Here is a 72,089-nt window from a genome sequence, read left to right as displayed (position 1 = left end):
CAGCTCGGATGTGGTGAACTTTGATGGTTGCCGATTTCTCCTCAAAGGCCTTCACCCTGGACTCCTCCGCTAGACGATGCAGGACAACCAAGATGTTGAGCTGGGCCTGTGGACACAAGAGAAAAACCAATTAGTTATTTAGCTGACAGAGACCATACCCTTGGAGCAATCTAGAGCATGTGAATGGAATACACTGCTAACAACTATTAAGTGCTAATTAATTGTAAATCAGAAATGTATTAAATAATGTTTGCAGAATTTCCAGACTGCAAATTATTGCACAAATTACTTGGGTTTATTACTCAAGATAAACACGCAAAGGCAGAAAACATATCAGTTTCCTTTAACCAAAAACCCTACAAAACTAAGCCAGAGCTAAAAAGAACCACAATGCTTAAGTGATGGACAACCATGTAATTATTTCAAGAGGCTCTTAGTAACTTGGTGCACAAAAGGACAAACGCTTGGAGTCAAGAGGACTACCAGTTTTGAGCGACTCAAGTGAACATCATACTCCGTTGTTCCACTAGGTGTAGCATGCAGAGTTATAACCCTATACCTGTGCATGGATCAACAGATAAGTGCTGCCGTAAAGGAGGATTATGTTACAGGAACTGCTAGGCAGATCCAGGAGGGGGGGCAAAGAAAGACAAATCTTCCAGCCCTCCCCAAAGACATGGATCCTTGTGCAACCTTGTCGGATTAGACCAGGAAATAGTTTCATTTTCAGCACTTCATCTGTCTTTGCCCATTTTGTCACGAGATACTGAACGGAGCTCTGCACTTGTGGATGGATTTCAGACCAGCCTTGAGCTCAAATTAAGTTTACATATTTAAAATCACCACCACTTGTGCTGGAACATGTGCTAACATGACAACATTGTATAAAACATACTCAATATGAACAATATGAATCAATGAAATAAAAACACAGAGAAAGCTAGTTCAATGTACAGATGTGTCTGGTGTAATGCAGATATGAAGTCATTCTCTTGTCTGAGGATATTTCCATCATCATTTAAACCGTTTAGGTGGTTCTGAATCAAATAGCCATAACCATGTGTATGAATATTCATTATTCATGCATAATGAGATGCTTTTGAGGGTGCATCACAATCTGCCATTACTTTCTCCCAAGTCTATATATCATTCAGTACATTTCACTATCTCAACTTCAAGGGCATATTCACATTGTTCTAATCTAAACTGTAGCATTTTTTTTTTCATGACAACATCTCTTCTGATAAACCAATAACTAGATTAATTTTACGACTACTAACTGATAAATGGCTGATATTATAAATCTTTACTACTTACTAAAAAAAGAAGAAAACAAAAACCTAAAATAGTTTCTATATTAATATGAATTTAGATACCAACTTGTTACGTGTCCTATTTACAAATCTATTATCTATTGCCATCTATTCAAAGGGATATAAATAGCTAAATATTAAAACAGGCAATTAAACATTCACTGTCAACAATAAACAGCCAGTATCTGCCAATATATATTACAAACGTTTTTGATTCTCTAACTGGCAGTCTGACAACAAACTATTTTTGATGCTGTACCTTTAAGACTCCTAACGTAAAAAATTTATAACCGCATATTGATGTTTGCTGGCCTGTTTTTACAGCTTAGTTTTTATAAATTGAATAAGTGGACTGGGGAAGGAGCTTTGTGTTGTGAACGTTCTTAAAATGCCCCTATTATGTAATTTTTACGGTTTCTAATATTGTTTTGGAAGTCTCCTACAGGATTACATGAATGCAAGGTCAAAAACGCTTTCGTTTTCTCAGAATATGCATTTAATATTAACTCATTTTCTGCTCTGTTCTGATTGGTCAGATGGCCTAGTCTGTTGTGATTGGTCTACGGCGTACAGCGTGTGCCGGAAACGATACGCCTATTTCAATAGTTCTGTATTTTGAACTATCTATAGAAACATTTATTATTTATAGGGTTGGGTATCATTTGAATTTTATCGATTCCGATTCCAATAAGATAAAAAAAATCCATTAAACAAATTTTAAGTCAAACATTTAGATGTCAAACATATTTATTCGGTTTTATGTCTATGGTTTTATCAAAAAAATACCACAGAAAAAAACAACTAGACTAATATAAATTTCAAACATTAAATTGTTAAAGACAAGTAAACAAATTAATTAGCAATAGCATAAATACATAAAACTGAACAAATGTCAGGTACAGACAAAACACTGTAGTTTTCTTTTCATAAATAAAATATTGATTAATCCTCATTAAATTTACGGTCAGTTAATGATTTTCTTTTGTTCTTTGAATGATAGGCAGCACGTTTATTAGACGGCTGTCTCTTTAACACCGAACACACACAGATCTAAAAATACTGTTAGACATGAAAGGACAAACGCTTGGAGTCAAGAGGACTACCAGTTTTGAGCGACTCAAGTGAACATCATACTCCGTTGTTCCACTAGGTGTAGCATGCAGAGTTATAACCCTATACCTGTGCATGGATCAACAGATAAGTGCTGCCGTAAAGGAGGATTATGTTACAGGAACTGCTAGGCAGATCCAGGAGGGGGGGCAAAGAAAGACAAATCTTCCAGCCCTCCCCAAAGACATGGATCCTTGTGCAACCTTGTCGGATTAGACCAGGAAATAGTTTCATTTTCAGCACTTCATCTGTCTTTGCCCATTTTGTCACGAGATACTGAACGGAGCTCTGCACTTGTGGATGGATTTCAGACCAGCCTTGAGCTCAAATTAAGTTTACATATTTAAAATCACCACCACTTGTGCTGGAACATGTGCTAACATGACAACATTGTATAAAACATACTCAATATGAACAATATGAATCAATGAAATAAAAACACAGAGAAAGCTAGTTCAATGTACAGATGTGTCTGGTGTAATGCAGATATGAAGTCATTCTCTTGTCTGAGGATATTTCCATCATCATTTAAACCGTTTAGGTGGTTCTGAATCAAATAGCCATAACCATGTGTATGAATATTCATTATTCATGCATAATGAGATGCTTTTGAGGGTGCATCACAATCTGCCATTACTTTCTCCCAAGTCTATATATCATTCAGTACATTTCACTATCTCAACTTCAAGGGCATATTCACATTGTTCTAATCTAAACTGTAGCATTTTTTTTTTCATGACAACATCTCTTCTGATAAACCAATAACTAGATTAATTTTACGACTACTAACTGATAAATGGCTGATATTATAAATCTTTACTACTTACTAAAAAAAGAAGAAAACAAAAACCTAAAATAGTTTCTATATTAATATGAATTTAGATACCAACTTGTTACGTGTCCTATTTACAAATCTATTATCTATTGCCATCTATTCATAAATAGCTAAATAGCTAAATATTAAAACAGGCAATTAAACATTCACTGTCAACAATAAACAGCCAGTATCTGCCAATAAAACATTTTTACATTTTTGATTCTCTAACTGGCAGTCTGACAACAAACTATTTTTGATGCTGTACCTTTAAGACTCCTAACGTAAAAAATTTATAACCGCATATTGATGTTTGCTGGCCTGTTTTTACAGCTTAGTTTTTATAAATTGAATAAGTGGACTGGGGAAGGAGCTTTGTGTTGTGAACGTTCTTAAAATGCCCCTATTATGTCATTTTTACGGTTTCTAATATTGTTTTGGAAGTCTCCTACAGGATTACATGAATGCAAGGTCAAAAACGCTTTCGTTTTCTCAGAATATGCATTTAATATTAACTCATTTTCTGCTCTGTTCTGATTGGTCAGATGGCCTAGTCTGTTGTGATTGGTCTACGGCGTACAGCGTGTGCCGGAAACGATACGCCTATTTCAATAGTTCTGTATTTTGAACTATCTATAGAAACATTTATTATTTATAGGGTTGGGTATCATTTGAATTTTATCGATTCCGATTCCAATAAGATAAAAAAAAATCCATTAAACAAATTAAGTCAAACATTTAGATGTCAAACATATTTATTCGGTTTTATGTCTATGGTTTTATCAAAAAAATACCACAGAAAAAAACAACTAGACTAATATAAATTTCAAACATTAAATTGTTAAAGACAAGTAAACAAATTAATTAGCAATAGCATAAATACATAAAACTGAACAAATGTCAGGTACAGACAAAACACTGTAGTTTTCTTTTCATAAATAAAATATTGATTAATCCTCATTAAATTTACGGTCAGTTAATGATTTTCTTTTGTTCTTTGAATGATAGGCAGCACGTTTATTAGACGGCTGTCTCTTTAACACCGAACACACACAGATCTAAAAATACTGTTAGACATGCGTTTTCTTTCTCATCCGTTTACGTTCACTAAAGACAAAAAAAAATGGCTGTGTTTATGATGATATACTGACGTATTTCGTGCATACTGGTCGATAAATGTAAAAGAGAAGTCAGTTCTGGCCCGGAACAACCTTTGTGGAAATGCACGGAACAATTCGAGAACAGACACAGGTCGGGAACCTGCATCGGGACCACTGTTCTCTGTGCTCGCGCTTCAGATGTGTGCGCTGCATGCAAACAGTGTGCAAGTCCTTTCCCTTCCTGCACTTAAATAGTTTAAAAATCACATTAAAATGCGAACGCGGGAATCGTTAAGCAGAATCGAAATGCACATGTCTTATCGAATACCCGATTATTGGAAATTTGGAACCGGTTCTCGATACCCAACCCTAATTATTTATCATATTTACAGGTTGTGATTCAGTGGAGCAGCTGGTCCAAATAAACAGGATACTGATCCATCTTTCTTTTTTGTGAATCCCACATTGAACTCCCTGAGATTAGAGAAGCAGTGGTCAGTAGAATGGCGTGTTTGTGGGCAGGGTCAAGTTGTTCACAGCCAGCCAATGTAGAACATAGGCGCGCATTATGCAAATGTGTTACCCCGTGACGTGTAGCCATCACGGAAGTGGGATTCTAATTACTAACGACTCGTTTCAACTGTTCAGAGTTGATTCTTTATTTTGGGAGAAAAACTTTATTTATCGTGCACTTTCAGCTTTACAACTTTGCCAATCGTTTACATTCACATACAGCTACATTACACACTGCATGAAAGGCAATATTTGAAATTGGCATAACAACAGGGGCACTTTAATATTCCTAATAACAAACTTTCTTGCACATTCACCTCCACTGTGGTCTGCACGGTGTACCGCTACAAGCTGCTATATGAAGAAAGTTCTGTATATTAAAGTTCTGCACTTTTTCTCTGTCTAAACACACATACACAACTGAAACAAGTGACCACATCCGCTGAACCATATCCAGCTAGTTTTCCTAAATATTTCAGCTGAAAAAAAGGCAGTGCTCCTTGTGCATCAACACAACGCCATTTGGATGTAATTTAAATCTATTAATACCTCATTTTCATAATTGTGGGTCATCTCTGGGGCGTCTGAATACTTCTCCAACAGCTGGTCTTGAGAGTGTTTTTCGAAAAGGAAACTGAGAATCCCATGTAGGCTTCCCCTGTGCCAGAGGCTTTGCCAAAACATAACAACCGGGCTGAACTGATTACAGCAGAGGTCGTCTCTGCTGCCTTGCTCAGACACGGAACGCACATGATGGAATCCTCACCAAGGGCAGAGGAGTGCAGAGAAAACCGGTCTGCTTCAGGATCATTAAAGAGAGTCTGCACCTTCTGCTTCAGAGTGTGCAGTGCAGACTTAGACTGTCCTGTGATCTGTCCAAATGTCACCATGGCCTTGTATCAGAAAGTGTAACTAGAGTAACTAGAACTGGATTAACATTTCCTGAAGGAAATCCCTTTGCTTAGACTGTAGAAAAAGAAAATTGTTACAGCTTCAAGAAAGTGTAAGTTTCAAGGCTAGTTCACACTGCACCATTAAACACCAGAAAAGTTAACAACACTCTTGATACAACAAAACCAACAGCCACTGATGTTTATTGGCCTTTAGGCCTTCCTGGAGCTCAAACAGAAGAGCATGGCACTAGTATGCAGGTTCAATTGCTAGGGAATCGAACCAACCAACTAAATTGTGCCAACTAAACTAATACATTTTGTCTACATAATATCTCAAATCAATCACCAAATCAATTTTGGCCATCACAGCATTAGAATTTACTGGACAAAAAAAATTGATCTTCATTTTGAGATTTGCTGAAAATTAAAGCGATCATTAGATGCCAATGTATGTAATATAGGATAAATGTAAAAAATATAAAGACTGAGCATGCACAATTTAATCCACAATTTAGTATACAAATGAATGCAAGAAAGACCAGCAACATTAATAAATTCTAACAACGCAAGATTTTCACATTTCTGAAAAGGTACAAATTCAAAACATTCACCTCACCAGACTCAGACCAGGATTTGCAATTATCATTTCTTAAATAAACACTTCTGAACAGCCTGCAACCACCAATTTCAACTCAGGAACCCATCATCCAATTAAAGTATACAAGCCAGGCACAACTTCTAATGACCTGGTGTGAAAATGCCAGGAGCTCTTGGCCTGGGCCGCCAAAACAGCCCCTTGATTTTCTATACTTTCCCAGGGATTCTTAACACCAAGGAGGAAACGTTGCTGTCGGGGGTCAAGAGTGGGTCTATGATTTGGGGGGAGATCTAGAAAAAGAAAACAGACACTTTTTCACAGCTTCCTTGCAGGATGCAGCTGATTATTTTCGTGTTCAATCAACCATCAAATGCAACGAAAAATCCCAGTTCGGCAGAGGGAACAAAGCGCTGTCTTAAGCCACTGCTCCACCCGGCAGGACGCACTTATAAAGCAGGAGAGATGAAATAGTATGACTGGGATAATCTCACAAACTGTTTCTGAGCTTACAGAGTAAGATCTGACGCAGGAGACAGGAAACATGAGTCTCAGCACTTTTGATATAGCGCAGAATAGTTAAGGAAAAAGCCGTCAAGGAGATTGTCATGCTATACTGGAAATCTGGATCAAACGTTTCTGAGGAAATTGAACATGTACTATTCCTGTTATTGTTTTACAGTTCAAAATCAGTGTTCTGGGTGTAAACACCTCTGTTTCTCATTTGATATTTTGACATCTACTTTACCAGTCTATTTAAGTTACCTAAGGCTTAAAATTACCTCTGAAAATGAAATATTTGCCGTACAAATAATTTTCTTTCTGAACTGTTTTTGCATATGACTTAAATTTCAGTCTGTTTCTCATGAAAACACAAGGCTATCAAATGGCTTCAGAAGACTTGTAATATAGACTCAGATTTGAAGTGTCTAAAGATTTAGAAGGATTCATAGTCCATACATTGAATGACTCGTAGTCATTGAAGTCTTTGGTGCGATTCATTAAAAGAACAGTTTTGTAAGAGTCATTTGTTTGTGAATCAGACTACACTGGTCAGGCTGTGTGCTTGCTTTTGAGTAAAGCAAAGAAATAATAATTGGAATTATTGTGCGTGTTTATCTTATCACATCCAGTTCAGAATGTAATCACATTGTTTTTCTCTGAAGCTATAGATTCAGTGTTGGAAATACTTGTAACTGTCAGTCTACAACCAGAGAACTAAGATTAATGGTTCCATCTGAAAGCCAAAACACAATCATAGCTTGCACAATTACAAGCAGACTCATTCATGATGTGATGCATAAGGCAAAGTGTGAAGGGCCTTATTAGGATTTTTGTTATTAAAAGCACAGGAAACCAGATGAAACTGGTACATATTCATAGGAAGGTGAATTATTTTAAAAAAAATTTTTAAAAAGCCTCTCTTTCATTTTTTTCCCCCCTGTATTTTCCTTTTAATTTAATGGCTGGATTAGACCCCTGTAAAGCAGAGCACCTTTTAGGCGGCTTTTACATCCCCACCTCCAGTCTCCATAAAGAAAGACCAGCTGCAATGGACCATTAATTAGGACCCTGTTGCACAGACATCCTACACACACACACACATATACACACACACAGCATAACCAACTATGTACAGCGCCCCTCAACTTAAAACAACGGATAATTCCCCAATTCCCATGGAAAACTCTAGGCAAACTTGCCGAAAGGCAAACCTCAATCAACCTAAACCACTGGAGTCCACCTTTGAAAACTGAAGTTCCTTTTAATCATCTTAAGCTATGAAGTGGTCAGTATCAAGCAATCAAAGAGGCAGCATGCGACACTGCCATACATCTAATGCATGTAACAACATTTACAGTGGCCAGTCTGGCCACTTCATGTGATGATGCATAAAACAAATTGGTTTAATCAGTGCAGCTTGGATATAAAACATTAAACAAATGTAAACACATCTGCTAAGTTAAAAGGAACACTCCACTATTTTTGAAAATAGGCTCATTTTCCAACTCCCCTAGAGTTAAACAGTTGAGTTTTACCGTTTTCGAATACATTCAGCCAATCTCTGGGTCTGGCGCTAGCACTTTTACCTGCAGCTTAGCATAAATCATTGAATCTGATCAGACCGTTAGCATCTCGCTCAAAAATGAATGACCAAAGAGTTTTTATATTTTTCTCTATTTAAAACTCTTCTGTAGTTACATCGTGTACTAAGACCGACGGAAAATGAAAAGTTGCGATTTTCTAGGCCGATATGGCTAGAGAATAGTTCCGAGCCATATCGGCCTAGAAAATCGCAACTTTTCATTTTCCGTCGGTCTTAGTACACAATGTAACTACAGAAGAGTCAAGTTTTAAATAGGAAAAATATAGAAACTATTTTTATTTAAGGAACTTCAGTTTTCAAAAGGGGACTCCAGTGGTTTAGGTTGATTGAGGTTTGCCTTTCGGCAAGTTTGCCTAGCATTTTCCATGGGACTCTCTCTTTTGAGAGACAACATCTTTATTTATCATGCACTTTTTTGATTAACAACTTTGCAGAATGTTTTCATTTAAGGATAGCTAGGTTATAAACGGCAAATGATCTGCTCTTTAAAATAAAACCGACTTCAAAAAAGTCACAACATGGTGGTTTTTATTGGTTTTATTGGCTTGTCCGCCCATTTGTGGTTTCCTGATCCTAGAATTAGGTATTTTCCTAAGTGACAAGAATTTACACTGGTAGCAAACAAATCATTACCGTCTGAGCCATAGTCTCAGTTATTGAAAATGCACTGACATATGGTTCCAATGGAGACAATGTGCATTTGAATATAGATGCAGCCTGCAATCATGTTACAGCTCAGTTCCACATAATAATAATAATAATAATAATTATTATAATGAAAAAACCCAGACAAAAAGCTTTAGAAACAAGTTATAAATAGCTTATGTAGAGTGGCTGGTGAGAGACAGGCAGTGCTTCTTGATTTTTGTATAATAATGCAAATAAGCAGTAAAATGTATCAGACAAAGTTACATTAAACATTTCAATTCACCTCGATATGAAAAGCCTACTACTAAGCCTACTATTAAAGCCTACTACTGGCACTAAATCTTTTCATCAATAATTGTAACCAAAGTTAAAATGCATTATAATATTTGCAGACTCCTGGTTACATGTGAAATTGGTTGTTTGTCATATGGTTTAATGTTTTGTACCTTCTAAAGGTGTAACAAGGAATAGATAGAATTATTATAACTGTGGTTAAAATTATCCATGAGGTCCAACAATGCAATATAAAGTGCATCACAAGGCATACTTATAATGCACCACATATTATAGGCTTCAAGTACTGAGGGGAGCTCTAAAAATATGCAACCTGGCCATATTGCATTATAATGTTCATATAGGGTCTTATTAATCGCATATAATTTAAAAAAGAAAAAAGTTGTGTATCTACATTGTGCTACAAAAATAAATAAAGTAAAATTAAGATCTTGCTCCGTCAAAATAACAGAACATTCAAAGAAAAAATATTTTCTTAAAAAAAAAAAAAAACTTTTTTAAGTGTATGAAATAACACGTTCTTGCATTTTTCTTCCAATTCTAAGCTTTCACATCGGTTGAGATGTGTTCATTGTAATATGTAATGTTAGAAGCATGTTTTTAATCTTTTAAAGTTCACAAGCCAACAAAAAACTATTCCCTGCCTGAGCCTGATGAAAACCTATGGATGTGTCTTAAAACCTACTGATCTCCCTGCCTAGACAGCATTTCTGTGCTTCATATGGGCGTTTAAAACGTTCAAAATGCTGTCTATGTAGGCTGCTTATTAGGTTTTGAGACACAAACCAAACATCAAACATCCATCTCCGTAAATCTGACGTAGCTTAACTCACATAAGAAACCGGCAATATTCTGACTAACGTTACACAACAACTGAATAACAGTACACATATCATTTGACAGCTAAACTGTTATCTGATTAATCTGAAAGCATAATTTCATGTAAATATGACGCGCGTTTGTGGAAAACCGTTGTGGTTCATTTTCATTAACTCACCATCAACTCTGCGTTTTTTCCTATCCGTATATTAGTGTTCTTCTTCATATGGAGCTTCAGGGCTGCTCTCGGTGCTTTCTTTGACATGTTTTGGTTGCTTGAACGCGTTAGTTTATGGTTTTGAAGATTGAAAATAAAACTCTCGATTTTCTTTGTATTCAAAATCCCGCGCGTTCCACTACCGGCTCCTAATGATGACGTATAAAGCGCTCATTGGTTCCTCTCGCCAGCACGTGGTTTGTGCGTATCGCTTTGTGGGTGAGATTGTGTGGATCACTTGAAAGTTATGAATCTTTATAGTTCTTTGAAAGTTTAGAATGCAATTCAGGGTTTTATATTAGAAATAATAGCAAAATACTTTTTATTTTATTAATCTGGTCCTGTTTTGGTTTAATGATGTTACACAAGTGTAAACAAGCAAGTCTTGTTTTAACTTTTTTGTTAAAGATAGGCTATAAAACGTTTAATTTCTTCCATAGGTATTATGAATATTTAATTTGTCAACTTTGAGAATGCTTTTTACTCAAATAATTGCAAATCATATATATATATGTGTGTATTGTTTGATAGACAATATTGCTGTAGCTTGAAAAAATTGCTAGTAATGCTACTAAAAATAATACCAACAATGCATACCAAGAAATGAACGATATAAAGCACAATACAATAAAATAGTATAAAATAAACATTCAACAAGATATACAAATGCATTTGTAGACCAGACTTTCCTTCTTTTTCAGGTGTAGGTTACTTTCTGTGAGTTTGTGTGTGTGTCCCCAGAGCTTACAAAATGTAAAACAGCTGCAAAGCATTTGTTGAATTAAAAATAAATTAATATACAAGATGGAGCTGAACCATTGCCAGAACTTTGAGTCCACTTTAATGGCATATGTTTTATGGTTTCTATTAATTGCTCTGGGCTTTGGTATTTGGCTGAGTTTAAAATGAAACAGAGTAGCTCCCAGCTTTATTCATCTTATTCACTATAAAACGTATAAACTCGACCCACTCATTTTACTCCATCCTCACTACAGTTTTTTAATACACATATGAAAGCATGGTCATGACATTACTCACCTTTAACTGATGGGTTTCATTTACAGATTGCAGGAATCTTTTGGATCAAGACATTTTAAGAATCAAATACACAATGGGACATTTTTAGCTGCAGGGATCTTGTTATTACATGGATAAGTAAGTGCATAAGTAATTTCACACAGAACAAGATCCAAAATCACAAATATCTAACTGAATATGTGCCATATTTAATATGAGAGTTTAAAAAAAAGTATATTGTTCCCAAGTGCTTGAAACATTATCAGTATGTACATTTGAATATTGCCATTGGTTCACACTGGCTATAGTCACACATCAACCTCAAAACTATTGTGGAATATTTGTTGAAAAGAAAGCTTTATCACATTCCTCTTCACACACAGCTACTAACACCACCATTTCCATATCTTATTGTAGCAGGTCCAACCATTCCATTTCCTACATTCATCTTGTGAAGTAGAGTCTCATTCACAGAAAGCTGTGCAGTTATGGTGATGAGTTCTCATTCAGTTTACTCCTCCACACTGCAGCCTTTGTAAGGTAAGAGTATGAACCAGACACATGTTTCAATGGCTGACAGACATAATGCTACACAAATACAGACTGTCACCGGTGAAATACTTCAGTTTTAGATGTGTTCTGCATTCAGTCCAAACCACTTAAGAAGCCACAGATTTATAATATTAGGTGGATATCACTGTTTTGGTAAATCAAGCAATGAGGACAGATGGATCAAGAGGTCTTAGAAGGGGTCGTATATTAGGACGAGTGAACTTAACTTGTCCAAACATTGTCCCAATGTGCATCCAATTCATCAGCTCCTCAGTCAGTGATAGGAACTCGCTGACAATGAATGCTACCTAAGAAGGTGCATCTGTGTTGCGCTGTTCAGTATATATGTAAAGCAAACACAGAGGGTCAACAGAACAAGTAATGGAGGTCATGAAATTGTTTTATCATAGCTGAGTCCTACTGAAAGTCCTACTGAATCCAGTGTTTGAAGTTTTGCCACAATGGCTACAGAAGTAGCCTAGTAATTTAAACCAGAGCAAATTGATTATAAATCTTCAGAGAGCCTTTAAGTGCTTTGTTGCAAGACTTTGATAAAGAACAAGCTTTTTGAAACAGGTGGTCAACAGATATTACCTTAAGATAAATTACAATTCTGTACAGATATGACTAAATGTGCATATAAACACCCAAATGTCTACCATTCAAAGCTTTTCCATTCAAATTGATGTTAGTGCACAGAACCAGACAATTTTCAATTTTTAAAGATCAATGCATCAAATTGTAGGCAACCTGGGAGGTATTTGAGTTTATTAATAAAAAATAAAAAAAAAATCAAAGAAAGGTGTTTCATCATATCTGATTTGGCTGAAATAACTAATAATCCAGATTGCAACCAACTATCTCAAAGGCTCCAAAAATACATTTTCCTGGAAAAACTGAAGAAAACGGAGTTGGGACCTCCAGCATTGATTTTCAACTTAAAACAGGTGCATAAATGCTGCAGTACGTCACACACATTTGCAGGCGAAACGTGTGTGACGAGTGGGGGTGGGGGCAGGGCCGAGAGCCGTGGGAACGGAGCGAGGCCAGTGGAGTAAGTGATAATACATGACACCTGCGCCACTCACCGGTCTCGAGTCCCACGGAGGAGCTCCGGAAGGATAAAAGGAGGAGTGACGACAGTGTTGGATTCCCACGGCTCTCGGCCCCGCCCCCACTGGTCACAACGTGTTAAGGGTTTTCTCAGCTCCTGCTGAATGTCATAACACCTTGGTAAATATGCTTCACATATGGATTTGTGAACAGATGCAAAGTAAGCACTGCAATATGTCCTCACTATGCACAATACGTATTTAATATTTGAATAGGAATTTCAATAAATATTTAATTGTAAATATTTAATATTTTTTCATTTGGTATACACTTTTATCCAAATCTGTTACATTTCATCAGTATACTATGGAAGTCTTGTTCTAAAAGAAAAAAAAAAAAACGAAAAAGGTAATTGTGACTTTTTATCATACAATGTGGACTTTCTTAATTCTGAGATATAAAATCTACTTACATTTTAAATGAGTTTTAAATATAGAAATAACTTATGTGTCTGCTTGTCCTGTAAGATGAAAAGAACATCATCCAGCTTCTTCATGGAAGATGATGAGATTAATAACCTTGACCACATTGTAGGCAACTGAAACTCATTCTATATGATTAAAGAAAATCACATGTTGGCACATGTAGCTCCGGTGAAGATAACGTAGAAAGTCATGTTCCATGGGGGGAAGGAGCTGGGCAGAAGTCCATTTCATCAGAATCATAATTTGCTTAGAAAATATCACGTGTTCTGCAACACACATGATGTTAAATAATATATACTGTTCAAAAGTTTGGGGTCAGGAAGATTTAAGGAAAAACTGGAGTAATGGCTGCTGAAAATTTAGCTTTGAGTAATGTATTCACAGTAATGAATTACATTTTAAAATACATTAAAAAAGCATTTATTTTAAATTTTAATAATATTTCACAGAATGACATAAAAGAGCAAATAAAAATAAATAAGCTTTCAGGGATATTTAGTTCTGATTGGTCAGTTTCTGCATTCAAGCATGGTAAGGGACTCACATGTTACTGTGCTCTCCATGTGGAAATTTTTTCTTCTCTTTTCAGACCATCGTGCTCATTCAGCATGAGTCTCATCCCTGCAGAAGAAAAACATAACACTTCATAACACTGACAGAAACATATTTTTCGCCCTGGCTTCTTGTCTCAGTTTAAATTATGAACCTGTCGGCGAGTATTTCCACACATCAGCATTATACCTCTGATTATACTGTTATGCTTTAACACATATATGGAACCGCAGGACAATGTCATGACAATACTGATGAGCTGCTTTGATTGCTTTGTCAATGTCTGTCTCCTACATCTCTGTGCTTATTTAACCAGCATTGTCATGCCTCTGATCCAAGGAGTTCACAAGAGCAATCACTTGTGAAAGTGAGAATTTGAGAGTGAGTGTACGCAAAAGCGGAAATAGTAAAGAGAGAGAGGGGGAGTTTGTTTGCATTCCCACTTTATGTTTATGTCCACTGCGGTACGTTGCATGACGGCAGGACTGACTGAAGCCGTGTGAACGGGGGACACTGGAATGCCCTGCATTTACCGTGACAAATATCAACAAGATTATGGATTAAACAGGGCAGCAAACTGACTCTAACTGAAGAAAAACAAAGAGACTACTGGAAAATGTACCATTTGTTATGGGAATGAAGCAGCAGTTATGTTAAAAGATGCAGGCAACCATGCACGGGGTTAATGTATTTGGTGTAATTGGTGATTCTTCATTAAGGGCTCTTTTGCCTATTTAAAATCTTGGAAAATGTAATATTTTTTAAACTAATCATACATGTTAAAACATTAATTTCATGTCCTGGAATAAAGATCTGATTGTTGAATACATTCAAATGGATTTTGGTATCAAATGCAGAAATTTCCTGCAACACAAAAAATCCTGCAAAAAAAAAATTCTAAAATATTCATAATTAATTATAACTAGTTATGATTAATTATTCATATTTCCCATGAGCTGATTCGTTACAATATTATACATTTTAAATATAATATTATATTATAATTGTAAACACCAATTGTTAAATAATTTAAATTCTAAATAATAAAAAGTGTAAAGCTTAAAAAAAATTATTTATTTATTTTCCTTTAAAATCATCTTCAAGGAGAAAACATTCTCCTAATTGTTGAATCACTCATATAAAGATCAATATTACTACTCTGAATATGCATATAAACACCCCAATATCTAACATCCAAAGCTTTTTCACTGAAATTGATACTACTGCATATAACCAGACATTTCCCATTTTTAAAGCTTGTGCATCAAAGTTTCCAAATTTTTTAGGCATTTTCTCTTTAAGTCACCATACTTGGCCACACACCCTTCCCTTCCCTTCCCTTCCACCTCCCACCTCCCAATCATCTTCAGGGACAAAAAAATTCCCCTAATTGTAAAATTACCCATAAACATTAATATTGTGCTTTCTGGAAATTCAAGCCAGACATGCTACAGAAAAAAGAATGTTTTTTCCCTCCAAATGTCCACATCTATGCTTCTACTGACCATTAATCCATCCTCTCTCACTCATTCGTTTTCTCTCCCTCCTGGGTGTGGATCTTTGGAGTGACTTACACTCCTTTCTCACTTCATATGGTTTGTTATCTGATGACATTCCTGGGTGTCAGCGATACAGTGTATATTCCAACTAGCTTACTGTCTTATCAGAACATCACAAGCTCCCACTACTGTCTTCCAGCACTGCATGACTGCAGCGTTTCATCATATGGTGCTAGGCCTCAACCACTTTAGAAACATTAAAATACAGGCTATTTCTTGTGCATAGTCTGTCCTCATTCACTCACCCTCATGTCATTACAATCCTGTATTATTTTCTCTATTCCTGGAAGCACAGAATAAGTGCATTGTTGGGTGAAATACTCATTTAATTCTGACTAAGGAAATGCATTTACCACCCTAAAATCTTTTGCACAGAGAAAGTATATGCATTAAAAAAGGAAAACATGAACAGGCCTAACTGCTCAAGCAAACCCAAAGCAGCACAATATCTGTCAAGCCAAGAAGGTCAAAGGTCAAGAGAGGTGTGATCAGAGCAAACAGCAAATAAAATTGATTTACGCCACCTTTTCAGAGTGGACTCAACTATATAAAACTGTCCAAACTTGAGTTACCACCCCTGTGCAATGAACACCCACAAACATCCACAAATACACATTTTCTCACTGTTCTCCCTTCTATGGTCCTCCCTGAACTCAGGAGACAAGGGAAAGTTCATGCTAATTTTTATGAGCAGCAAGCTAGAAAACTGAGTTTCCATTTTTTAAATGGAATATATATATATTTACTTTTTTTGGTATATTCACTGAATCAATTATAATGGTTTCTGGATTAACTAATTAAAGATAAGCATTAGGTGTTTTTGTTATAATAAATGGTTTATTTTTATTCATTCAACTGGTGTTTCATTCTAAACTCGAATGACTTTCATTGATGTAATTAAAATAATTGAATGAGTGAAGAAACGTTTTTGAGTTCTCTATTCATCATCACCAAGAATCCTAAAATAAAAAGTTTCACGGTTCTCATAAAAATATTAATTCACACAACTGTTTTCAACATTGATAATAATAATAATAATAATAATAATAATACATTTTTACTTGTACAGCAAATCAGCATATAATAATGATTTCTGAAGAATTTTGTAATACTGAAGACTGGAGTAATGATGCTGAAAATTCACAGAAATAAAACATTTTGAAATATACTAAAATAGAAAACAGTTATTGTAATATTATTTAACAATAATATTAGAGCTTTGGTCAGCATAAGACACTAATTGGCATATCGTTTTTTTTTTCAATTATATGAATTAACAGTATCAAAAGGTATCAGAATTGTTAAATTACCATGCCTAACAAGCCAAGCAAGAATGTTTGTGTGGTGTGTGTGTGAAACCGGTCGGCTGTGCCATTCTCCGGAGTCTTGTGTAAGAACGCATCTCGCTGTGCTGAGGGGGCAGTGCTCAGGGAGTGCAGCGCTTATGTTATCAGGCTGATGCTGCGCCGAGACCCTCAGATAACAATACAGCCACACTCTTCCCTCCCATCAACAAGCCCTGTCTGAATCCAATGAACCCCAGGGCACCAGGGTGACGGGGCATGGAGGGTGCACGCACACAAGCTGACACACACAAACGCATATAGAAAAGCATTCAAACTAGGGTTAGCCATTTTAGTTATTTTGCCTAGGTATTACTCACCAGATAAATCATTTGAGTACTCTTTGTGAGTAATTGCATCTTGAGGTTTTTTTAAATATTGTTGTGAGACTGTTGACAAACACACATACTGTCTAACCAGGCTAATGTATAAATATTTGCATTTTGTTTGACTTTGGTAAAACCACGCTGTAATAAATAAATAAAATAATTGTCTTACCTATTCAAGTACTCTTTGCGAGTAATCGCATCTCACTATTTTTTTACATTTTGTTGTGAGACTACGTTTGTTAACACAAATCATACTTTCTAACCAGGCTAATGTGCAAATCTTTGCACTATGCTTGACCTTAACCATGCTGTAAATAATAAATAAATGTCTTACCTATACAAGTACTCTTTTGTGAGTAATCACATCTCGACATTTTTAATATATTGTTGTGAGAATCTGTTTGCAAACACAGGCTAATGTACAAATCTTTGCACTCTTGATTTTGGTAAACCATGCTGTAAAAAAGGATAAATAAATAATAATGGAGGCCTACAGCAACTCTGAAGCAGTTGCAGGAATTTATGACAAAGAGTGGTCATGGTGTGCATGTGACAACAATATCACAAATTCTCCAGAAATGTGGTTTGTATGGGAGGGTTGCAAGAAAAAAGCCACTCCTCAAGAAAGGTCACAGGCAGTCACAACTGAGCTTTGCCAAAACGGACCTTTAAGATTCTGAGGCAGATGAAAATAAAATTGAATTATTTGGCCTCAACACCAAACTATATGTCTGGCGGAAATCCAATACAGCTCACCATGCAAATAACAGCATTCCTACAGTAAAGCATGGAGGTGGTGATATCCTGTTCTGGGGGTGTTTCTCTGCATCAGCGACTGGAGCAATCGTCAGGATAGAAGGAAAAATGGATGGAGCAAAATACTGTCAAATTCTTGAGGAAAATCTGCGTCTCTCTGCCAGAAAGTTGTCAATGGGAAGAAGGTTTACCTTCCAACATGACAATGACCCAAAGCACACAGCAGAACTGAGCACACAGTGGTTGAAGGAGAAAAAGGTGAATGTCCTTGCATGGCCTAGTCAGAGCCCAGTCTTAAACCCCACTGAATATCTGTGGAATGACTTGAAGACTGCACTCCACAAATGGTCACCATCAAATTTAACTGAATTTGAGCAGTTCTGCAAAGAAGAGTTGGCAAATATTGCAAAGTCTAATGTGCAAAGTTAAGTAGAAACATATCCCAACAGACTAAAGCTGTAATTAAAGCAAAAGGTGGTTGAAAAATAAAAACACTGACACAAGGGGATGATCCTTTTTCCAACTCAGTGATTATGTTTTTTCATTTATTTTTTTTCCTGACATGTTGGTGTTATATCTTTCATTTGAATGTTAAAAAGTAAAAACAGCTGGATAAAACAAAAAATGTCCGTCTTCATTTCAGGCTGCAAAGCAACAAAATGTGATTATTTTAAAGGGGGTGATTCTTTTCTATACCCATTGTATCTAATCAGGCTAATGTGACTTTGGTAAAACCATGCTGTAAATAAATAAATAAATAATAGTCTTACCTATTCAAATACTCTTTACGAGTAATCACAGCTCGTTGTTTTTAAAATATTGTTGAGACTTTGTTGGCAAACACACTTCACAAATCACACTTTCGAACCAGGCAAATACGCAAATCCGTGCACTCTTCTCAACTAAAAATTAAGAAATAAAAAATGCATCCACCAGTCTGGCTCTATAAGCCATGAGATCTCCCACTGACAAGAATGCATGTGCAGTGATGCATGGCGCCTTCTGTTAGCTTAACAGTTTGTTTTACTCTCAGGTTCACTGACCTCAGCCTGTGAACATATGAGTGTACAGAGCTAAGATGCCTCTCATGCCTGGAGTCCCCCCACTCTCTCTCTTTTACTGGTGTCTTAGGGTATTTCCTCATCTGACATGTTTCCATTGTGCTAGATCTTATCTTTACTGACCATCGGACACCAGATATTGCGGCGTCCGGACGCCTTGCATGTTCTTCTTACGCATGCTTCTCACAACCCAGTGGATGTAAAACAGAGCGATCACCCATGGGTTTAAATCTGCATGGTTAATAAATCCTCCCTCTCGGTAATTCATTCTCTGACTTGCCACAGGGGAAGTGAAATTAAGCAGATGCAAGTAGTTTTTCATGGTTAGAGAGCTACTGATTCTGACACCACTCTGCTCTGGTGTGAGTGCTACATCTGGATGAGCCCTTGTCAGCTATGGAGGACAAAATTCTTTCAAATACCAAGGAAGGAAACACAATTGGAGTAGATTTTGTTAAACTCAAAGGCAAAAAATCCAGACTTTCCTATAGTAAAAGGTAATACAAATGCTTGTGACTTCTGTACTAATGTTTCATGTATGGTGCGGTGTGGTTCCGTACCCAAATGAAAAGAGGAGATACCTGGAGCTCTGTCCCACTGATCCACACTTGTGTCCCCATGGGGGAAAGGTGATCCCGGAGATTAGGCTGGTGTTGGTTCAAGCTGGTTCTGGAGACACAGACAGGGTCTGTCACCCTGCCAGAGCCTCGAGTCATTCAGAGGTGAATGCTGCTGGAAAAGAGGATGAGGAGGAGAAGAGGACAGACACAAGAGGAGGTGAGGGTTGTAGAGGTCACAGCAGGGAATTATGGGTGATGAGTAACAGAGAGACCCGATTAAGTTGGTCATTAATTTCAGATAGAAATAGGATAGGACTCTGAGAATGACTGCGAATAGAAAGAATAAAATGTTATGTTGGCATACACACTACCAGACATGCACATACCCATTTTTTTTCTCTCCACATTTTATAAAAATAGCTAAGTCATTAAAACTAATAAATAAAAACTGGAAGTTTAAAGGGACTCATAAAATTTAAATTAAGTTAAAGATTAAATAAAAAAATTAATAAAATAGACCTAAATTATACTTAAATTAAAATAAAAAAAACATCTTTATTGTTCATTAAAGCAAATGTCACATACCCATTGCCGTTTGCTTTATATTCACCTTGATTATAATGAAAAACTTTTTTGGACTTGTATTGGGCAGAATGTATCGATTTGGTAGACTTGTGAATCACTGTTCTTGGTTGTTGTTGTTGTATAATGGTGTCTTGCCTTAGACCACTGTCAAATATTGGTGTCAAAATGAAAATAAATCCTTTTGAAAGTGGAATATTTTTATTACTGTTTCATGAAGAAAATGTATAATCTACACTACAGCTCAAAAGTTTAGGGTCAACTGACTTTTTTTTTTTTTTAAGAAATACTTTTACATTGAAGTAACAGTAAAGTAATTTATAATGTTACTAAAGATTTCTGTTTCAAATAAATGTTGTTCTTTTGAATCTTCTGTTCATCAAAGAATCCTTTAAAAGGTTTCCGCAAAAATAGCCTATTAAAATGTTCTCAACATGATGATGATAATAATAAACATTTTTCCTGAGCAGCAAATCAACATATTACAGGATCATGTGACACTGAAGACTGGACTAATGATGCTAAAAATTCAGCTTTGCATCACAGAAATAAATTACATTTTAAAATATATTCAAATAGTAAACAGCTATATTTAATTTTAATAATATTTCACAACATTTACCAAAATACATGTACTGTAATTTTGATCAAATAAATGTAGCTTTGGTGAGCAGGAGACTTCTTTTAAAAGCCTTAATAAAAATCGACCAATTCTAAATTTTTAAATGGTTGGGTAAACGACATATTTTGAAGAATCTTTATGCAGATCTTTTTCTTGTTTCCTGTACACTGAAAAAAAAAATGATACTACATTTTTTTAAGGCAAGTGGTTGCAAACAATTTATTTTAGCTACATTTAATAAAAAATATTTGAAAGTTAGTCAACTAAATTTGTTTATTTAAATATAGCTAAAATAAATTGATTGCAACCACTTACCTTAAACATTTTGTAAATTCAATTAATCATTTTTTTCAGTGTAAACAGACAGACGCAGCATCAAGATTCCTGTGAAGCATGTTTCTGTTGTGTCTGTCTAACTTCATTTCTGCAGAAACTAAATCTTAATGAAAACACAGTGAAACCCAAAGTCGTTTTCATATTGTACAGACAATGTCGTTAAAAATGTCAGATTTCAAACTTTTGACTTTTTATGGATTATAATATAATGTCTAAAAGAATAATTGCCCCTTTTCTTTATACTCTGGCCAGCAATCCAAAGCCTGTCCAGCACTCTGAAGTTCAGACCAGAGCTCAGAGATCTCAGCTAACAAACAGAACGTCTGTTAGTGCACATTTGGAGCTGGAAAAAAAGGACAAGAAGTGAAAGGTGAAATAATGCTTGGAGATGAGTTTCAGTTTAGTGCAGGTGATTAAAGTTTTCAATTATGACTCACTGACATTGATAAATAATCATATTTTTGCTAGCTTTAAGGGTCTCATGCTTACACGTCATCTGGTGTTGAAAATGATGCAGAGTTTCTGCAATGTTTTCAAGATCCTGACATCATTCAGCATTCAACACCCTGTGTTTGATCCTTAGATGGTGTGTGACCGCATTCTTGACCTATTCAGTATAATGCATGATGTACAGCATGATTTCGACATCCCCTATCATACTGTACAGTGCATTGCTTGCAGATTCAGTCATGTGTTCCAGTATTACGTAGTTCTGGGTATTTGCAATTTGGCTGCATTCAAAGTTAATTAATATGTTCATATTTCAGTCTTGTTAACATCATCAAGAGAAGGGTATCTTAATAACCAGACACAGCACGTTCTTCTTATTTCAGGGTAATCATATTTTCCTGTCCATATCAGCCACACTGTTGTTCTTTGGACATTAAATATTGTTGATAACTTTTGGAAACACCAACTTTGTTAAAACATTTGTTTATTTATTTTTAAAGAGCAAACTTACTAGGACTGGGAAAGTTCAGTTCTGTTAATGGTTCTTGTATGTGCATTCTTCTGTGAGAATACCAAATTAAAACACTCTCACTGAATTTCTGGACAAAATTTGGACAAAATCCAAAATCTGGATAAAATTTAATCTACACACGACCAGTGTACTCTGATTTCAGAAGAAATGACTCATTTGAACCGATTCCTTTACGTGAATCAATAGCATGCTGCATAACCAGTGTAGTCAGATTCCTGAGCAAGTGACTCTTACTTCACATATTTTTTATTTATTTATTTAAAATAATTTCTCACAACAGCAAAGGGGTGGGAACAAATTCCAGAACCTGTTAAGGGTTCTTGTACACTCTTCAGTGAGATTAAATTAAAAAACACTCGGTCTGAATATGAACTGATTCTTTTAAGTGAATCAAAAGCTGTTGAAAAAAACAGCATATGCTGGTTAGGTATGTTTTGACGCTGGGATGCTGGTTTAAGCTGGTCCTTTGCTGGTTTAAGCTGGTCCTTTGCTGGTTTATGCTGGTCCTTTTGCTGGTTTATGCTGGTCCTTTGCCAGCACATGACCAGCATAAACCAGCAAAAGGACCAGCATAAACCAGCATCCCAGCATCAAAACATACCTAACCAGCATATGCTGTTTTTTTCAACAGGGTACTGCGCAACCAATGTAGTCAGATTCCCAAATGAATGACTCTAATAAATCAGTTAATTTTAGAGAATAGAACACATACAGAGAGTAAAATATTACTGATAAATCCTTAGGCTACACTTTTAAAAATAAAGGTGCTTCAAAAGGTCCTTCAAGCGATGCCATAGAAGAACCATTTTTGGTTCCACAAAGAACCATTCAGTCAAAGGTTCTTTAAAGAACCATCTCTTTCTTACCTTTTTATAATCTGAAGAACCTTATTTCTCCACAAAGAACCTTTTGTGAAACAGAAAGGTTCTTCAGATGTTAAAGGTTCTTTATGGAACCATTTAGACAAAAAGGTTCTTCTATGGCAACGTGAAGCACCTTTATTTTTAAGAGTGTATGTGTCAGTGAGATTGATGTATACTGACCCGAGAATCATTTTCTCTGAAAATATTTCAGCAATCAAGTCATGTGTTTTATCAATTGTTTAGAATCAGAACTTGCGATGTCAGATCGGCGAATTAATCACTTTTTTGATCTAATCGGTCAAGTGGGTTTGCAAAAAGGTCTGATGTCCCAAGTGCTGATGAAGGGCTAGAAATGCCTTTGCACTTTAATGAAAAAAGTAACATATTACTGTACATACAAATGAACAATGTAATGTTATTAGTTACTTTAATTAGAAGTAATGAAATAATATAACACGTTAACTTTAAAAGTGGAACTCCTACCACTGCAGTATAGTCTGAAGTGAGGAACAGCAGGCTGTAACCTGTTGTGTAAATATCAGCACTGTTCCAAGTGTGGCGGGCAAAGCTCTAGATCTTTACAGCTGCATCTGGGGAAGTATGATGAGGTGCTAAGTGTGTCATAAAGGCAGATCAACACTCTCTAAATCAGGTGAGGGCTCTTTCATTCTTTAGCTTTCAAAAACCTTGAGCTAACTGCGGCTTAAATAATTATATTGTGCACTGATGTTTAACTGCATAGTCAGAGGTGCTGATAAAAATAATTTGCCATTATTCGCTTGGTGAATTTCTTCTTTCTTCATAAGCCAAGGAAACTGTTGAAAGAGCGAGCTACTACAATTTACGGGTACAGCTAAAGGTTTTACTGCTCCAAGAAATGCTGTCACAACTACTGATTATTTCTCACCCTTGATTGGTAATTTTTTTTTCTCGGGGGTCTGTCTCATTTAAAAATATTTGAAGAAAATTAAAACCAAAGTATAAAATGTAAAAATCATTATTTTATGAAGTTGTGAACAAAGATTATTGGAGTACGCTTCACAAGAAAATGCTTTTTCAGTAGGCCTATTTCTACGTTAAAATGGCACATTTAATATAATGTTTTACTTGCTGATTCTTAGTAATTATTTGTGAAATTTACTAGCAATATGAGTGAAAATTGTTTCTACACAAAATTGTTACAGTGTATTCTCTTTGTTTACCCAAATGGCAAAAAAAATAAAACACTCAAAATGCTGTATTGTATTGTATTGTATTGTATTATATTTCATATCTGAAGGTTGTATGAAGAAGAGGGATCAACTAATACTCAGGCCTTCTCTTTAAATTCTTCTACAAAAATTCTGTAAAAAGGACAATTTAAAAACCTTTACAAATAATCAAATAATAGTTCAAATAATATAAATTTTGACAAAACAAAAGGTTTTTATAAAATGAGAGACCTCACATTTCAGCCTTTAAACCATTTTTTAAGAAAAGGGATTAGTCAAAGTCATAAATTATTATAGATGTTATATATAATGGTCTGAATACAGCAGATGGACTGGATGAAAATGCAAATTCATGTATGAATTGCCATATAGCAAAAGCTGCATAACAGTTCTTTACAAATGTGTTTTGGGTGAACAGTTCCTTTAAACTTATTCACCAAACCTGTAATAATCCGCCTTTTCTTCATCTTAATCCTTCAAGGTGGAACTTTGAAAGCATTTAAGACCTGAGGATTTAATACTAAGGGCGTACAAATCCCTATAAAATAATTGTTTAGAAAATGGAAAATTGGACATGTTGAACCTTTCTCCACAGATGAGGAAAGAAAGTGCATTACAGGAAGCCAAATTCAATAAAGCAAAGGTTCAATAACTTTCAAAAGGAAACAGAATGGAAAAGCCTATGATGTTGTCCCCTGATGGCATAACTCTGCATGTGTGCGAACAGCACACCTAGAGAAATTAGGTTTGTCTTTCCATCACTATGGTGCTAGCAACCAAGAAACATACACCTTGCCAATTAGGCCACATGCTATACTTTATTGCATTTTTATTTCATTTCATTAAATGTTCCTGTTTCTTTTATTTTCCTCCTGATTTCCTAGAGACAATAAAAATATGACTTCCGACATGTTTTTGCCTACCTTTGAAATTTTTAACTTTAACCGTTGCAGTCTATCAGTCGTATAATGCATGGCAATGGTAACAAAATCTATGAGAGTAAAAAAAACATGCACAGACAAATCCAAATTAAACCCTGCGGCTCGTGACGACACATTGATGTCCTAAGACAGGAAACGATTGGTTTGTGCCAGAAACCGAACAGTATTTATATCATTTTTTACCTCTAATACACCACTATGTCCGACTGTCTTTGGGCGCACGCATGGTATCCGGTGCGTGAGGTGTGTACGCGCTCTGGTGTAGTTTACGTTAATGGGTGTGTTGATATCCAGCCGAAGAGCAATCAACCATAACTTCAGGCGAGCAGGCTCAGAAGTTGGGAATACGTGGAAAGTCACCATTCCCTAATGAGTTCGCGCGAGAGACTGTAATCTTTTAGTTTTAAGTCGGTTTGAACAATCCGGATGAGCGCAAGTAAGTACCATTTTGATTAGCCGTCGTACCAACAATGTTTGTGCACTGTGTAAACAATGACCTCAGCCAAGGTTAGCCTCCAGGGGTCATGTTTACCTGCACAGATTTGTCTGACTCAATAGGGGCGATGGTCTTTGAGGAATCATGGGGGAGAAATCAAGAATTCAGACTCTTGCGTATTTCCTGGCCACGGTTAACGTAGACCCTCATGTACAGTACATTCCATGGTGCAAGTCAGGCATGAGAACCTGGTGTTGGTGGCTCGACACCTCCAATTACACACCCTCACGCTGCAATCACATCCTCCCTGTGTGCACTTAAGCACATCATGGAAATTCAAACCCAATGACCCAGAAAGGAAAAACATTTAAAAATCTTAAAATATATTATTATCGACTGTACACATTTTTCAGAAAATAATCATATATGTGGTGATTATTTAATCAATTACTTACTTATATTTTACTATAAATTAAACATTTGGGGTCAGAAAGATTTTTTTATGTTTTTGAAAGAAGTCTCACCAAGGCTGCATTTATTATCAAAAATACAGTAAAAACAGTAATATTATGAAATATGATTACAAATTAAAATAGCTGCTTTTCATTTTAATACAAGATTCTCTGATCACAAATGCAGACATGGTTTTATGTTTACACGGCGCGATGCAACGCAAGGCATAAAAAGACAGTATAAGTCATTATAATCAGTAATTATGTCCCCACTGGATGCTACAAATGCCTTGTTTATAATGGGTTTTCTTTACCTTAAACCGCATAAACACATTTCATTACACCAAATACACAAAATAATGTTCTTTTTAGCAACATCGTATGACCCCTTTAAATCAGAGGCTTTTAAGTTAGAATCCACTCACCGCTGAAACCACGTTTTTTTGTTGAGCACAGATTTACTCAGTCTTTTCACTGCATCACCCTTTTACTGATGTTCTTCAAGATCTAAAACACATCTGGTCTTGTGTGCCCAGCACACCGCATCTATAATACAGGGTTTACAGAGGACAGGATCTTTCCTGACCGGGGTTTTCAGAAGCCTGGGTGCTCTGGGCTAAGGCCTGTTTAGCTTCTTCACCTGTGGGCCAAAGACAAGTGCGACACCTCCTCAGCCAAGGTTAGCCTCCAGGGGTCATGTTTACCTGCACAGATTTTTCTGACTCAATAGGGGTGAGGGTCTTTGAGGAATCATGGGGGAGAAATCAAGAATTCAGACTCTTGCGTATTTCCTGGCCACGGTTAACGTAGACCCTCATGTACAGTACATTCCATGGTGCAAGTCAGGCATGAGAACCTGGTGTTGGTGGCTCGACACCTCCAATTACACACCCTCACACTGCAATCACATCCTCCCTGTGTGCACTTAAGCACATCACGGAAATTCAAACCCAATGACCCAGAAAGGAAAAACATTTAAAAATCTTAAAATATATTATTATCGACTGTACACATTTTTCAGAAAATAATCATATATGTGGTGATTATTTAATCAATTACTTACTTATATTTTACTATAAATGAAACATTTGGGGTCAGAAAGATTTTTTTACGTTTTTGAAAGAAGTCTCACCAAGGCTGCATTTATTATCAAAAATACAGTAAAAACAGTAATATTATGAAATATGATTTCAAATTAAAATAGCTGCTTCTCATTTTAATACAAGATTCTCTGATCACAAATGCAGACATGGTTTTATGTTTACGATGCAACGCAAGGCGTAAAAAGACAGTATAAGTCATTATAATCCGTAATTATGTCCCCACTGGATGCTACAAATGCCTCATTTATAATGGGTTTTAATGTTTTTGTCTCGTCGCTCTGGCCGGACAGGGCATCATCACAGTATGGTAAGGGGCGTAACATTTCCATCACACGCTTGAGGTATTCGGCCAATCACAACGCACTGGATAGCTGGCCAATCACAGCACACCTCGCTTTTCAGACCAATGAGCTTTGTAAAAATCGATGCGTTTCAGAAAGGCGGGGCATAGAGGAGAAACAATAATGTACAGTATGTGGAAAATACTGTTTTTTTTTTTACCTTAAACCGCATAAACACATTTCATTACACCAAATACACAAAATAATGTTCTTTTTAGCAACATCGTATGACCCCTTTAAATCAGAGGCTTTTGAGTTAGAATCCACTCACCGCTGAAATTGCATTTTTTTTGTTGAGTTTTTGTTCTGGTACTGTGTTCAGCATGAATCATCTCATTATAACAAAGTGTTGACGTGTTGTGCAGGGTAGATAACTTTATTGGTAATAATGTATCTTTGTGAGATCGCGATGAACTGAGATGAATGATAGCTTTTTAGTGATTATGAACGGAGCGCTCTTTATATATATATATATATACAACAATCATCTTACGTGGACTTACTTTTCAAAATTATTTTTTAAAACAAATGCTCCTGGCAACAGGGATAGCTAGTATGTTTGCTTAGCATAGCGTCAAACGTGACAATTTATGAGACTAATATCATGTTTTGCTCCAAAATCATTATATAACATCAGTCGAGTTTGAAATAACTTGCTTCAGTGGTTCCAAGTTGATTCTTATCACAGAATGACACAGAAAATAAATTTTTTTTTTATTCTATACTGTGATACAGGCTTTACTTTTCAAAATTATTTTTTAAAACAAATGCTCCTGGCAACAGGGATAGCTAGTATGTTTGCTTAGCATAGCGTCAAACATGACAATTTATGAGACTAACATCATGTTTTGCTCCAAAATCATTATATAACATCAGTCGTGTTTGAAATAACTTGCTTCAGTGGTTCCAAGTTGATTCTTATCACAGAATGACACAGAAAATACATAATTTTTTTAAAAATTCTATACTGTGATACAGGCTATGTTGAAGAACAACAGATATATCTTCACAATAGTGTATTTACTGTCTTCATGTTTCAAATCAAAACGGCTCTACCTGCATGTTATTCAGCTGTAGCGATATCTGACACATTTGTCCATATAAGGGATTTCCTGGAATGTGTTAAGTTCAATACTTCCATGAGTCTCACTTATGAAACAGACATTACATGAGAGTGTTTAATTATCCATAATGCTCACATTGCCTCATTTTGGGTAAAAATAGAAAAATAATACTAAAGTACTTCGTAACAGTTATTATGTAGGTTGATTCAGATACCACACAAAACCAAAAAAAAGAGTTGATAATAAATGATGCACATGTCTGAACACACAAAAGCTAAAAGCTAACTATGAAGAATTGTTGATTGTTATTTGGTCTTTGTTCCTCTTTTTCCTATACATTTTTTTGGTGTGTGTGGGTGTGAAAGAGCAGCATATTTGTTTTGCTGCCATATGAACCTAATAAAACTGTCTCAAAGCTTCTCTTAAGACTCTGCGCTGGTGAGAGCGTGTGTGGTTATTGTTTTTGCTGGTTATTAGATTTATTGGCTGTTCGTGAGCACCCCATTTAAACTGCACAGCTCAGTTGAAAACAAAAGAGGAATGTTGGGTATCAAGAGTCAATTTAGATATGTTTAAGCACTTGTAACTGAAAACATCTAGCCCTGGCAGAACAATCACACCAGGATAAATAACATTAAAGCACTCATTGCACTCACTATTTAAGACAGAAACATGCCCCATGTGTACTTTTTGTGTTTCAATCATTTAACTAGGAAATAGTGACATCTATATAAAAATGATATACAATCTGAATACTCACATTTGTGATGTTCCCCAAATTGTATCCAAAAATAACAATGTCATGTTTTCAGAAATTCTTCTTTTAACACTGATAGTATATATATCCATCTTTATCTTTAAAACAAACAAAATTATAAATATCCACGCCATTCAAAAGTTTGGGGTCATATATATAAATATCAAAAGTGACAGTAAAGACTTTTATACATCTTTAAAAAATGTATCACAGTTTCTACAAAAATATCTATTAGCAAAACTCTTTTCAACATTGATAATAATAAGAAGTCATGTGACAATGTAAACTGGAGTAATGGCTGCTGAAAATTTAGCGTTTGCCATCACAGGAATAAATTACATTTTCAAATATATTAACATTTATTTAAACTGCAACATTATTTCACAGTATTGCTGTTTTACTATATTTTTTGATCAAATAAATGCTGTCTTGCTGAGCATAAGATACTTTTTTCAAAAACATTTAAAGATTTTACAGGCCCCAAACTCTTGAACAGTAGTTTATACAAACTTTTAGAGACATTTCCATACTTTGGAAGGAAAAAAAAGTTTATATAAACATTTTATAAAGAGTGCTCTACTTATTTTGCAAAGAGCTGCTTACTAAACAAGAAGAAACCATCTATCTGACTGACTGATTGTCTGAATGGAAATTTTGTTTCATGAAACAAAGAATCCAAGAGAAAAAATGCTTACAATAAAGGTATAAGATTACAAAACACAACCAAACAAACAAGATTATTTTTGTATTATACCCCATGTGAGTGCCTTGGATTTCTTGTATCATAGGCTGTTTTCCCTTCTACTAAAAGCACCAGTGGAGGTAATGCCCAACATCCTGGAAGCAACTTTCTGCTGCCAATTTTTTTCTAGCTTGGAATAGAGAGGAAAGGACTGTCCTTTCAAATTGAATGGTCTATTTACTTCTTTAACATAAATAAATGGAATTCCAATATCATTCAACTACGAACGCTGGGGCATATTATAGAATCTCATCTGACATTGAAGGGAAGTTCACAAAAAAAATGTTTTATTAAAGATATGTTGAGAAGATATGTTAAGAATGTTGGTAACCAAACAGTTTTCGTTAACCCATGGTATGGAAAAAAATACTATGGAAGTCAATGGCTACCGTCAAATGGTTGGTTACCAACATTCTTCAAAATATCTTCTTTTGGGTTTAAAAGAAGATAGAAATTCATACAGGTTTTGATCACCTTGCGGGTGAGTAAATGACGGCAGAATGCTCATTTATAGGTGAATTATCCCTTTAACACAACTTATCCACTAATTGATTTGCTAGCTCGTTCACAACATTTTGCAGTCTATTTTTCATTAATTTCCCTTTCATGTAAAAACAAAAAAATTTGAGCTCATCTTGTAATGAGAAGTGGGTTTCGGCCTGGAACAGTTGAAGGCTGCACGGACAGTTCTGTGGCTTTTCACTTCATCAATCCTCTACAGGGGTGAGTTGAGGAATGGAAGGATCTGCTTGCGGAAGATGAACAATGATCCATTTCATTTCTGCTTACTCTAAACTTTGCCTGAATGGGAAAAGAGACAGAAAAACCAGAAATAGGAATTGTGCAAGAAAACAAAAACACTGTTTTATAATGTTTGGGATTCGCCTCAGGATTTAATAATGCAAAAATTTGGTCTATCCTGCTAGAAATGCATGCATCTACCAATTTATGACATCACATGCTAAATCTCTGTCCAAATCCCTCGAAGATCTCTCCTTATTTTCATAGCTGATCTTATTTATGTTGAACCAGACGGCTCTCTTTGAGGTGAGTTTAAGTCTAAGACAGATTCATTAGTCAGATGTCTACCTGACCTGGTATAAACTCTTAAGGGAGTTTAGATAGCAGGCCCAGCGCTCCATCTTCCACTGCAAATGTCCAGTAGGCACATTACATTACATCTTTCTACTTTGCAAGCACTCAGAGAAACAAATATTATGCTAATCCTGGTCACCAATTTATCTTGAACCCATATTGCTAATGCTGCAATAAATTTAATCGTGTCTGTAGGGCTTGCTTTAGAGAGGAGAAAGATAAAAAGAAGTGGAGACGACTGATAAAACAAGGGTTTTTATTGAAAAAAAAAACATTTAAAATACAATGATGCTATAAAAATTATTAAAAAAAAAATTAATATCTAAAAAATATAACTTAAACCATTCTTTTCATGTTTTAATCTTTATTTTTCGGGGTGGCTTTGCTGTCCTTTCCATTCTTCTTGGTGAGACCACAGAAGTACTTCTCTCTGAAAGAGTTGTGACCCTGGTACGGGGTGAAGCGAGGGTCAGCAAGGTGAGCTAGTCTGTCCGAATCCTGCAAGAAAGCATATCAAACAGCTTAAATAAATAAAGAGCATCAGAGCAAGATTTAAGCAATTCTTCAATAATGGGGAGTTAGATTTTTTCAGCATTTTTCTGTTTAGAAGTTATGAACAACAGAATAACAAGCTATGAAGTTATGAACAACAGTCAGTATCAAAATGCAAATTGGTTCTAGACTGAATTGTTTTTTACTAGCAGTAGCCTACTATATATTCAAGTGGAGCTGGTTATTTTCTTACTGTCTATTTTCTGGAAGAAAGTCATATGCATTACCGGTTTGGAATAATTGAGATTTATAAAAAATGTAAAAAAAAAAAAACCACCAAAGCTGCATTTATTTAACCGCAATACAGTAAAAACAGTAGTATTTTATTATAATTTTAAATTTACTTTATTCCTGTGATGGCAAAGCTGAATTTTCAGTAGACATTACTCCAGTCTTCTTTCAAATGATCCTTCAGAAATCATTTTAACCCTTAAATGCACACCTCGGGTCTTTAGCGACCTGGGACATCATTCACTACCCTCTCCTTCCTTAATTTTTTGAAGTTATACATCAACTGTCTTAGTATTCCTCAAGTTATTTTAAACAATATAACAACATTATAAACAATATAACAAAAAAAAAAAAACATATATATATATATATATATAAAAGAATGTCTGTTTTCTGTTGAATATTTTGTAAAAAGTGTATAGGGTCGCTAGCGACCTGAGGTATGTACTAGTGTAAGTATATTTTTCCTGCGCAACAATAATTAAATATCTGATGATGCAATAAATGCAATTCCTTTTATACCTCAAGATGGCGCTGTTTGATAGACAACGATGATGTGATGTTACACTCATAATTACCACAGGCATAAAACAAAAGAAAATCATCAGCAAAAACTCAACTAGCTTGAATGGATTTACTGCAGAGCAATTACTGTACGCAATTAAATATGCGTCACTGTCATTTGATGGTGGATGTGGTGAATAAGCTGCCAGCGATCAAAATATTGATTTTGAAGTCCCTGAAAATGATCATTTTGAGAATATGGTTGAGATCGCGAATATGAACCAGATGCTGAATGTACTGGGAAGTGCGCTCTGACGACGACAGTCAGGGACAGTGATGGTAAAATCATCTGCTCAAATCGAACCCTTCTAAGCTTCAAAAGGTAACCAAATATGCTTTATTTTATTATTTTTGTTATTGTAAATGAACAATCAATCTCCACACACATGACAGCAATTGATAGGTATAGGAGACAAAGACCAAAAAGATAAAAATTAAGGGATAAAGAAAACAAATCCCACACACTGATACTTTTTGCACTAATTGACAGTGTGCAGGATTTGTTTTCTTTATTCGTTTTGTTATTAAAATATTAGGAGAAATAAAATGCAAAAAAATGCATCACCGATTCCACAAAAAAATGAGGCAGAAAAATAGCAGAAACTGTAAATAACAGATAATAACTGAGCATCAAATCAGCATTTTAGAATTATTTCTGAAGGATCATGTGGCACTGAAGACTGGAGTAATGGCTACTGAACATTCAGCTTTGCCATCAAAGGAATAATTTAGATTGTAAAATATATTAAAATAGAAAATGGTTATTCTAAATTGTAATCACAATAATAAATTCAATAAATGCAGCCTTGGTGAGCATAACAGATTTCTTTCACAAACATGAACAAATCTTAATTATTCCAAACCTTTGACAGGTAGTGTTTCGAAATGACAAGTAATTTAAAACAAGTAGTGGGCAGTGTACTTTTACACTTTTATCAGTTTAAATGTACTTATTCGAATATTTCAACAAAACAAAAACAAAGGCACAATAAAGCAAAATGGCAGAAACAGGTTTAAACGTTTGGCTGAGTCCAGCAAACTTTTATGTCTTCCCTTCACAAGCTCACAGTCAAGTGCCTAATGACAGACAACAGAGTGTTAAGTTCCTCAGATTTTCCTGCTCAGGGTGGAGGCCAGGATCTTAAGCAGGACCTGCTGGAGGAGGGCAGGAGGGAAGCGCACTGCACCACAGGCTAACGAGGTGGCAGAAAGACTGTGAGCTGAAAGTGATGACTCCAGCTCTGGGCCTGCAAACACTCAACGACACCTTCTACAACACACTCCCTTCTGCCAGTCTGCAAGGGTTCAGCTCAGGTCACACGCGCCGGGCCCTTAGTTTACAACGCAACTTACGCAACACAGACCACACAAGCCTCAGGAACAGACCCCTAGTGTCTGTGGCGGCTTAAGTGGGCTGTAATGTCAATTAGAATTACAGGATGAACAAATGAAGATGGAAAGCACAGTGAATCTCATCAAAAGTGCCATGAAAAGTCCAAGTCTTTTTTCACTCCAAAATCAAATGAACAACAACAAAAAAATAAACTATATTTGTGCATGAAGAGAAAATTACAGCTATTTTGAAACTATAAAAAGGTTTTTCTTTTGCATTATTTTCATGACAATTATACACATTTATCCTCAACCCTCTCAATTCTCAGTAGACCACTGTATAATGTATGAAAAAACTAATCTCATGACAAATGCAAATATATATACTACCAAAAGTCTGTGGTCAGTAGGATTTTAAAGAAATTAATCCTTAATTTATTCAGCAAGGATGCATTATATTGATTAAATGTCAGTAAGGACTTTTATATTTTCTTCTTTTGAACTCCAGTCATCAAATAATCCAAAAAAATGTAAAAAAAAGAAGAAAAAAAAGAGAAATATATTAAAATAGGAAACAGATAAATGCAACCTACACAGTATAATATATATATATATATATATACAGTGGGGAAAATGGAAATTAATTATTTAAAAATCATACAATGTTATTTTCTGGATTTTTTTTTTGATTCGGTCTCTCACAGTTGAGGTGTACCTACGATGAAAATTACAGATCTCTCCATTCTTTGTAAGTGGGAAAACTTGAAAAATCAGCAGTGTATTTTTTGTCTTTTTGTCCCACTGTATATATATATATATATATATATATAGATATATATATATATATATATATATATATATATATATATACACACACACACACACACACACACACAAAGGACAATTTATACATCACTTCAATATGTAATTATTTTAAGTTAGATTTTAAATATTAATCCAGTAAATTAATTAAATAAATAAAAAAAAGATTGTGTCCAGACAGCATTAACTTCAGCGCATTACAATAATGTAAATAACTGTCAGAAAAATAAAGTTACATTGCAAAAGTTTTTTTTTTATGCTAAATATAAATTTAGTAATTTTGGTTTGTGACCCAGACATTTCTTTGTAAGATTTACCCAATGAAGAAAACCAGATCTTTGGTGTAGGCACTTCAGCAGGGGACATGAGGACACACAGATTCTATGTGCCAAAATGCGAAATGTAAGGAGAAACAACAGAGCAAGAGAGAGAGAGATGGAAACAGAGAGAAAGAGAACGAGACAAGGCAGAAACAGGGCCTCATCTTGACTCTGAGTTGTTTGACAGCTCTGGACTAATGCTAGATCTGCTAAACTCCTAAAAGTCCTGCTTTCTGTTCTAAAAATAAGCTACATTGGGTAATATTTATCCCATAATGCAACAAGACATGTTCCTTCTGTTCTCAAACAAAAGCAACAGAACTCTAAACCTAATATTATAATTCATGTGAAGAGTATTGTAGAACAGTCTAACAGAGCCGATCAAGGACATTAGGATAAACATCCATAAACAACGAGCGGCGGACACTATTCAGATGCTTTTTTCAGCTACTGCTGGACACGAGGAGAAGTTTTGCAGAGATTTCCATAATCTTATTGACAGATCTGATGCCAAGATCACATGAGAGATACTTGAGCTTTGGGAAATGAGCCAGTTTTCACAGAAGAGACTGATTTGATAGTCATTTGTCATCTTTGGGGTTTGAAGCAAGGACATGACATCTGTAGGTAACATACAGTATATGTTCCAGGTTTGGAACATAAGTCAGAGGAAACGCATGCCAGTCTGGATAAATATTTGTGAGCGTGTTTCAGGAAAGCTTTTATGGGAACAATTTGGGGTTTTAAAGTGAAGTGGTTGTCAAATCCAAAGATGGATTGTTTTCCATACAATGTGTGATTAAGTCATTAAAGCTGCGAAAAACAGAGAGTCAATCACAGCCAGATTATTTTCAGATTGGTGCAATAAAAGACTTAACCGTATGAAACATATTCAGGACAGTTTGCATTTATCAATCTCATCTTTAGACCAAGGGGTCTCACTCTCCACACAAAAAACCCTCACATAGCCTACCTCAGGCTCCTTGATCTTCTCCATGGTGATGAGTCTTCGTGACGTGTGGCTGGACAGAGTTTGTTCGCAGTTGTTGGTGAGAGTCAAACAAGGGTGAAGAGGAACCATCTCCTCACAGTACCTGCAGACCACAGTACAGTTTTAGATCAGCCAGCTGCACGCTCACCAAACGAAACACCTTGATAGTGGTAGGGGATGTCACAACTATCAGCTGTTGCTGCTGAAATTGTGCCACTGCTCACTTGTGTGTCTGTCACATGCACTGCATAGCAATGGAAAAAAGGTGATAGATTAAACTGACTTTTTTTGTAGATTGCCTGCCAATTATTCCCCAGGCAACAAGAGGGTCACCAAAATAACAACAGAAGCGATGCATGAATGTAGTCGATAGAGATGTAACGATTCGCTCAACTCACGATTTGGTTCGATTCACAATTTTGATTTCACGATTCGATTCACAATTTTTTTTTTTTAACAAAATGAGATTTAAGACAAATTCTAAAATGAAATGTGTCCTTTTATTATTGCTTGGACAAAATGCTGCACGTTTCTTTGTGAAATTGAAATATAACACTATAATAATATACTAATATAGCACTTGCATATTATTGCCCTTTTGTTGGTTTTGATTGCTTCTATTGTCCTCATTTGTAAGTCGCTTTGGATAAAATAACAAAATGTAAATATAATGTAAATGTAAATAACAAAACTAAATTGAAATTTTAAAACAAGGCCCAAATCAAATAAATAACACAAATAAAATAAATCCCTTCATATAAACAAAATAGGGCTTTTTCCATTTAAAATTAGAGGCAGGCAGCCACTGCATTTTAATCATTATCCAAACAAAGATGCTGCATACTTGCAATATGAGCAGTTTTTAATCTAAATTAGATTGTATAATTTCCAAATTTGAAGCAAAAACAGAATGATTTGACTTCAGTTTTGTGAAACTATACATAAAAAATATCTGCATGAAAAACAGCAGACGAGCTGAATGAGACACAGATTCACTCTCTGCCAGCAGGTGGCGCTTAAAGCGTTTCCGCTGTAAACAAAGCAGCGCAGCACTTATGAACTTTTAATATGCTTTATACAGAGGCAAGATGAAAAGTTGTAAGTTCCCCTCAGACATGGATTTAAATAAACTCCGACCCCTAATTGAATCGCGATTTGTTTAGCATCTCAACCGATTTGAATCGTCACATATTTTAATCGATTTTCAACCGGTTCGCAGTTAATCGTTACATCCCTAGTAGTCGATCATTAAGGAAACCATTTGACCTCTTGCTGTAGCAATTACTATATCTTTGTGTCCACTTTGGAAAAGATGACAATGAAAATATAGCAGGAAATGTGTGACTACATTTGTTGGGTTACAGACAAAACCTCTCACTAAATGTTACTTTTAACACTTGAACAAGATAATAAAATCAACGAAGCTAGCTAAAAATACATCATTCTTAAAATGGAATATTAAGAACATCTAAATGATTTTTAATCGACAAATAATGGATTTTTGTTCTATTTCTGAAATAAGTTTTTTACAAATTAGTGAATCCTACAATTAGACCTCATATGCTAAACAACAACAATACATTTGTTTTTCTTATTTAAAATAGTTGATGTAAGTGATCTAAGTGTCTCAAAAATAAAGTATGCATCACAATAATTCCTGGTTCATTTCAAAGACAATAAAAAGAAAAAGAAAAAGACTCAGTTCAGCAAAGGAGTTATAAACTCTAAATGGTTCACTGACTAAAAGCCCTAATGTACTTCAAGCAAAAACTAAGAACAAACTACTTTTGATGTAGAACAAAATCAGGCCAAAAGTTATTATTATTATTATTTTTTTCCCTTCAAGAGTTCGAAAAAGTTTGCTTCGTCTGGTAAACACCTTTGAGTCACCATTGATCTGTGGTGATTACATAATCAGTATGTGCGATTCAATAATAATAAGAGAGTCTGATTCAAACTGCTAACTCACAAGCACATTCAAAGCATTCGCTGCATCCCGATTTTTGCCTACTCTTTTTATGTGTCTATAGTTCTGAACCAACCCCTCCTTAAAACCGCAATGATTTGTGGGCAATATTAGCCACTCTTAAAAATAAAGGTGCTTCACGATGCCATAGAAGAACCTTTTTGTCTAAAAGGTTCCATAAAGAACCTTTAACATCTGAAGAACCTTTCTGTTTCACAAAAGGTTCTTTGTGGCGAAAGAAGGTTCTTCAGATTATAAAAAGGTAAGAAAGAGATGGTTCTTTAAAGAACCTTTGACTGAATGGTTCTTTGTGGAACCAAAAATGGTTCTTCTATGGCATCGCTTGAAGAACCGTTTGAAGCACCTTTATTTTTAAGAGTGTAGAGTGTACATAGATCTGCACTTTCAATTACCACCTAGAAATAGTAGACCATTCGGATACCTTTAGGATACTAATTTTAACATACTAAGATTTAGGTATACAAGCTAATTCTAATTTCAAATACACTATTTAGAATGGATTTTATGCGGATTGGGACATAGCAAGTGTCCTGAATTCTTCTGGCTGGCTCATTAAAAATAATCGGATCATAAAATTCCTTTCTCTTCGAATTGGACTACACAGCTACTTTCACTGTTTGTTGTTGCACTGATTTGTTGATACATCATGCTCTAAAGCCCGATTTAACAAAATAACTTCTGAAAACACATATTTCACCGACAGTAACTATTGTTGTCGCAGTTTTATTTTTTGTTTTTCGCATTTTAAAATCGCAATCTGAAGCCCTGCCACAACCATAAGAGCCCATCTAACTAGAACCACCGAGAACATCCAAACTACTCGTTGTTCCCAGAGGCTGTGAAGACATTAAGTAAGGACATTAACTCAGCAGGGAGTTGAGCTGGTGGGCTGTTAACATTCACGTGCTGACAGACGCTTTCGCACGCTTCATTTTTCAGACGATTACGTAAATAAGGCTAGCACCTGAAATCAATGAAAAAATTGGTTCGAGGGCTGCTAGCTCTAGCTGAACCGCATCCACACAAAGCCACTGATCCAAAAACCATTGCGCACACGCAGTTAGCTGCGTTTCAAACAAATCATAAACTATGTGCCTTCTTTTCAACGGACCTGACAAAGCAAAACAAGAAGGCATACGAACCATACATATTCTCCATCACACTGTTTACACGGAGCTACTCCTGTCACCTTGGAGAAATGTCTAACAAATGGCAGCTTTCCAGGAAAGGGGCCTCTGAAGAACCCCATCCACAGAAATCACATGACAGAATCACATTTCTGAATATAGGGCAATGAGTCAGAACAGACCAGTAAATTATGGGGTACTAATGACTGACCCATGTGGCTTACACTCATCTCTGCCTTCACTTCATAATCTCCATGTCCCATAAGAGAGATTATTCTTCTATTTGCAACAATACGCAGTGGTAACAAAATAATTAACATAAAGGTCAAATATGTGTCCACTTATAGATTAGGTGGATATCACTTACAAAGATGTGTCTACTAATCATAAGACTTACTTTTCACCGTCATGTTGACGTCTAGATCACCGTGGATGTTATGTAAGGATATGTTTCTCTGTCATACCTCATTTAGTTTGGCTTGTAACAAGAAATCAGGAAATCTTGCTGTTTACTATGGAGGAAGTGTTTTAATTTGGTCTAGGGGCATGATTATGAACTTTCTCCTCAAGATGAAGTGGATGAATTGGACACTGAGGGCTGTTTCCACTTCTAACTGTTACAAGGGTAATCAGCGTCGAAGCCCCAGATTCCAGCAGCAGTCATCTGCTCCTTTGACACCAAAGTTTATAAACACAAGTGTTGCTATACTAACGCCGGCTCTGAAGATGTGGTCATAAAGCTCCTGACGCCAGCGCCTCCTTGTGGTGATGTCACTGATAGCTTTAATGGTTTCTTAGTTAAATCCTTCCTGTCTGCAGACCCCAACACATTCACCAGATACACTTCTGACCCGTCGGCCGGATATACTGGAGTTCAGTTCTGTGTAGTTTGGTTCTGACTCTCTGCTGCACGTAGTGATAAAGATATACAGTACCGTTCAAAGTTTGGGGTCATAAAGATTTTATATTTTAATGTTTTTGCAAGAAGGCTCTTCTGCTCACCAAGGCTGCATTTACTGGATCAAAAATACAGTAAAAACCGTACTATTGTGAAATAATATTACAAATTTAAAACAAGTGTTTGCCATTTTAATATATTTTCAAATGTAATTTATTCATGTGATGGCAAAAGTGAATTTTCAGTTCTATGGCATCGCTCTTCAGTGTCACATGATCCTTTAGAAATCATTCTAATATGCTGATTTGCTGCTCAAGAAACATTTCTTATTATTATCATGTTGAAAACAGTTGTGCTGCATAATATTTTTGTGGAAACCATGATACATTTTTAATTCAGAATTCTTGATGAATAGAACATTCACCATAAGCATTTATTTGAAATAGAAATCTTTTGTAAAATTATAAATGTCTTCACTGTCACTTTTGATAAATTAATTTAATGTGTACTTGCTGAATAAAAGTTGAAAGTAGTGTACAATACAGATCAAGCGCTTTCACTTCACTATCGCACAATTTATTATGTTAATATTGTGAAATAAAGCTGGATATTGATTGCATTAATTAATCTGTAGGATACTATATGAATGAACACAAAAATAGAACATAATGAGAAAAATAACTGTGATATGTGACTGCATCTGCACAGCCCTACTTAGAAAGCACTTCATTGTATTAAATAGACAACGCAAGCTAAATTCATTATTGTTGGCAGAAATCTTGAGGGAGTGAATCTTGTAACTACATGATGGAAAATCTGTCTATAAGCGAGACGAAGGTGAGGTAAAGGTGTAGATCAAGCGGCGGGCCCCTCCTTTGAGTCACAGCTCTTCCCCGGCCCTATAATCAGAGGGTAGCATGATCTGTGGACACTGCTGTTTGTGGTCAGTGGGAAATACCCCATGGCTTCACACATGCTCCTCTGCTGGGCTGACCGCAGGTCAACAAGCCTGAGCTGGTTTATCATCTACCACCTCAACAGGGGGCTTGAGCTACTGATATGCTTTGAGCTCCTATCTACAGACATAGGAAGGTACAAGATAGCCCCCTAGTGACTGATTCAGTACACATGTGCTAAAGCAGTGTTTCCCAACCACTGCGCCATGGCACACTAATGACCGGTTGTCAGGTGTGCTGTGGAAAATGATCATAACTTCCTATCTCTATTATATTTAGTTATTGTTGTTTTAAAACAGTGCTATTGGTCATCCTTATGTCTGTTTGTGGGTTTTTACAAATATTTAACCAATGAAAAGCATTCAAAAGAGCTTGTGACTAAACCTCATAACTCCATTGGATCCTCAAATTGTCAGCGAAACCTCGTAACTACTCCACCCCACCTCCATTTAAATTGATGCGCCGCGTCTGGATATGGATCACTGCTTGTTTGCAATGCAAGGGTAAATAAATAACTGATGTTTGAATAAGTACAGCATTTTCTTTACTAAAGAAACACTATTTCTATAAAGGCTAATGTTTTTATTATGTGTCTGGAGAGCGGAGAAGACTTAGCATTTGCCATCTAGTAGTAGCCGATATACTTTTGTACATTTTAAATATCCTGTGCATAGCAGTTCATCTCTTATATCATGAGATTTTGGTCAAATCTATTAAACAACAAGAAAATCTGAGCTAGGGCTGTGCAATTAATCGCATCATAATGCAATCATCTCGTCAGTAAAGCCGGTTCCGTGATTAGTAGTAAATCTCCATCACCTGCTTTTAGATGGAGCGGCATTTACTACACAGAGCCGTAGTTAATTGACAATTAGGCAATATCACGTTCATAATCGCAGATGAATCGCATTAGATTATGAACGCGATATCGCCTAGCTTGTCAGTGAACTACGGCTCTGTGTATTAAATGCCGCTCCATCTGAAAGCAGGTGATGGCGATTTACTACCAATCACGGAACCGGCTTTACTAATGAGATGCGCTTGACAATCGCATGCGATTAATTGCTCAGCACTAATCTGAGCTCCCATATAAATACAATAAACTGTATAACCTGTAAGTTAATGAAAACGTAATGCGAATCACATACTGCCTCAGGTGCGGCCGTTGTAATGACAGACACAAACATATCTCCGCCATTCGATGGTAAAAAACCTTGTTAACTCCATTTGAGCATGATTTTCATAAAATGTTAAGTGTAAGTGTCTGATCATATATAAAGCCACAATACCAAACTCTGACGACGCAGTGTAATTATAAAAAAAAAAGGGGGGGGGGGGTCTGCTATATTTCAGTTTACTTATCAAAACTGCGGCAGTCTGTTTAGATGTACTTACTCTGGTCTGTAGATTGGAAGCCAATAGACGAGACGTCCACCTAAAACCAAGTGGTGAGCAGCAAAATTCAGGAGGTCTGCAAAGATATCACTCAGGTGGTAAGCCATTGAAACAGGGACGTGACTCTCTCCAGAGCTGCAATGGGATATGAAACATATAATCAACTCAGAAACTCAAAATGAATAGTCTGTCATCATTTACTTGCCCTCAAAATTTGTTCCAGTGGAGAAGAAATGAAGAAATCAAGTGAAATTTTAGAATGTGCAAAAGAATTCACCTATCACACATTAATAAAAATCTTATAAACATGTCGATTTAAAATTTGGTATTTTGCTCCCTTTGTCCAATTACATGGAAAAGAGCGACTAATACATTATACAAAACATTACCTTTTATGTTCCATGGGAAAAAGAAAGCCATAAGTGTTTTGAAACAACATGAGTGCATGTAAATTATGACAATTTTCATTTTTTGGTAAACCGTTTCATTAAGCACAAGAACCGGTTTCCTATACATGGATCAAGTCAACATCATAATCTGATACAGGGAATCCAGTCTTCAAGACATTATTTCTCAGGCCTGAATTAACATAAGTAACTAGTATATAAATATATAAAGGTTTGTTGTTTTTTTTATTATGAATATGTTTGTATTCAGCAAGGACACATTAAATTGACATATCAAAAGTGACAGTAAATACATTTATAATGTAACATAAGATTTATATTTCAAATAAATGCTTGTTCTATTCATAAAGGAAACATGGGGGGAGATTGTATCACAGTTTACAAAAAACATTGAACAGCACAAATGTTTTCAGCATCGATAATAAAAATGACATTTGTTTCTTGAGCACCAAATCAGCAAATCAGAATGATTTCTGAAGGATCATGTGACACTGAAGACTGAAGTAATAATACTGAAGAAATTCAGCTTTACCATCACAGGAATAAAAAAAATTAAAAACAGGTATTTTAAATTTTAATATTATTTCGCAATACTACTCTTTTTACTGTACTATTGATAAAAAAATGCAGGCTCGGTGAGCATGAGATACTTCATTTTAAAAAGCTTTTAAATGCTAGTGTAACTGTATAGTCTTGTACCATTTGTTGTGTTAGAGGTGAGGCAAAGGATGACTGGCTCATATCTATCCATTAAAAATGCAGGTGGATAAAAGTGATAGGCTTACAAGTCCTCAGGAGGTTTGATGATATCTTTATGAGATCCCGTTCTCCTTGTGGATAGTAGTAGCCGATATACTTTTGTACATTTTAAATATCCTGTGCATAGCAGTTCATCTCTTATATCATGAGATTTTGGTCAAATCTATTAAACAACAAGAAAATCTGAGCTAGGGCTGTGCAATTAATCGCATCATAATGCAATCATCTCGTCAGTAAAGCCGGTTCCGTGATTAGTAGTAAATCTCCATCACCTGCTTTTAGATGGAGCGGCATTTACTACACAGAGCCGTAGTTAATTGACAATTAGGCAATATCACGTTCATAATCGCAGATGAATCGCATTAGATTATGAACGCGATATCGCCTAGCTTGTCAGTGAACTACGGCTCTGTGTATTAAATGCCGCTCCATCTGAAAGCAGGTGATGGCGATTTACTACCAATCACGGAACCGGCTTTACTAATGAGATGCGCTTGACAATCGCATGCGATTAATTGCTCAGCACTAATCTGAGCTCCCATATAAATACAATAAACTGTATAACCTGTAAGTTAATGAAAACGTAATGCGAATCACATACTGCCTCAGGTGCGGCCGTTGTAATGACAGACACAAACATATCTCCGCCATTCGATGGTAAAAAACCTTGTTAACTCCATTTGAGCATGATTTTCATAAAATGTTAAGTGTAAGTGTCTGATCATATATAAAGCCACAATACCAAACTCTGACGACGCAGTGTAATTATAAAAAAAAAAGGGGGGGGGGGGTCTGCTATATTTCAGTTTACTTATCAAAACTGCGGCAGTCTGTTTAGATGTACTTACTCTGGTCTGTAGATTGGAAGCCAATAGACGAGACGTCCACCTAAAACCAAGTGGTGAGCAGCAAAATTCAGGAGGTCTGCAAAGATATCACTCAGGTGGTAAGCCATTGAAACAGGGACGTGACTCTCTCCAGAGCTGCAATGGGATATGAAACATATAATCAACTCAGAAACTCAAAATGAATAGTCTGTCATCATTTACTTGCCCTCAAAATTTGTTCCAGTGGAGAAGAAATGAAGAAATCAAGTGAAATTTTAGAATGTGCAAAAGAATTCACCTATCACACATTAATAAAAATCTTATAAACATGTCGATTTAAAATTTGGTATTTTGCTCCCTTTGTCCAATTACATGGAAAAGAGCGACTAATACATTATACAAAACATTACCTTTTATGTTCCATGGGAAAAAGAAAGCCATAAGTGTTTTGAAACAACATGAGTGCATGTAAATTATGACAATTTTCATTTTTTGGTAAACCGTTTCATTAAGCACAAGAACCGGTTTCCTATACATGGATCAAGTCAACATCATAATCTGATACAGGGAATCCAGTCTTCAAGACATTATTTCTCAGGCCTGAATTAACATAAGTAACTAGTATATAAATATATAAAGGTTTGTTGTTTTTTTTATTATGAATATGTTTGTATTCAGCAAGGACACATTAAATTGACATATCAAAAGTGACAGTAAAGACATTTATAATGTAACATAAGATTTATATTTCAAATAAATGCTTGTTCTATTCATAAAGGAAACATGGGGGGAGATTGTATCACAGTTTACAAAAAACATTGAACAGCACAAATGTTTTCAGCATCGATAATGAAAATGACATTTGTTTCTTGAGCACCAAATCAGCAAATCAGAATGATTTCTGAAGGATCATGTGACACTGAAGACTGAAGTAATAATACTGAAGAAATTCAGCTTTACCATCACAGGAATAAAAAAAATTAAAAACAGGTATTTTAAATTTTAATATTATTTCGCAATACTACTCTTTTTACTGTACTATTGATAAAAAAATGCAGGCTCGGTGAGCATGAGATACTTCATTTTAAAAAGCTTTTAAATGCTAGTGTAACTGTATAGTCTTGTACCATTTGTTGTGTTAGAGGTGAGGCAAAGGATGACTGGCTCATATCTATCCATTAAAAATGCAGGTGGATAAAAGTGATAGGCTTACAAGTCCTCAGGAGGTTTGATGATATCTTTATGAGATCCCGTTCTCCTTGTGGATTCACGAATACCATATGGAGCTGCACAAGGGAAAAGAAAAACACTTGAAGCTACAAAACATCAGTTAATACTGACAAACAAAAAAATAATGCGGCTTTAAAGGTGAAGTGTGTAATTTATGCACCACTAAATGTAATTGAACAATTCCCATGCAACTAAAAATCCAGCTAGTTTTTTGGAACATGGTAGCTGGTTTTTAGCTGGTCCAATCAGGTATACTATAGAATTTTAACATAAAAATAAATTATACACCCTTCACCTTCGAAGACCTTAAGTTTCTAGGAACATACGGTCTGTAACAATGGCATCAAACTGTGCATTTTTTCTCCAAACAGTTTTGGAAGCATCAGACACCATGACGTCCACATATAGACTCTCAGTCCCATACTGCCGCAGGTTTGCTCGGATGTTCTCATCCGGTCCTCTCCATTTCTGATTCTTCCTGCTGGCTTTTCCTGCAACAGTTTTAAATGCTCACAGGTGGGCACTCACAACAAAAGTATGACTCAACCTTCATTGTGTGAAAAACGGAAGGAGTGAAAGAGAAAATTCCTTAAATGCTTTAAAAAACATACCTATTCCATGGATAGTGTTATAATCAATGTCTGTTCCACATACATAAGCCCCAAAGCGCGAACATGCAACCAGAAGACTACCTGAAAAACAAAACGGAGTAAGAAAATTATCATCACAGAATTTAAGAAAATAATACAAGTGATCTCTGGAATATATCTGACTGTAGATCTTTATATCTGCTTGACACTTTAAAAGTATGGCCTATAAGGATTTGCTGGCAACCAAAGAGCGTTCAACTAAATAAGCACATCTGGCCTGCAGATCTCCGTGCATGTGGTGACAACAGACTTATGATAAAGCCCTGGCAACATCATGGCACGCTACAAACTGACAATAAGCCTCGCTTTGGGAAAGACACTGAGTCAGAAATGCAGCCCCATGCTGTTTAGAAAGCCAGCAATCCTTCATTTGACTGATGACACTCAAAAGTGGTACTTTTCAAAGTCAAAAGAAAGAGGAAAAGTGGGCCAACTGAGATTGAAAATTTCTGTGAGCCATCACCAAAAAAAAGATAGAGATCTGCTCCTGGTTTGTGTTAGAAACAAATAAGAAACAGAAGATAATGGCACATATCTTCAATCACCCAGACAAGCTGTCAGATGTGATTTCACTCAGAACGAGAAAGAAACACAAACACCTGCTTCAGTTTGGCCCAAAACGAAGCATCTAAACTGTTCTGATTAACAACATGCCAAACGAACACATTTTCCAAGACTAAATGAATTAATTTGCAGAATAAATTTATCTGACATCATAGTCGTGATGGATGAGAAACTTATACACTGACTTTGCTGAATGCCTTTTTATATTAAAATTTACTTTTTAATACTAGTTGTCGAAGAACCACCAATATAATGTTCAAATAATTAAGAAATTAACAAATAAAATATAAGTAAATTGATAAAATGTAATACTATTAAAAATGACTTTCAAATAAATACTGTTCTTTTAAAACTGTCTATTCATCAAAAAAATCTGAAAATGCACTAAATATTAAGCAGCACAACTGTTTTCAGAATAGAAAATAATAAGAAATGTTTCTTGAGCACCAAATCATCATATTAGAATGAATTCTGAAGAATTATGTGACAATGAAGACACAGCCTTGCATCACAGGAATAAATTATATTTAAAAAAATATAAAAAAAGAAAAAATATTTAATAATATTCACAATATTACTGTATTTTCGATCAAATAAATGCAGCCTTGGTGAGCAGAAGAGACTTCTTTTAAAAACATTTAAATATATTATCGACTCCAAACTTTGTAACAGTAGTGTATATGACGGCTATTTTATAACAGCCTCAAATGTGGCTCATCCAATCATATTCATATTCATGTCTGAATTTATGTCAAGAGACATAAATGGCTGTATTTCAAAGACTTCTATGCACACAGACATTTCCTCACCTGTTCCAACAAAAGGATCATAAACCAAATCATCAGCCTTTACTTTGGCATGATTGGCCATGATGAAGGAGAGGCCAGCGTCCATACTAGTGTTCCCAATGAAATGTCTCTTCTTCACACTGTAAGAGCGAATTAATTCTCTCTGTCCATCTGCAATCTGAAGAGAAAACCAACTGTTTTAAATTTAATAGTTGATACAGTATGTTACCTTATATTTCAAGGACATCTTACAGCTTTACTTTCTAAGGTACAAATCAAAAATATTACAAATCCATACAATAGTCATATGTGAAGCCTTGTAAAGACTATGGAAGAAATGTTCTGAACCGTTATAAGCAGCTCACCCATCTGCCAAAATACATATGGAAAGGCTCCTCTGGGATGTCATTAGGATCAGAGCCATAATCCTCCAGCAAACAGAAAATATGTTCCGGATCCTTTAGATTGACTGTCCCTTTAAACGGCAAGAAGTCTAGAGCCTGTGGCAAAAATGCACTTTACATATACACACATGATTTTCACAGTCCATAACAGAAGACATTCAAAATTGCAATTAAAGCTGTTGCCAAATTAACGCCAATTATGGACTGTATGCCACAGAATCAGGTATTCAAAATGCACACATATGTAAAATACAGCAACATACTTACATCAATCTTTTCGATTCTGTCCTTAAACACTAAAGTTTTGTTGAAAGTGTAGACATTGATCTTATAAGTAGAATTTTGTTGTAGATATGGAGCCTGTGAAGAATTAATACAAGATACAGTTTATTCTCTAGATATAGATACTCTCTATAAATCATATTGTACTTTATTAGGAGGGGGAACATAAACAAACCATGTTTTCTGCTGGATACTCCAACAACGACGTCCTAAGCTCATCTATTGTTGTTCCATGACCCCAAAGTTCAAAAGCAGACCTTGAAGTCAATATTAAACTTTATATAAATACAACAATTCAATAGTTATTACATTTTTTTTAGTTTAATAAAAGACTTTACAATAAGATCTTTCATTTGTTAATGTCAATTAACAACCTAACCCAATGAGCAATATATATTTTAATATTCATTAATATTTGTTAAAAATACAATTGTTTGCTGTATGTTGATGTCAATTCACAGTGTGTTATCTAATGTTAACTACTTTTGGTATTAAAGGGGTCATATGATGCGATTTCAAGTTTTCCTTTCTCTTTGGAGTGTTACAAGCTGATTGTGCATAGATAAGATCCCTGAAGTTGCAAAGACTAAAGTCTCAAAACCAAAGAGATATTCTTTATAAAAGTTAAGACTCTGCCATGCCCCCCTAAAACGGCTCGTTCTAACACGCCCCCACATATCTACCTCACTATGTGGAAATATTAGCATAATGCCGCCCAAATGTTCACGCAAAGAAAGAAGGCGTGGTTTCAGTAACCGCAGTTAGTGTTGAAGCAGCATGTCAGGGAGACGCTGTGTGTTTCAGTGCGAAAGCAAAAGCACTTTATTTGGCCTTCCGAAAGTAGATGCATTTAGGAATCTTTAAGATTACTTACAACAGAACAGCAATGCATTTTATAGACAACCGTTTCGTGAACCTAGGAGAGGAGGTAATTCTGACTTTGCTATGACAATCTGGCGCTTCTGAATCAGCTACTGTTTTGTTATTAGTTTAAGTATTTGCTATTGACTGTTCAAATGTGGAGTTTTGCGCATCGTGTGTGCGCGAGCGCGTGAGAGAGAGAAAGAGAGAGAGACAGGGTCACAGCTGTCTTAACCGTGGCTTGTGTACTGCAAACACATACCAGCTTCATCACTGTGTCTGTCACGCGATTCTGTTCCACCTTTCGGGCTCTGTCTTTACATTTATTTTGAAAGATGAATCTCGCGATTATGGTAAGGGGCGTTACATTTCCGACGCGTGCTTGTGGTGTTCGGCCAATCACAATGCACAGGGTCAGCTGGCCAATCAGAGCAGACTGCGCTTGTCGGAAGGAGGGACTTTGTAGAAAACGAAGTGGTTGAGAGAGGCGGGGCATAGAGGAACTACAATAATGTACAGTATTTGAAAAATAATGTGTTTTTTGAACATTAAAGCATGTCAACATATTCTGTTACACCAAATACACAAAATAATGATCTTTAAAATAGCATCATATGACCCCTTTAACAATGTTTAAGTAAACACTGAAATTAACATCAAGATAAAAAAAAATGATAAAGGCATATTGATCATTGTTAGTTCATGTTAATGTAGTTAATTAATGTGATTAAAAACCTTGTAAACTGTTAGTTATTAAGTCATAATGAAGACACCCATGTTTTCACCCATGCAATATTCACACATTGGTCTTACGCCATCATGAGTCTTAATTGGTCAAAGGGTCACAGAATCATATAATATGCAAAGTAATTCATGATTTCGGTTACTAAATGTCGCCCTGTAAATGCAATTAGATTAGTATTTATAAAAGTTTGTCATCCTTAGCATTATACATGTAATGTAAGTGTAAAAAAATACCACAACCTACTTTCCACAAACCGTTCTGGACATGACACTCCGTATATCATCTTCCGATAAGCCATTTAGTTGCCAAAAGGGAGACTTATGAGGAAAGAGTAAGAGTTGTTAGACAATAAATAACATAGCAATTAACTTATGTCATGTGAAAAACAATTTGGGATCACCTTTTCGTTGAATGTTTCTGATGTATCAAATGGACGCTTCCTTAGAGACAGCAATGCTTTTATTTCCTGTAAACAGTAATTCAAATTGTGATATATGAATATCTACCCAATACAGTTCGAGCTTAGATTTCAATTAAAATATTTAAACTCTACAATACTGAATTCAACTGCGAGTAATGAGCTCTCTAATACAAAATACACTCTGACAGTTTAATTCTAGCATTTTGACACAAAGGTCTGAGTGAACTGAAGGTTTACAGTTCGTACCGGTAATCTAAAATCGACATTATCATGTGCAAGATGAAGTAAATATTGTCTGCACGCCCGACCACAGTGGAGAGCCATGTTTGTGTGCTACATTCAACATCATCCGATGAGTAAATTGTGCTCGTAACAACAGTTCCTATTTGGCATCCCCGGACGTAAATCGCCTAAGCGAAAGTCTTGTAAAAGGATTAGACGTTTGTACTTTTCAACGCCTGTTTTAACTACTGTAACTCATACCCATGAGTAAAATTAAGTAAATTGCCTTTGTGGTCGAAACAATTGTCTGTTCGTGAAAGCCGAGAGATTTTTATGTATTTAGTTCTTTTTGAAAATGGAAAAGATTTAGTGTCACCTGATGATATCTTTTAATCTTATCTAAACGCTCATTAAATTCTTAAGAGGATACAATCTTCCCTATCATTGGTTCATCATCTCGCACAGTGACATGTTTCTCGTGTTCTCATTGGTTGGTTTACACGTCAATCACTCTCACCAGAGGTCAGAAAAGTATCTGCTGCTCAACTTGTAACGTATCCACTTCCACAGCATGACAACCATCCTCAAGAAGCCAAACAAGGGCGGTAAGGTTTTATTACAATACACCTAACGTGTGATGCATACATTTCGATGTCAAATAAATCTTTGTAAAGTTGATTACATTGTTAAACTAAGCTGTCACAGATTGTCTCTACTCTAATAATCTTAATAGTTTCATATATGGTATTGTTGTATATTTGCTTCAACTTAAACTTATTTCAGTTAGCAAAATTCGTTTAGCTTTTCATCTAACATTTATATTTTATTTTATTTCAGTTAACACAAATGTTTTGAATAGTTTTAGATTTAGTTAACAATATTTACTCTGTCCTGGAATATTTTACCTAGAATTGAAAATGAATTAGTAACTTGTGTGGTTCTTTCTAAAAAAAAAAAAATATCAGCGTGTGATATCAGCATTTAATTTGTATACATTAATATATCTATATGACATAGTTCAGCTTAAGTGCCCAGATTAGTATTGATTACATCGGGTCAGTCTTACTTGTAGACTTCATGAAGCTTTAAGTTATTTAAAGGCTGTACGACATGCAATCTTCCCACTCACAGCCTGTGTTGTGCCAACAGTGAAGCCTGCTGAAAACTAGAGGCGTCCTGTGAGCCAAAGGTCACCATGGAGACAGACCATGCACCTACGCAGCCCAATGACGACTGCGTGGAGACCTGCACTGTATCCGTCAAAGGCCTGACAGAGAACTGGCAGAAATGGTCCAACGACCACTGCGAGAATCAGAAACACAATCCTTTCAGCAACAGCAAGGTGATTCCCCCACAGATCCAACGAGGACAGGAGGGCTACGGCAGGCCTTTAGAGGGCTCCAAAACAGAGCAGAGAGGAAAAGACGCCCACTCTCACATCAGCAGAGAGGTCACAGAGCTCTGCCAGGTCATTATGGAGAGCGGAGAGAGTGGAGACGATGGCAGGCCGGCTGTGCGGTTCGGGACACTGTTTGAAAGATACGTCACCATCTCTAATAAACTAGTGGGAGTTCTGCTGCGAGCACGCAAGCAAGGGCTGGTACACTTTGAAGGAGAGATGCTGTGGCAGGGGAGAGATGATGGAGTGCTCATCACCTTGTTAGAGTGATTTACAGCAGTGATGAACACCATGTGCCTGCCTGTTCAACATTGCTTTAGTTTATAGACATCCATTTTACTTGCACATGGGTTAGAAGTCAGTTTCTCGGCCAAATAAACTGTTTCTATTGAGATTTAAACTGATTGTATTAAATTCAAATGTAGCAAACTGGTATATTCTGTATATATCTATCTATATACTTTCCATTTTTGGTGAACTATTACTTTAAGCAGGTTTTTTTTTCAGCAGGGCAACCTACAAATGACTTTCTGGATAACACTGCACAATGATCTGTGATAGGATAACAAATGATCAAGCATTCACCTTTAAGTGAACGCTTACAATAACATTATAGTGTTGACACACAATGTCTTACTATTGAAACCTTTCAAAAAGGTTATATATATATATATATATATATATATATACACACACACACACTCACTACCGGTCAAAAGTTTGGGATCAGTAAGATTTTTAATATTTTTTTAAGAAGTTTCTTATGCTCATCAAGGCTGTGTTTATTTGATCAAAAATACAGAAAAAAAAATAATATTGTGAAATATCATTACGATGTAAAATAACGATTTTCTATTTTAATATACTTTCAAATCTAATTTATTCCTGTCATGCAAAGCTGAATTGTAAGCATCATTACTCCAGTCTTCAGTGTCACATGATCCTTCAGAAATCATTCTAATATGCTGATTTATTATCAGTGCTGGAAACTGTTGTGCTGCTTAATAATTTTTTTGGGGAACCTGTGATACTTTTTTCAGGATTCTTTGATGAATAAAAAGTTAAAAAAGAAGAGCATTTATTTAAAATAAAAATATTTTTTTAACAAAATATACTACCGTTCAAAAGTTTGGGGTCAGCACATTTTTATTCTTTATTTTTTTGAAAGAAATTAAAACTTTAATTCAGCAAGGATGTCTTAAATTGATAAGAAGTGATAGCAAAGATTTATATTGTTAGAATTTATATATATATATATATATATATATTTAGAATAAATGCTGTTCTTTTTAACTTTTTATTCATCAAAAAATCCTGAAAAAAGTACAGAGGTTTCCAAAAAATTTTTTGGCAGCACAGCTGTTGCAACATAGATAATTCAAATAATAAATCAGCATATTAGAATGATTTCTGAAGGATAATATGACACTTTAGACTGGAGTAATGATGCTGAAAATTCAGCTTTGCATCAAAGGAATAAATTATGTTTTAAAGTATATTAAAATAGAAACTATATTATAATAACATTTTGCAATATTACAATTTTTTCTGTATTTTTGTTCAAATAAATGCAGCCTTGATGAGCACAAGAAATTTCTTTTAAAAATATTACAGATCCCAAACTTTTGACCGGTAGTGTGTGTGTGTGTGTGTGTATATATATATATATATATATATATATATATTATATATATTACAACTATACAATTATATTATAGTCGGTTTCTCACATAATGAAAGTACATGTAAACTTTTCTGTATGGAGTTGCTTTGAATTTATTATAAATATAATTAATATAAAATATATTTATATTTTGATGATCATGTGATTTGTTTTTGAAGCACAAAAACGATTAAAAAGCAGACAAAACATATGCAGGTTATTATTTATTTTGTTTACATGCTTATGCATATACAGTGCAATTACGAGCTTACATCATTTAATAATTCAATACATCTGACACAATATAGTAAAATCTATGTCATGGCATAAACAGAGTTAAAACTTGTCACTTAGTGTCATATGAAGGAAGAAAAACAGAACTGTTCTTGCATCATCGATTGTACAGAATTACAAAAACACTGCCATATTCTGATGCCAAAATCATTTATATATATTATATATATTACAACTATACAATTATATTATAGTCGGTTTCTCACATAATGAAAGTACATGTAAACTTTTCTGTATGGAGTTGCTTTGAATTTATTATATATATAATTAATATAAAATATATTTATATTTTGATGATCATGTGATTTGTTTTTGAAGCACAAAAACGATTAAAAAGCAGACAAAACATATGCAGGTTATTATTTATTTTGTTTACATGCTTATGCATATACAGTGCAATTACGAGCTTACATCATTTAATAATTCAATACATCTGACACAATATAGTAAAATCTATGTCATGGCATAAACAGAGTTAAAACTTGTCACTTAAGTGTCATATGAAGGAAGAAAAACAGAACTGTTCTGGCATCATCATTGATTGTACAGAATTACAAAAACACTGCCATATTCTGATGCCAAAATCATTTAGCTATAGATATGACCCATTCGTGTGAGGTTAAAGGCCAAAGCTAATTATTGAGATTAATTACCATTTTTAGCTCATTCATATTTAAAAAGTCTTTGTCACAGCTCTGTATCCTTAAAATCATATTACTTCAGTAAAACTGGAAGAATACCAACTGTTCTCTGTAAAAGTTTAATGATTCTGTCAAATGTATCAATATTTTGCATTACCATTTTGCGTGCTTTTTCCCCTAAAGCAATTGAAAAGCAGCTGCAGTTTTTCGTAGCTTCAAATTTGATTAGCCCGTCTGGCTGACAATATAACTAACAGAAAACATAGCATTATGAGTATTATATCCCTGAGGCACATATCTGTGACCTTTTGTCAGATTGACTAGGACTGCTAAACAGATTGATTAGGACTGCTATTATGAGTAACGTTGCTCTGGGCATCTCAAACACTAACGTATTTTGAGTTCCTCTAACTTCCTGTACATTTAGCTCATAGAGTTCAGCTTTTGAAGTAACTGGTCCGCCAGCAAAATGAAGACGTACAAGGGTTAGCAATGCATTTGCACACTCCAAAGCAAGGGTAAGTCAAAAATCCTATGATTTAAAATGTAAAGAAAACATTTTATAGTAGTAGAATTGGTTAGACTGCGACATTTCTCCATCTGAGAGATCCATTGGAGCTGTCAAAAACAAAAAGGTTTTCATTCTCCTGCCACTGTGGCTTGTTTCAATTTAATACAATTTGCTTGCTCCAATTACATGACAAAAGGCCTCATTCAACAGACATAAGAAACAGCAACGTCTTGCTACGCTCAGAAAACATCTTGTTTGTTAATGCATCAATAACCTGCTCCAAGGGAATGTGATTATTCGTTTTAGTGGATGTAATTTAGTTGTGAACTAAATTATAGTGAATAGTGGATTGTATTGTTGGTCGGTTCTTTTGATTGCTTACAGTAATGAACCAATACAAGTTTAACCTGTAGACCACGCGGGACATGAAGCCCATCTGACTGACGGGTGCGAGAACATGGAGATGCGGATGTGTGACAGAACAGAACGGAGGCCAGTGGAACCCAAACCTAGGTAAGACAATAGATATGCGACACGTCAAACCATAATTCGTGTTGTTTTATATGCTCAATAAATAAGGACTTGATTTTTGTATTAATGGCAGATGTTTTCCATTACCTAACGCCATTTAAATCAGTCACATTGTTTTTCTGAAGTATCTCTTTCCCGGTTTCCACCAACTTCTCCACTAAAAACCCCAAAAACTGAATTTGCACAAATGACTGCTTAATAAAGCATGCTATGTGTAACTACACTCTTAAAAATAAAGGTGCTTCAAAAGGTTCTTCAAGCGATGCCATAGAAGAACCATTTTTGGTTCCACAAAGAACCATTCAGTCAAAGGTTCTTTAAAGAACCATCTCTTTCTTACCTTTTTATAATCTGAAGAACCTTCTTTTGCCACAAAGAACCTTTTGTGAAACAGAAAGGTTCTTCAGATGTTAAAGGTTCTTTATGGAACCATTTAGACAAAAAGGTTCTTCTATGGCATCGTGAAGCACCTTTATTTTTAAGAGTGTAGGCTGGGAAGTCCGACTTGTACACGTTAAATCTGACTCATTATTTCAGATTGATACTGTAGAAAGGCTCCAGAGTAGCTACTGTCAGAAATAACATTAACACCAGTCTCGAATAACTCACAGCGTGTTTACCTAATGGTACATGCTCTTTGCCGAGAGATTTACAATTGCCCACATATTTTCTTGGTACATCCAGATAGTGATGAGGAGCTCCAGGGTGTATATCTCTGAAACAGGACACAGTTTCATCCTGAAAAACAGGCTTTTAATTCATATAAAATATAATAATAAAAGTAACCATTACAATACATTTATTTGAATTAATTTGTGCTTTTACACTGTGCTTCATTTAGTCTTTTTCTTTTACTCTTTCGTAATTTGACAGCACTTTTTTTACTACTTCTGATGTATTAAAATGTGATTAAATACATTGCAAAATGTGCAATAATTAATGTGACTTAATCAACACGAAGAGTTATTATTCCTATTGTAAAACATAATAAATTCTAATTAATTTACAAAATAAAAATTATGTTAAAATACATAGCCTATAACTCTTTATTTCTTAGGCTACTTTCTTCATGCCGAACAAATATCACATTACCTTTTTTTAAATGACATTTCATGACGGATTGATGACATTTTGCAAAGGAAAAAAAAAATGCAAGGAAGTATTTTATGACACGTCAGTCTATTACTGATACGCTTCTATCCCATTTCATGGATCGTGTATTGTATTGTGATATTTAGCCTCATCATCATTAGCGCATCTGCATGAGTTTATGATATCTTAAATAAAACACTGTCAGCAAACTCCCGTCATGCAGGAGCTCAGTTCCCATTTCTCCCTTCACGATTTTACAGAAAATGCATTTTTTGTCATGTTCATCATCGGTCTGATCCGTTGTCCCGATCTCAGGTGTCGGTGTGTTTATGGCGGCTGCCATCTTCAAAACGTGAAGTCGGCGCTAATTACATCATCACGAACACGAGCGTCACATCATTTCAACATAAAAGTCCTCTCAGTCAGGGGTTTTTTAAGTCAAGAAATCCCAAGTATGATGATCCCTATGTTAGACAAACCTTGTTAAAATAGCAGCTGTTACATATTTTAATGTATAAAGCTCCAAAAATATTAAGCACGCTATTAAGACAAGTTGTTGTTCTCGAAAATAAATGATTGGATAGGCTACGACCTAAATTCCAATCAAATTATAATTTTTTTTTTTTTTTACTTTTCACCTCTGATCATCTCTGTTGATATTTAAAGTCAATGTGGATTGATGTTCGCAACCGTTTTACTTCCGTAATGTGACATTGCAAACAGGAGTGAAATAAGATGTTCAACAAGATATAAAGCAAATGTGAGTTTGTTAAAACAATGCCTAGCTATTTGGCTAACATTATCTGTTTATTATATTATACGTGTCTGCATGGTTTAAAAGTTTGGGGTCAGTAAGATTATTTTTTAAAGAAATTAATACTTTTATTCCACAAGGATGGATTAAATTGATTAAAAAAAATAAAGACTTTTATAATGTTACAAAATGTTACTAAAGGCTGCTGAAAATTCAGCTCTGCCATCATAGGAATAAAGTTCATTTTAAAATAGAAAATTGCAATTTTAATAAGTAATATAAGAAATAATAATATTTCATGATATTAATGTTATTACTTATTAAATTAATGCAGCCTTGGTGAGCATATTATATTCTCAATTCCACTACAAGTAAACGGGGTCATATTTTATTTCAAGCTGACTTTCAGCTCTAATTAGTTCTGTAATTCCAAAACCTAAAAATCAGCTCAAAATATTTGTCATACTTTTCTTTCTTGTTTTTTTTTCTTTCTCTCTTTTATTCTTGTGGTGCAATTAGTCAATAAGTGTCATCAGGGTGTAATTTTCCTGTGGCTCTAGAGTGAGTCACTTGGCATTTACAGCTAAAGTGATTGACACAAAACATTTTTTATGCAAAACTGAAAGCCCAAGAACAAAGATTGGAGAATTTAAATATATCCAGGTGATCATGCACCCACCGAATAGACTGCTAACATAATTCTAACATGACGCTTTCTCCAGGTATTATTTTGATAGCACCACAGCGTTTTTAATTGAATTACCAAATTAACATATATCTTATTTACTGTAATCTCTACAAATTAGCCTGACACATACAAAAAAAAAAAAAAAAAAGACCTAAAGGTTGAGTTAGACCAGTATTTCCACATTCTACCAGCAGGAGGCAGTGTTATTACAGCCTTCTGCAAAACCTTTGAAGTGCGAACAGCCTTTTACTCTCAGCTGTTTCATCATGTTTGTTCTTTTCAACCATCTGCACTTCTAATTTTCTTCGTCAAGCATGCATATCAGATAAGCCATGGTAGATGTACTGTACTAGACCCACAGCTGAAGTCACAACATGCTTTAAAGCAGCAGCAGATCATTGTGGAAATAGATATTAACACATAAACTGTATTTACAAATCTGAAATGAATTCACTGTTGTTGGTAAATTCTTGCAACTAGTCTCATCAGCGTCTGGTTTTACCCAGACATACAGATATATCATGGAAATGTTAACTAAAGAGCAGGTACCGTGAAACTTTCTGTTTACTCAGCTGTCTGTCACTCTCTAGACATTCTCTCCTTCATTCTTGTACCTTTCTGCACAGTTCATTTACTGTGGGTTTGCAATGCACCTGGTGTTCATTTCCCTCTCCTCTTTGCTTCAGATTCAATGTTTCCCCCCCTGAATTAGGGCATTCACAGTTGGTAGTTTTGGTGCAATTTAAACAAACTGTGGTGTGATTTCTCAGTTAGTGCAGTTCATTTGAATAAGTGTAAAGGCTGCCATGCGAACTTGGTGTGACAAACAGACCAATACCACTTTTTAGACATAGGGTGTAGTTCAGTTCTCTTGGTTCTTTAAGTTTGGACCAAAAGAAGTGGAAAAAAAGTTTATTCCTGGATCACTTAGCATTCACACTGTCATTTTTTTTTTTTACGCCAAACCTAAATGAAAGGCATAAAGATACAGTCATAACCTGATTGGACAATTTTTATGACATATATTTGGAGAACTTTACAAATATCCCCAAAAATGCTGTGTGCTGGGCTAAATGCACTTGTAGGATGTATGTACATATACCAGTTTTTAACACCAAAGAGTTAATAAAATGTATAAAGAAGTCAAAATAGCAGCAGGAATTCCTCCGTTGCACACATGGAGATCCACTGCAAGGAGATGGCTGTTTGAATGCCAGATATGCTTCAGCATTGTGTCCTATTTAGGGTTGCATCTTGTGACATTTCGCACTGTCTTTGGTTCGTTTGGTCCGTATTGCATTCATGTATCAGTTGGACTGTGCCAGAGTTTGGCAAAGCTTGGATGGAAGCATTCACACTTACTCAAATGAACCGCACCAGTGCTTGATTTAATTGAACCAAACCTGATAAGTGTGAACACAAGCTCGAATACATATGCAGTACGGACCAAAGACATCTAAACAAACCAAAAACAGGACATGATGTCAAAAGATGCGACCCCAAAAAGTGACAGAATGTTCAAGCATATCAGGTTCTTCTCGCCACAGAAGCCATGTTGGCCATTACAGTTCAGTACAGGCATCGAAGCCACCGTCTCATTACAGCAGATCTCGTTGTGTGAAACTGAAGAATTCCTGCTGCTGTTTTGACTCCTTTATACGTTTTATAGTCAATGTGGATTGATGTTCGCAACCATTTTAGTTGAGTTATCAAATGGCAAAAATGCCACACATACAATGAGCGCATTTAGTGAATACAGCGGTTTTGGATGTTCTGTAAGTTCGATAAATATACGTCATAACAGCCAATCAGGTTGTGACTCTATTTTTATGCCTTTTGTTTTGGATCGTTAGGTTCAGTGTAAAAATGACAGTGTGACCGCTAAGCAAACCAAGACTAAATGTAGAGTATCATTTTCTTTTTTAGTCTAGACCAAAATAACCAAAAGAACGAACTACAACTGTAAACACATCCTTAATCATTGCTCTCTTTTGATTGGTTGATTGCCATTCATATTTGCAAAGTAATGATGACTGACAGCTGCTGACACCCATGATATATTAGGATGCAGTCTGTCTGTCATAAAGTCTGGGTTATGAATGTGTTTGACTGCCACAGATATAAATCATGCAGAGAAAGTGAATCCGTTAGCATTCCGCACTCATCTCAACTGTAGTAATGCTATATTACTACATGCTATATATTACTACAATGCTATATAACATGTGCGTCTTTATGCATTTATTCTTTACGCAGTTATACACTTTTGATCTAATAACCTAAAAAACAGAAGCATTTTGCCTGCAGAACGGTGTATCTAATGGTAGGGGATAAACCCTGCGGTTTGCCTTCAAGAATGGAAATATAGCCATTCATAAGGTATGGATTTCAGTCACATGGCCAGATATCAACCTTACTTATCATGCATGACTGTATTTTCATTCGCAAAGGGCAATCTATCATAGAACGACAGGAGATTGACAGAATACAACTTTTCTGTGCCGACAGACCCAGTTGAGTTCCTAGCACAGAGAAGAGGGTGAATACCAAACCCTTAAAATTGAAATACTTAAAAAGTAGAACTGTATCTTGAATGTTAAAATGTAATTCAATTATAGCACCAAACAGAAAATGTATGCATAATATTGACCTGGAGTTATTCCAACACTGTTGCGATGAGAGAAAAGCCTCTTATCTAGAATTGTAATTAAAAACTGTTACTCTTTCCCAGTTGTATTGGGACTTATTCATGAAATACGAGCACTACAGAAGAAATTTCTGCATTCATTGTACATAAAGCCATTCTTACCTAAATTCAATGGGACAATTTACATACTTTTTATGAATGATTTACATTTCTTCAGCTAAAACATTTCAATGCAATACACTTGAAAATGTGCGTTTGCTGCTTTAAATCCAGATGCCTTAAAATTACAACCTGCAGTGATGAGTTTTGACCACTTTGAATTTAATTACAGTTGTAGAAAATTGTGACACTTGAGTAGAAATGGTTGAAATTGTGACAAATTAAATGGATGCAGACAAAAATATTTTATTTTGTGAGTAATATCCAGGATTCAGGATGATACAGAGTCATATCGTGCCTCACAAACATAACCTTAAATGAAAATAAATTGAACACATGCGCACTTATTATGTCTGCTGTATGAAGACCGATGAGCATGCTAATATGCAAAGCAGTTTGTTCAATAACTTTTGGTTATGCTGCAGGATGGCAAAGAGTAAAATTAGTTTACAGTTCACAGGCTGTGGAACAGCACCAAGAGTGATTCTCTTCACACTGTTCAAGGTTATCACACATCACAGTGAAATTCTCACATTCTCAATCAAAGTGAATCCCCTTGAAATTGACCTGGACCATTCTTACACCAAGCTAACAGTGTCAGACCTGCATAAGACATCTGCTGCCACGTAGAGGGGCAGCACTACTACAACTTGACATGGAACAAGAGAACACAAACTTCAGGAACTGAAAGTCAAGGTGAAATGTGGTTTGTAAAAAAAAAGATAATATATATACACACACACACACGCACACACGCACACACACACACACTGTACACTATACTGTTTAAAAAAATGGAGTCTGTACATTTTTTCATGTCTTATGTTTTCCAATAAAATAAAAACTGAAATATTATAAAATATTTGTACAATTTAAAGCATCTATTTCCTATTTTTATATATTTTAAAATTTATTTTATTCCTGTGATGACAAAGCTTACTTTTCAGCAAGAGGGGCAGCACTACTACAACTTGACATGGAACACAAACTTACAAACTTCAGGAACTGAAAGTCAAGGTGAAATGTGGTTTGTAAAAAAAAAGATAATATATATACACACACACACACGCACACACGCACACACACACACACTGTACACTATACTGTTTAAAAAAAATGGAGTCTGTACATTTTTTCATGTCTTATGTTTTCCAATAAAATAAAAACTGAAATATTATAAAATATTTGTACAATTTAAAGCATCTATTTCCTATTTTAATATATTTTAAAATTTATTTTATTCCTGTGATGACAAAGCTTACTTTTCAGCATCATTACTCCAGTCTTCAATGTCACATGATCCTTCAGAAATCATTCTAATATGCTGATGTGCTGCTCAAGAAACATTTCTTATTATTATATGTTGTGAAAACGGTTGCCTAATATTTTGGTGGAAACTGTGATAATTCTTTCGGGATTTTTAGATGAATATAAAGTTCAAAAGAACACCATTTATTTGAAACAAAATAACCTTTTGTAATAGAGTAATCTTTTGTATTATGTATGCTTTTATTGTCACTTTTAATAAATTGTATGTGTCCTTGCTGAATAGAGGTATTCATTTAAAATAGACATTATGTATAGCTTGACTAAAAAAGGGAAGTTTCATACTTTCCTTCCTCCTTTTTTCTGTTTTTTAGCTGTGAAATCGGCAAATGGCTCTAGCAGTCCTGTGTCTGCACAGGATGGCTGTGAAAACACCTTAATTGTTACAATAACAAGAAACCTGAGGACAGTGGGGAAATCCACCATGTTGAAAACCAAGCTCGGCTCAGCCACTTGTATCGACATTGCCAACCGCTTGAGGAAATCGAAGGCTTGCTTGAAGACTATTCATGCTTTTTTGTATTACAGCTTCACTGCAAATGATAAAAAACTGACATGTTATGTCAGAACAGGCAGAGCCGGAGGAAGTTGTTTGTCTCGACTGCTAATTGCTGCAGAGGGCTGTCAGTGAGGTCTGTATGATCGTTATTGGTGCTCCGGGCTGAAGGCTGTGTACTGCTCCTGTGGGCCGGGGCATTCATCCTCTTGCTTTGTTTTTGCTGAGCTAATTAGCGAGTGTGATAACATCTGGTGCAAGAGGACAATGCGACTCCATTCACATCCCCTAAGTGAGTGTCTCTCCCTGAAGCGGTGAGGGCTTGAGCAGGCATGCTGGGAAACTGGAGAAGGAATAGCATATGGCCCCAGCTACTCTGATACAGCTGAATGACTTTCTCTTTTCCTCGCACACTCTCGCTCACTCTCTTTACCCCTCTCTATCTCTGAACGTGCACACACACTTCACAGAAACTCACACAGCCTGACTAAACAGGATTACTGGTAGATTTGAGAAGGGCATGGAGTGATGATGGAGGATAGCAAAGATCAGATTAAAATGCTATTTAGTTAACGGAATCAAACGCTCTGTACGGTATTTAACTGTGCTCTCAGTGAGGATGGAAATAAAACAGGTTGAGAAACATGTCCCTAAAGAATGAAAAAAGAAAAAAAAGGTAATTGTGACTAAATCTCACACTTTTTTCTTACAATTTATATCTCACAATTCAGAAATGTGTGACAGAAAGACAGAATTATGAGATTTTTTATTTTTTGCATGCAAAATGTTTTGCATCGCAAGATGCAAACTTTGAATTCTGAGAAAAAAGTCAGCATTTTGAGATATAAACTCAGAACTCAGAATTCTGAGATTCTGACATATTTTCTTTCTTTCTTTCTTTCTTTCTTTCTTTCTTTCTTTCTTTCTTTCTTTCTTTCTTTCTTTCTTTCATTCTTTCTTTCTTTTTACAGAGTTCTGAGAAAAAAAGACTTCTCAATTCTGAGATAAAAAGTCACAGTTACCTTTTTAATTTTTTTTATTCCATTGCAGGTTACCTTTAAAAAAAAAAAATAATTAAAAGGTAACCATGACTTTAACTTGAACTAACAGTGACTTTGACTTTAAAAGAAGTTGGTTAGTTAAAGTTAAAGTCACGGTTACCTTTTAAATTATTATTTTTTTAATTCCATGGAAGAGACGGGATTCCAAGACTTCCATTATTGCACTGTTGTTTAAATAGGGAAAAATTGCTATGACAAATGCAATGGTTTCGTCACTGGTTTTGTTCCTGAATAAATCAGCTATTTGAATAAATCAATGTTTTAAACAAATTGATTGAGTGAACAATTCAATGACAGTAACTTTTGTTTCTGAATGAATCAGTGCATTTGAACAAATTGTTTGAATGAATATTTTCAGTGACTTACTTATACAGACAGTCACTTGTCGCCACCTACTGGTGTATCAATGTAACCTGCAAAAAGTCTGTAAGAAAAATGTCCACGTTGCAAATCGATACAAGCAGTCCAGTGCTGTTGGAAGGTATGTAAATCAATAAAATTTAAGTACTATATAACTGCTGTAGGCCCTATAATGATTCATTTATTATCTGTTTATTGACTTTTGGAAACCTCCTACACTATTGTATAAAACTTGTAGTGGTCAGTGCTTCATTAGCCTATTTGGCATATCATAGTAAATTCTTTAAAAAAAAATGTGCATGGAAAAAAATACAGATGCATGATATATATGGCTATGGCAAGCACTGACTTTGCAATACCAGACTTTAAAGGGGTCATATGATGTTGCTAAAAAGAACATTATTTTGTATAATTGGTTTAATGAAATGTGTTTATGTGGTTTAAGGTTAAAAAAACACATTATTTTCCACATACTGTACATTATTGTTTCTATTTACAGAGTTTCGATTAATAAAGCGTAATTTTCGCACAATTACTTGAAGAGTATTATGTTGTGACTTCAAAACATTTTTAATATGCTGGGACATTTGAAAACTGATGCTTTTGAACGATAGCACCGCACATATCCAGCTTCATATGAATGGGTTTTCATAAACAACAGGTTTGTTCGGTAGCTCACGGAGTACGGAGATGTACTTGAGAGGCGAGAAGCTCCGGTTCAAATCCCGTGTACCTACGGTTCAACAAAACAGTTCAAATTTGCATATAAGGAAGTTAAAATGGCACGGTTGCATCAAAAAATGTGTTTTTATATCAGTTTTGCATTTGTTAACACTATCGGGTAGGTTTAGGGTTGGGTTTGGTGTAGGGCATATTTCCAACACGATAGAGCATTAACTTTTAGTGACAGTCCCCGGATATTTGAATTCTGAATCGACTTTAGTACTTTAGTCTTTGCAACTTTACAGATCTTCTTTATGCACCAAGAGCTTGTAACACTCCAAAGAGAAAGGAAAAATTGAAATCACATCATATGACCCCTTTGATTTGCATTCAGCAGCTGCACTGAAATAAAACGAGCGGGTATGAATTTGAAATATGAGTGACTCTGCTCAGTTATTTGCGTAATTATAGCATCTCTTCCTACAAATTCTCAGTCTGTCTTTTCTCTGTTATCAATTTGTCGGAGCAGAGTGGCGTTAAACATGAGCAGCTAGCTGGGTAATTTGGTCAGATCGGTAATTTAGGAATCAATCACAAATTGGATGAAAAATGTAAACCGTTACCCATGTGACGTGACCGCTGTTGATGTGCTGATTCACGGCTGAGTGAACAAATCGTTCTTTAAATGACACTGCACAAGCTCCAAACTGTTAAAGAGCCATACTGACGTATCCGAAGGGATTCTTCTGAATCTATGCACTGAATGTTACACTACTAATCAAAAGTTTAGGACACACTTGAGTGAATTCATGTTTCTTATAATGTTAAAAACCTTATGCTTAAATGTTTTACATTCAATTTTTTTGTTTTAGAAAAATGTAAATTGTGGCTACATGAAACAATTAATTATGCTAAAATGTTTAATAAAATTAATAATAAAACAATTATTTAAAACAATTATTTGGTTTAATTATCAATAAATAATGAACCTAAATAATTAAATGTGATTGTAACGGGGCTGACGAGACGTGAGACGTGTGGATCCATCTGCAGGCTTTATTGAAGAGACGTAGTACACAGGCAGGGTCAAAACAATGGCAAACAGGTATATGGCGGGCAAAACACAAGAATAGTCCTAGGGCTAGCGTAGGTCACCGATCAGCAGACAGAATCAAAGGGGCGAGACGAGAGGGAGAAATCCAAGGAAACAGGCAAAGATCAAAAAACGCAAAAACAGGCAAGGCAAGGCAAGGCAGACTCGGAAAGGGGTGCAGGCTAAACAATACTCAGCAGAGAAATGTGGTTAGAGTGGGTGTTATATAGTGAATGAGATAATTAGAAACAGCTGTGTGCAAGGAGTGCAATCAGGGCAGTGTGCAAATTGTGCAAAGAATGATGGGAAATGTAGTCCGGGGTGCTATGCAACAGTTTGTGTAGTGCGAGAGTCAATGAAATGGAAAGGGTGACCTCTGGTGGTGAATAAACAGAAGTCCATGGACTGAAATCGTGACAGTGATGTTAAAAACATTAAAAAAAAAAGAGGAGTGGATGTATTTCCTGTTAAAAATATGTAGTTTGGGTGGGACGTACTGCAATTTTTTTTTGTAAATAGCCAATATGTTTTAGTTATGTAACGTTCATGAGCCATTATTTGATATTTTTGTAGTTTTAGGGGGTGGGAGATTATCATTATAGGGAGCATTTCAAATCTGTCATGTAACAAGATTTACTGGAGTGTATAATGAGAACATTTTTAGGAGAACATTATAATATAGACGGCTTCAGAGCTAATAAGTATGAACTAGAATCCACAAAACTTCAAAATTTAAAATGACCCATGTAAGCACAGCTGTAATCTAAAAGAAGAAGCTAAAATCTAAGATCGTTATGAGCTATTTAACTTTTTTTTGGTCATTGCATACTTTACAATCCTTACATTTGTGTTATATTATCATTTTGATGACTTCAATATTATTCTAAAATATGTAAAATAGTAAGATAAATATAGAATAAAGATTGAATATGTGTGGCTAAATATTTGACTGTTCTAAATTCTGAAGCACTGAGGCAGGAATATCATGCATTTTAGATTCGTAATATAATCTCCCAGACACTCATATTCTGAATTTTTGTCAGCCATTTGTTATCTCCTAGATTTCACACTGAATGGGCTTTCCACAGGAAATGATCCAGCATTGCAGTGAAATGCTGAAAGAAGTGAAAGCTAATTAGGCTGCATGACACACGCTAATTTATAGGTAATGTAAAGAAAAGGTCATGGTGGTTCATAAGAACACTTCCTGAACTGTACAGCTAAAATGCAGAATCTCTGCAGGGTGGATGAAGGTCACATTCTCTTCCTGCTGTTCACAAACCAATGCCGCACAATCGCTTCTTTACCTCTGCTAAATGCTAAAAAAAATTGTGCGCTTGACTTTGGCAGGCTGTCTGACCATATGGCCGCATTCATCATGTATCAGTGCTCATTAAAAGAGCCGTCATTAGGCACCAGTGCTCGGCTGGGTGCAGCTGGCCACACCTGAATCTCTCCCCCGAAATCAGCTGTATATCCAGTCTGCTGTTTAGTCAGGCCACCTTTGTGCCTACTGCATAACCAACCGTACAGACACACACATTCATCAGTTGCTGCACTAAGTGCTCGGATAACAGCTAAATTAGCATCACATTCAGTGTAAAATGCAGTGTAACATGAGATAATAATGGTTGGTACCTGAAGTTCGGAGGTTTAAACCCCAAAGAGACTGATCAAGGAATGATCATCATCATGCTCTTGATGCTTAAAATCTGGTTTCTCCTATAATATAAGATGATTTTACATAACAGTGATTCTTTGTAACTAAAAGCCAGGTTGTTTGGTATTCTGGGTTGTTGCTAGGGCATTGCTAGGTGGTTGCTAGGGTATTCTGTGTGGCTGCTAGGTATGGTAGGTAGGTTTTCCAGGTAGTTGGTAGAGCATTGTTAAATGGTTGCTAGGTATTCTGGGTGGTTGCTATGTATTGTGGTTGGTTGCTAGGGCACTGTTAGGTATTCTGTGTGGTTGCTTGGGCATTGCTAGGTGGTTGCTAAGTATTCTGGTTGGTTGACAGGACATTTCTAGGTAGTTGCTAGGGGATTGCTAGTCTGTCTGGGTCATTTCTAGGTGGTTGATAGGTATTCTGGTTAGTTACTAGGGCATTGCTAGGTGGTTGCTAGGGTATTCAATGTGGCTGCTAGGTATGGTTTGTAGGTTTTCCAGGTAGTTGGGAGAGTATTGTTTCCAGGTAGTTGGGAGAGCATGCTAGGTATTCTGGGAGGTTGCTATGTATTGTGGTTGGTTGCTAGGGCACTGTTAGGTATTCTGTGTGGTTGTTAGGGCATTGCTAGGTGGTTGCTAAGTATTCTGGGTTGTTTTTATGGCATTGTCAGATAGTTGTATGCATTCTGGTTGTTTTCTAATACATTTCTAGGTGGTTGCTGGGGCTTTGCTCTGTGGTTGTTAGGTATCCTGATTGTCTGTTTAAGAATTTCTCGGTTGTTGCTAGGTATTCTGGGTTGCCGCTAGGACATTTCTTGGTGTTTGCTTCAGCATTGTTCTGTGGTTGTTAGGTATTCTGATTGCTTGTTAGGCATTGCTAGGTTGGTGTTTGGTATTCTGGGTCATTGCTAGGGCATGAATATATATCCTGGTCAGTTGCTAGGTTATTGCTAGGTAATAAGGGTCATTACAATAACATTTCTAGATGCTTGTTTGTGTGTCGCTCTGTGCCATTCCTGGGTTGTTGCTAGGTATTGTCGGTAATTGATTGCTAGGTATTCTGATTGGTTGCTAGGGCATTGCTATGTGGTAGCTTACTGTCCCAAGTCAGTTCTTCCTGTCTAAAACTGAGTATGGAGAATAATCGCTCCAGTGTCTCATCAAAATGCCTGGCTAACGCACATCATATAGTAGGAAATAGAGAGACACGGATTGTGATTCACTACAGACAGTGGCTTTAGGCAAGTTGCTTCTTGAAACGTATTTTCCTCTGTCATCTGATGCGGTCCCACAGAGAGAGAACATAGGGGCCAAACCTAAAGCTAATCTCAAGAATGTATCACATGTCACAGCTCTGCTTGTTTAGTCTCGTCCATCTCCAGCCCACATTGTTGAACTTATGCGGTTCTCTGCATCCCACACACTGCTCAAGAGCCTCAGACGGAGAGCGAGCGCTAACATACGGCATGTTAAATGTCTTCAGCACCAGAGCCTTGTCCCAGATGGCTGCTGGAGTATTGTTTGATTTTCCTTGTCATCAGAATATTAACATGCATCAGTCTCACCCGACTCTTGGCATCGAATGAAGCCTGAAAGTGGAGTTTCCCATCCATATACCAAACCATTATAACAGACTGACAGTGTGTGGTGTTTATAGTTGTACAGTCTCACCTGGTCCTTAGATTTTCTCTGTCTTTTTTCATGTTTTTCTTGTCTCTTATGCTTACTAAGGCTGCACTTATTTGTTCAAAAATACAGTAAAAACATTAATATTGTGAAATATTAGTACAGTTTTAAATAACAGTTTTCTATTTTAATACATTCTAAAATGTTATTAATTTCTGTTATATCAAAGCTGAATTTTCAGCAGCCATTACTTCAGAAATCATTCTAATATGCTGATCTGGTGCTCAAAATCATTTGTTATTTATATAAATGTTGCAAACAGTTGTGCTGCTTAACATTTTTGTGATAATTGTGATACATTCTTCCCAGGATTTTATTTTTAAGAAATTCTTTGTAACATTATAATGTCCATATAAATGTCTATACTGGCAATTCAATGCATGCTTGCTGATTATTTATACATATGTATACACACACACACACACACACACACACACTAAAGTGCTAGCAATAGCCCTTCATACATGCGATGCATTATGCTTATCATAAGCTTACTGCAGAGTCGTCATGACAACAAAGTAGTGCAAAATGCAAACGTTGTGATCGAAGAGAGTCCAGTTATCACACATGTTTTTCCATAAATTACCAAGAAAACATCAGCACCCTTCAGTAAGTTCATTAATCAAGGACTCACTAATCAGCTATGAGAAGTAATGAGGTAAATTAAGCAAAACATGCAGGAAGGGATTTTCTCCAAAGCAGCTTGAGAATCAGTGCTAAAATACTGAACGGCTTATTATAAACATCTTCAGAATCTTCCTGAGCCTCTCAGACAACAATGACGTGGTGTGTTATTTTACAACATGAGCTAATTGTCTCAGGGACTTGGCAGTACCTTCAGGTTTGTGATTGAGTTGAGGGCCCTGGTATTCTTTAATGAAGACTTATGAGGGAAACGATAGATGTTGGCTGCCGAGAAGAGGTAGATTTTGGGCTGGAGCCTGAAACCAAGGCTGGTCTGTGTCTGCCCGTAGTGTGCTGTTTTCTGGCAGCATCCATACAACATAACTCCAGACATGTGTTGTTATCTGTCGAGGAGAAATATTTAATGAAGATCTGTACAATAATGTGGTGATGCTCTGATCAAATCTCAGCTGTAGCCTATATGACAAGTGGATATCAAGTGGATATCTGCAGAAAATAAAAACGCTAAGAATTATATATTTTCCAAATGTAAAATCAACTTTTACCAAGGTAATCTTAGAATGCAATGTGCAGACTCATGCAGTCAGCTGCAGAACTTCTGTATATACCTAAATGAGCAACCACATGTGACGACTCCGGGCTGGACTCCGCTTCGTCAATGGTGAAAGCCAATCCGGCGATCCGCAGTTCGAAGTTGATGTATTTCCTCAGCGACCAGCACAGATCAGCTATAGGCATGACGAAGCGGATATCGTCCTCTTTTGGAAGGCCAAACAAAGTAGTTTCGCTTTCACAACGAAACATACAGTGCCTTCACGACATGGCGGCGGTAACAACAATACTACAGCGAAAATAAAAGTTACGCCTTCTTTCTTTACGTTAACATTTGGGCTGCGTTATGCAAATCTTCCCACATTGTGACGTAGACATGTGGGGGCGTGTTAGAACGAGCCATTTTAGGTAAGCGTGGTTGACTCTTAACTTTAATAAAGATTATCTCTTTGGATTTGAGACTTTAGTCTTTGCAACTTTACAGATCTTCTTTATGCACCAAGAGCTTGTAACACTTCAAAGAGAAAGGAAAAATTGAAATCGCATCATATGACCCCTTTAAAAGAATTATTCATCCAAAACTGAAAATTAGCAAAAAAGTTACTCCAAGATGAAGACAATGCTGTCAGAATTAGACTTCAAACAGCTGATAAAAACATCACAATAATCCACAACTAATTCACACAACTCCAGTTTGTAAGAAACACTTCACTGCTTGTTAGTCAAAAAACATTGTAATTTTAAACCATTACCTCTGGAAAAAAAAAAATCCATAATCGCGAAAATAAAAGTTACGCCTTCTTTCTTTACGTTAACATTTGGGCTGCGTTATGCAAATCTTCCCACATTGTGACGTAGACATGTGGGGGCGTGTTAGAACGAGCCATTTTAGGTAAGCGTGGTTGACTCTTAACTTTAATAAAGATTATCTCTTTGGATTTGAGACTTTAGTCTTTGCAACTTTACAGATCTTCTTTATGCACCAAGAGCTTGTAACACTTCAAAGAGAAAGGAAAAATTGAAATCGCATCATATGACCCCTTTAAAAGAATTATTCATCCAAAACTGAAAATTAGCAAAAAAGTTACTCCAAGATGAAGACAATGCTGTCAGAATTAGACTTCAACATTAGACTTTTAACACTTCACTGCTTGTTAGTCAAAAAACATTGTAATTTTAAACCATTACCTCTGGAAAAAAAAAAAATCCATAATCCATAATAGCGCTTCCTCCAGTGAAATAGTCTGTCCTTTGTTGTCCTCTAACATCAACAGACATATTTGTTTAGAACTGTTTTCACTTATAAACAGTGCTTTAACTATGCATATTTCTCTCCGGATTTAGATAATACTTTTTCACTGGTGAAAGCATGGGTGAAGTTAAAAACGACTTAATGATGGATTTGTTTTTAATTTATTATTACTAACATGCAACTTTTAGCTTTACAAGATATTAATAGATGGAGTTGTTCGTGTGGATTACTGTGATGTTTTTATCAGCTGTTTGAATTCTCATTCTGATGGAACCCATTCACTGCAGAGGTGAGCAATTGTGGGCAAGTGACATAATGGAATAAAAAAAGAGGTAATTTCATTATTCCAATCAAGAACTGAG

General features: G+C 35.7%; 4 protein-coding genes across 4 annotated transcripts in view; 1 reads left to right on the top strand and 3 right to left on the bottom strand.

The window, feature by feature from the left end:
- The window catches only part of LOC107567752 (centromere protein W-like), a 13,376-nt gene extending 2,741 nt beyond the window's left edge, over positions 1-10,635 (bottom strand). The window contains exons 1-2 of the mRNA XM_016253491.1: positions 10,385-10,635; positions 1-106 (exon numbers count right to left, since the gene is read on the bottom strand). The exon at positions 1-106 is cut by the window's left edge and continues 8 nt beyond it. Coding sequence (XP_016108977.1) covers positions 1-106; positions 10,385-10,471 — 193 coding nt within the window. The 5' untranslated portion in view covers positions 10,472-10,635. The remainder of the gene's footprint in view (positions 107-10,384) is intronic.
- Positions 10,636-31,529: 20,894 nt separating this feature from the next.
- On the bottom strand, positions 31,530-50,874 carry LOC107567767 (tRNA (guanine(10)-N2)-methyltransferase homolog). Its single transcript, XM_016253514.1, has 13 exons — positions 50,577-50,874; positions 50,310-50,375; positions 50,153-50,226; positions 48,479-48,560; positions 48,289-48,381; positions 47,983-48,117; positions 47,639-47,795; positions 46,227-46,307; positions 45,942-46,106; positions 45,599-45,671; positions 44,407-44,541; positions 36,012-36,132; positions 31,530-31,715 (listed from the first exon to the last, which is right to left on the bottom strand). The coding sequence occupies exons 1-13, from the start codon at positions 50,652-50,654 to the stop codon at positions 31,575-31,577; spliced, it is 1,401 nt and encodes a 466-aa protein (XP_016109000.1). The 5' UTR covers positions 50,655-50,874; the 3' UTR covers positions 31,530-31,574.
- Positions 50,875-50,992: 118 nt separating this feature from the next.
- On the top strand, positions 50,993-52,639 carry LOC107567766 (actin-binding Rho-activating protein-like). Its single transcript, XM_016253513.1, has 2 exons — positions 50,993-51,157; positions 51,702-52,639. The coding sequence occupies exon 2, from the start codon at positions 51,748-51,750 to the stop codon at positions 52,219-52,221; it is 474 nt and encodes a 157-aa protein (XP_016108999.1). The 5' UTR covers positions 50,993-51,157; positions 51,702-51,747; the 3' UTR covers positions 52,222-52,639.
- A 2,690-nt stretch (positions 52,640-55,329) lies between these two features.
- On the bottom strand, positions 55,330-56,428 carry LOC107567738 (histidine triad nucleotide-binding protein 3-like). The gene is made up of 4 exons (XM_016253476.1): positions 56,417-56,428; positions 56,212-56,329; positions 55,679-55,748; positions 55,330-55,569 (listed from the first exon to the last, which is right to left on the bottom strand). The coding sequence occupies exons 1-4, from the start codon at positions 56,426-56,428 to the stop codon at positions 55,377-55,379; spliced, it is 393 nt and encodes a 130-aa protein (XP_016108962.1). The 3' UTR covers positions 55,330-55,376.
- Positions 56,429-72,089: the final 15,661 nt, after the last annotated feature.

The sequence above is a fragment of the Sinocyclocheilus grahami genome, unplaced genomic scaffold (assembly GCF_001515645.1).
Source record: "Sinocyclocheilus grahami isolate Dianchi unplaced genomic scaffold, SAMN03320097.WGS_v1.1 scaffold1186.1, whole genome shotgun sequence".
NCBI lineage: Eukaryota > Metazoa > Chordata > Actinopteri > Cypriniformes > Cyprinidae > Sinocyclocheilus > Sinocyclocheilus grahami.
Note: the sequence above shows the minus strand (reverse complement) of the source record. Positions and strands in the feature narration are given on the sequence as shown.

Excerpts from the sequence above, each read along its gene's own strand:
- LOC107567767 (XM_016253514.1), bottom strand. The coding sequence starts at position 50,654 with ATGGCTCTCCACTGTGGTCGGGCGTGCAGACAATATTTACTTCATCTT. Across the intron at positions 50,227-50,309 it reads CAGAAACATTCAACGAAAAG|TCTCCCTTTTGGCAACTAAA; the intron begins GTGATCCCAAAT and ends TTTCCTCATAAG. Across the intron at positions 46,107-46,226 it reads TAACACTATCCATGGAATAG|GAAAAGCCAGCAGGAAGAAT; the intron begins GTATGTTTTTTA and ends AAACTGTTGCAG.
- LOC107567766 (XM_016253513.1), top strand. The coding sequence starts at position 51,748 with ATGGAGACAGACCATGCACCTACGCAGCCCAATGACGACTGCGTGGAG.
- LOC107567738 (XM_016253476.1), bottom strand. Across the intron at positions 55,749-56,211 it reads CAAAGAGCATGTACCATTAG|TGGAGAAGTTGGTGGAAACC; the intron begins GTAAACACGCTG and ends TGGGGTTTTTAG. Across the intron at positions 55,570-55,678 it reads ACTGATTTAAATGGCGTTAG|GTTTGGGTTCCACTGGCCTC; the intron begins GTAATGGAAAAC and ends TGTCTTACCTAG.